Source organism: Diabrotica virgifera, chromosome 2 (assembly GCF_917563875.1).
Source record: "Diabrotica virgifera virgifera chromosome 2, PGI_DIABVI_V3a".
NCBI classification, from domain to species: Eukaryota; Metazoa; Arthropoda; class Insecta; order Coleoptera; family Chrysomelidae; genus Diabrotica; species Diabrotica virgifera.
Genome location: NC_065444.1, coordinates 204,310,205 through 204,382,293, shown reverse-complemented (window position 1 = coordinate 204,382,293; position 72,089 = coordinate 204,310,205). Strand labels below are relative to the sequence as shown.

At 33.8% G+C, this 72,089-nt stretch overlaps 2 protein-coding genes across 2 annotated transcripts; one reads left to right on the top strand and one right to left on the bottom strand.

Moving 5' to 3' along the window:
* Positions 1-39,087: 39,087 nt before the first annotated feature.
* Positions 39,088-47,157, bottom strand: LOC126879765 (uncharacterized). The gene is made up of 2 exons (XM_050643016.1): positions 47,023-47,157; positions 39,088-42,932 (listed from the first exon to the last, which is right to left on the bottom strand). The coding sequence occupies exon 2, from the start codon at positions 42,872-42,874 to the stop codon at positions 40,616-40,618; it is 2,259 nt and encodes a 752-aa protein (XP_050498973.1). The 5' UTR covers positions 42,875-42,932; positions 47,023-47,157; the 3' UTR covers positions 39,088-40,615.
* A 1,054-nt stretch (positions 47,158-48,211) lies between these two features.
* Positions 48,212-56,286, top strand: LOC126879764 (uncharacterized). Its single transcript, XM_050643015.1, has 2 exons — positions 48,212-48,346; positions 52,438-56,286. Exon 2 carries the CDS (start codon positions 52,496-52,498, stop codon positions 54,752-54,754), a length of 2,259 nt encoding a protein of 752 aa, XP_050498972.1. The 5' UTR covers positions 48,212-48,346; positions 52,438-52,495; the 3' UTR covers positions 54,755-56,286.
* The last annotated feature ends 15,803 nt before the right edge of the window (positions 56,287-72,089 follow it).

Sequence of the window (72,089 nt, the reverse complement as noted above, 5' to 3'; positions counted from 1 at the left end):
ACCTCGGAAAATTAATACTCCAAATTTAAAAATTTGCCTAACTTAATTTGACAAATATGTTAATATTCATGCAGTATAATCTCGATTTAATGTTCAGTAAGTATTATGAGCATTGTTACAAAGCCCCGCCAAGGGCATCAAAGTGTGACATAGGAGTAAACACTGCATATTAATTATTCTAATGAGATTCCTAATTCAGTTAACCTAAGTGATTCACTAATAGCTCTTCAAACCCTTAAACAGATGATCCTAAAGGCCCTCTTGAGAATCTTGTAAAATTCGAAAGACTCAAGAAAACGTACACGAATCAGATTTCTATGGATACCATTTTTGGCATTTCAGGCAACGACGGAGTCCAGTGTGCAAGCCAAATTGCCATATGCGTCGATATAGAAAAATCCGAGTGTCGAAATGCCACAAGTAATGTAGAATGATGTTAAGAATCTACTTTTCGGTAAGTGAATAGACGAACGAATCTTTTTAGACATTATTGACGCAAACTAAAAATTGCCTTACACATTGGGAACGGTCAATTCTGAACAAAAGAGAACAGTAATTGGTGATAACTCGGATAGGAGTTGGACACACGAGACTTACTATTTAATCACTTATATCTATTCTCTAAACGTGACCCACCTACCTATATCCAAAACATGTAATTTACATCTTGTTGTTAATTAGCTTTTAATTATATGCTCTCTTTTTGCTAATTATCGTGTCACCTTAACATAAAACTGAGTTATGTACTCTGTTGCCGCTGCTTATAAGCATTATGGTAAATGTGGCTTTATTTTCTAAATAAAAATAATTGTAGAGATATATTGAGACAAATGTTGACCTTTTATCGAATTCCTTCTTGGATTATGCAGACCCCTCAAACTAACACAAATTTAACAAAATTCAATAAAAAATCAATGGGAAAATCCCAATAGTTGGCTGTATACCATAGTTTAAAAAACCAATACAGAAGTAAAAACTTCGAGATGTATTCTGGTATAAATTTTAAATAAACGATTTTATACCAGAATACATCTCGAAGTTTTTACTTCTGTATTGGTTTTTTAAAATTCAATAAATATGAAACACCTAAAGAACTCATGATAAAAGTTTTTTTGACATTATACACAATAACCACCTTGATCAAGTAATATACACCGATGCTTCTAAAAGTGATTTGGGGGTTGGCTGTTCAGTCATCTCTCAAAACAATCTCATTTGTGCTTCTTTTATTCCTCTTCTGTGCAGCGTACATACTGGAGAATTATATAGTATCTAACAGGCTGTTAAGAATATTAACCTCCCGAACATAAATGTTGCCATTTGTACAGACTTTCTAGCTTCCATTTTATGCATTCAGGAATTATTTACCGATCATCCTCTTGTCCAAAATATATCCATCATTGTTACCACCACCTTTCTACCTTAAACACTAAGATTACAATTATATAGATTCCGTCTCACATTGGTATACCTGGCAATGAACTCGCAGATCAGCATGCTAAAACGGCTTCAACAGATTCCACGTCAACAACCCACATCAAAATTTGTAAAGATTTGAAAACAAAAGCGTACAGATTCACATGGAGATTATGGCAAACCCACTGGAGCTCCTTAAATACATCTTTACGTGCAATTCAGCCCTCAGTATATAAGCCACTTTACACTGGCCCCACTGGCGACTTTTTAATTCAATAAATGCAGAGGAAATAGAGAAAGCAATCCGAAAAGCAACTGGCCAAACTATGGTTACGGTTCACAGCCGTAGCAAAAACCCCAACACTTCCCCTAGAGAGCCCACTTATCTCCTCTGCATCACCGGTATCGATGTGGATTACTCTGAGGAGGAGGTCACCGCATTGCTCACCGAACAAGAGTTCCCAGTTGAAAAACTGTGGAGAGTCAAGTCCTACAAGCTAGGCAAGGACTCTAAGGTGATCAAGGTGGTGACTAAATCCTTAGAAAAATTCACAACAGCATTGAGCCGAGGCATAACTCTCGACGGAGAAATCTACAATGCCGAGCTTCCACACGGCTCCGATCCAACTATCCCTACCCCAAACTATTGCAGCAAATGTTGCATCAACGGACACTCTATTGACGAATGCCCTCAAAAAGCATTCGTCTGCCCCCACTGCGGCGGCAATCACAAATCCAGCGCCTGCACAAAACAGCAGGAACCCAAATGCCCGAATTGCAGCGGCGACCACCCTGCATATTCCAATAAGTGTCCACAAAGACACACTATCCCCTCAGCCCAACACGAAATACAGCCACTATCGATCGAAAGATCATTCCCTCCATTTGAACTCCCAACGGAAACGAAGAACATCCTGTCTATCCAGACTGCTCTGTTACTGAACTTGTCGCCCGAACTTGGCGAGCATATCGCAGCTATCACGGCTAATCTAATTAGCCAAGTCTACGACCACTCGACAGTGGTCCACGGGTACGGAAGCAATGTCACCGTGACATTCCGCTCCAACCAATAAACACCCTCCCTTTATGGATTTCACCCTAGGCACAGTCAACTGTCAGGGTCTCTCCAAAAAGAGACCCCTCATCAAGAATATCCTGTCGAAGCATAACATCCAGATCCTCGCACTTACAGATACTCTGTCGAAAAGCGATCCACACTTCGCAGGATATTCGATCATCCATCGAAGCCGCTGTCAGGTTTCACGCGGGAATGGTATTCTCGTTAAACACGGAATACCGCACACCACACACACATTCCCACAAAATTTTCGTCCACCTGATGTGGACTTCCTGGCAATTGACGTGCATATCCCCAATAACGAAACGCTCACGATAGTCTCTTACTACAAACACCCGGATCAACCACTCAACAGGCATTTGCTAGAGTATTTTTCAAGGCTCGGCAAGGCCGTGTTGATGGGCGATCTAAATTGTAGACACACACAGTTTGGTGATCACCGTCAAAATCCAGAAGGCATCCGCCTCACGGATTTTCTACTAGACCTTCCTATCTCTCGAATCACCAACACTGAATACACGTTTCTGAACGCTGCTGGGGCCTCTATTGTCGACCACATCCTAGTTACTAGTAACATTCTGGATCGGTTCGAGGATAGATACCACATCGGTGACTCAATAACGTCAGACCACGTACCACTTCTTGTCAACACCGACATACTAACTCCAAAACAACCCAACCCTCCAAGAACTATAAGAGATTATCGTCACGCTAACTGGACTGAATTCCAAAGTTTCATCACTCAAAATCTCCCTATGTTAGGCGAACTTGATACTAACGATAGTATCGACACCAGTGCAACCGAAATTGAGAACCTCATCACCGAGGCGATCACGCACGCTATTCCACTTAAACAAATATCCTATACATCACCGGCACTTCCACAATACATCATTGCCAAAATCCAACAAAAAAGACGTCTTCTACGTCAATACAAGGCCAACAGAAATCCACTAATCAAAACAGAATACAACCGGATCTGCGCCAGGTTAAAGAGAGAGAGAGATATCTGACCTAACGGCTCGCCGGTGGGAAGATACTACCTCAAAACTGGACTACAGAGACGGTAGTAAATTCTGGCACAAATTCAAAGTCCTAACAAAACAAAAATTATCTCAACCATCTCATCTGTTGGTCAACAATCACATAGTCAATTCCCCAGAAGGGAAAGCCGAAGCATTCAAAAATTCGCTTCAAATCAACTTTCAAACCCCAGACAACCCGAACTTTGATCACTTGTTTAAACTCAACACAGAATACATAGTAAATGTTACTCTCAATCACCACGTTCCAGTCTATGATCCTATCATGGACCCCCTCACAAACAGGGAAACGGAGAGCTTTTGCCAAATAGGTAAAAACAGCGCTCCCGGACCTGATGGCATCAACCGAAGATGCCTCAAAAAACTTCCAGAGAGTATCATCCCTCTTCTAACTAAAATATTCAATGCATGTCTCAAAAACAGCCACTTCCCTACTCCTTGGAAAGTGGCCAATACCATCATGCTTTTGAAAAAAGGCAAACCCCCAACCAACGTGGAATCCTATAGACCAATCTCTTTAATCAACACTCTGGGCAAAGTTCTTGAGCTAATCCTAAAAGAGAGACTCAATGACTTTCTCGAAAACCACAATATCATACCAAAATTTCAATACGGATTCCAGTCAGGTAAATCTACCAAACATGCAATAACTGATTTCACTACTAAAGTTACTCAAACCATCAACGATGGTTCATTCACCATAGCCACATTCCTGGATGTGCAGAAGGCTTTCGATCAGGTCTGGCATGACGGACTTGTTCGGAAGCTTCTGGACATCGGGCTACCATTAAAATTTATCAAAATTGTACACTCATACCTCCACAACCGAACTGTCAGAGTGAAAATAAGTGATCAAAAGTCCACCCCCTTCACTCCACAAGCTGGAGTCCTCCAGGGTTCAGTCCTAGCACCGCTGTTGTACATTATCTACAACAGCGATATCACTAACCAAAATATCCCAGGCACTCGGCTGTTTCTCTATGCAGACGACACGGCTCTGCTCACAACAACCTCTCGATACAACCCAAGACTCTTCTTCAGAAGAGCCCAGGCTCTGTTGGACGGGGTTGGTGAATGGTGTTCTAAATGGAGAGTCACGCTAAACGCGAACAAAACAACAACAATTGTGTTTCGCGCCCCTTCTGTGTCACATAGAATCATAATTAATGAAGACGACCAATATCCTCTGAGACTGTTGGGAGAAAGGCTTGTTGTTAGTCCGACTGCGAACTATTTAGGAGTTCTGTTCACCAGGACTCTTAACTGGAACGCAGATCTAAAGGCAACTTTAGATAGGGTAAGGAACAGGGCCAGACTTCTCAACTCTCTCTCTGGACGAATTGGCAAGACACACAAGAAGACTCTCATTCACACTTACAAGACCTTTATTCGACCCGTCATGGAGTACAAATCTTGCCTCTACTCTCTTTGCGCTAGATCAAAACAAGAGTGGTTGTTGAGCGCTGAACGTAGAATCTTGCGTAGATGTAACTATGAGCACTGGCGATATCCCTCAAACGAAATCCATAACATCTCGAACATCCCCAAAATCACCGAGAGAATAAACTCTCTGAACAGGAACTTCACAATCAAAGTAATCAACGGCCCCCCCTCCGACACACAAGAATCTCTCAAATGTTCCTGTTCATCTTCCGGCCACGTACTCCACCGAAAGCCCAAACGCAAAAAGATTCATTTACCGTCCGCTCTAATGCAAACATGTATTGACGAACTCCCGGTGGAGTACGAAAACATCCTCGAGGCTACCCCGTTAGCCTTCCGTACCCACCTTTAACATCTCCTCTTCCCTACCCCGAACAGGGAGAAGTTGGTTTTTTTCGGTTTCCCAACTTCATTGCACAATTATACCTGTTCGTCCCAAGAAAATAGCCGCAACTATTTTCTCCACTCGAACGCACACTGTCCACGCCGCGCTCAAAGCCACCTCCTGACCGCCGACGAGGGACGCAGGTTCGCCTGTCGTTGTACAATGGTTTCTAGGGAGATTGGTCTAGAGCAAAGCACGGACAGTACACGTAAATATCTATGGAACCAACAACAATCCATCAAACTTTCTTCTCTGTTGACTTCTTAGCCTTCTGGACACCACCGTCCGGCATAACCCAGGACCCAAAAAACACCAGGATACGGCGCTTGCCCCAGTGTGTTTTTCGGACTGTGCTTTTGCTGCCAACATTATACATTCACTACAAACCCTGAAGAGGACAAAATCCTAAACGGGGACAATCATTGATCGCATTTCCACATAGCATTATATCTATACACGCAAATCAAACAATGATAGTAGTAGTAGTAGGCCCCACAGGACTCTCTAGACAAGACCTTAGAATTATAAGAAGAATCCGTATAGGCGTATAGGCCACACAAAACTTACTCACGGCTTCCTGATGTCATCAGATATCCGGCCTATCTGTCTAACATGCCAGTGTCAACTTACCGTGAACCACATTATTACCGAATGTCATCAGTTCAGTGTAGTAAGACAACAGCTCAAACTCAAACCGCAGCTATGTGACATTCTAAGTAATACCAACCAGCTAGTTCAGTTAAAAAAAATATCATTGTATCATAAAAATTTTTTATGGCATAACTTGTTAATGCTCTTTAATTATACCTCTTGTAATCTTGTTTGTAATCGTCCCGTGCGAATGGCCATAGTTGCCGAGCACGTTAATGTAACTAAACAAAAAAAAATTTACTAAAATAAATCATTTAGTCCTGTCGCCAGGGGGGGTACAACGGCCTCCTTAATTCAGATGGACTTACCCAAGTTTTATTTATGTATTTTGACCCGTAGAATACGAATTTTTTGGGAAACAGTTGATCCGGATGTCGATAAGATTGTTATAAACAAAGAACTTGAGGAATTACATAGCAGCGATTTTTCGCGAAACAAAATATTTTTCTGTATTTTTTGGGTGATTCTCAGCAAAAAATGGTTTTGTAGGATGCGTAGTTTTCGAGATAAACGCGGTTAAACTTTCAAAAAATCGAAAAAGTGCAATTTTTGAACCGGAATAACTTTTGATTAAAAAATAAAATAGCAATTCTGATTACTGCATTTGAAAGTTCAAGTCAAATTCTATCGGTTTTGATTGTTTGCATTGCTAAAAAATAAGTTTTTATTTTAAAGTTAAACATAGCGTTTCCCGGGCCCAATGCATGCATTTTAATGGACGTAATGTACGTAGACATTCTGTATGCGCGCCTACTCGTTCGATTTCAAATTAGAAATGCATTGACAATATCATTCAATTACTATGTGTTGATAGCTTTGTTTAACAATAAAAAAATTAATTTCTAGCAATGAAAATAATCAAAACCGATAGAATTTTACTTGAACTTTCAAATGCGGTAAGCAGAATTGCTATTTTATTTTTCAATCAAAAGTTATTCGGGTTCAAAAATTGCAATTTTTTGATTTTTTGAAAGTTCAACCCCGTTTATGCCGAAAACTATGCATCCTACCAAAAAACTTGTAAAATAATTTTTTGCTTAGAATTACCCAAAGAATACAAAAACATGTTTTGTTTTGCGAAAAATCGCTGTTATGTGATTCCTCAAGTTCTTTGTTTATAACAATCTTATCGACATCCGGATCGACTGTTACCCAAAAAATTCGTGTTCTACGGGTCAAAATACATAAAGAAAACTTGGGTAAGTCCATCTGAATTAAGGAGGCCGTTGTATCCCCCCTGGCGACAGGACTAATTATGTGGTTATAAAATATAATATTAGGTTTCAAGAGGAAGGCAATTTACTACCTATATAAAATCTGATCATTTCTGTTTATAATGCATATTACTTTAAATATAACATTAGACATTAGCTCAAGCAAAATTAAAAAAGAATATGTTTCAAAAACAGAACCTAAGCATTATAATATTATATCACATATGCAATGAAAACATTTGAAACCATAAAAAACACATGTACATTAAGTTTTTCTTTGTGTTTTGATTTCTAGCCTTGGTTTGGAACGTTTAGCCAATTATATAGACTGTTTGTGGTAAGTTAGATTAGCATTAGCTCAGGAGAGTAATGTATAGTGTGAATGCTGAATAAATGTCTTGTTACTTAATAAAGTCGACTTCATTGTTTTTACAAAGAGCCGTTTATTTTATCAGAACATCTGCGGTTTCTCAGGTAACTACCGCTTCGCACGAATAGGAATTATTTTCTTCTTCTTCTTCTTCTTCTTCTTCCTCTTCTTCTTCTTCTTATTCTTCTACTTCTTCTTCTTGCTCCTCTTTATGGGCAATTCCGTTTGTTCATTGGCGGATTGATAACTCTATGAAGGTTGTCACTCCATATTTTGTGCGTTCGGCCGATACTTCTTCTTCCGATTGGTGATTTATATTTTCCTGTTTTGACCGCACGTGTCTCCCCCATTCTGCTTATGCCGTTATTCCATTGTTTTTCTATATATAGTGCCCACTCATTTACATACTGTACGTTTTTTAATGTCTTCGTGTGTCTTTTAATCTCTTCAGTCCTCTTTCGATCGCTCAGCGTATTTCTTTTAATTATTCTCAGTACTCTTCTCTGCCGTTTCCAGTAGTCTTTGTGTTGTGGCTGTATCGGGACTTGTAACTGATGCTTTTGTCATTATTGGTCTTACACTGGCTTTAAACATTCTTGACTTCATCTCACTTTTAATATCTTGGTTTTGCCATATAGTGTTTTTAAGGCATCCTGCCAGTCTATTTGTTTTTGTACTTGATTTCTCACTTCTTTTTCCAGGTTTCTGTAACTTGAAAATATAATCCTAAGATATTTTATCTCCATTACTTGTTCAATACTTATACCATCAATTGTTATTTTACATCTGATTGGTTGTTTACTGATTACTATTGTTTTAGTTTTCTGAGATATAATTGTCATATTGAATTATTGCGCTCTTACGTTAAATCTGTGGACTACTCCTTGCAGAATATCTTCATTTTGGGCTATCAATATCTTCGGCAAGAGAGTATTTTTACTCCTTTATTTCCCATTCTGTATACTATTATTTTCGTTTACAAACTAAATTTTGAATAAATGAAAAATTTCCCACCCAGTTGGGCACCTGTAAGTTACAAGCTTAATTTTTAAACACAATCTACAGTATATTTATTTGATCAAGTAAAAAATAAACAGAGTAAACAAATCAGAAGTCTTAAATATCGCCAAGAAAAAAATACATAATAAAAATATATTATGGCAAATATCGTTAGTTACTCTTTATTTTATGCTTAAAACTAGAAATAAAAAACAACACGAAAGTATAACGTACCATTAAGTCTGATGCGCTAGACGAGTAAGAGCTCATTCTCTTATTTAGATACTTATAGTATTTCAGGCAATACTCCAAAAAAATCGTAGATCTTCTGGAAGAACTTTAAAGCGGAGAACACATCTAAGCGACCACGATCGCGATCGCGTCCACGATGGCGATGGCGATTGGTTTTTGTAGAAAGCGACCTCATCGGACCGATAGCGACCTGCGATTTCGTATGTATACATAACAGAGTTAAAAGTATAATCTATAAAATGTGCGATTTAAGCGGAAAACATACCAACGCGATCTCGACGCGATCGCGTTCACGATGGTGATCGCGATTCAACTCGTCTACTTGTTTGCTTCAGACGAGTTGGATCGCGATCGCCATCGTGAACGCTGTCGCGCCAGTATCGCTTCGGTGTGTTTCCGCTTAACTAGAAGAAAAAGCACTGTAGTATTGTTGAACGAAAAGAATCAATCAAATTCGAAGATATGTAACAAATAAAAGATATACCTAGGAGTTCTATTTTTTTCATTTAAAAATGTAGATATTTATGCAGTTTATTTTACAGAAAAAGAAGAGATATTTGGGTAGATGACATTAACCTGAGGCGCGAGCAACAAGGAGAATTTCATAAGCTGTACCCAGAACTTCGTAGAAATTTATTTTACTACCAATCTGATCCCAAATTTTATTTTTAATGCATATGTTCTTATAATCTGGATGGAACAAGCTGAAAAATATATCATATTTTTTACAATTTCAACAAGATTTTCGATATCTACTTTTATTTGCATCGACTCGATCAGCGATAAACATAACCTGCTGCGTTCTGAATGCTAAACTAATTATATCGCCGCGATCACCGTCAGAACGCTGCACACACTCCTTTGATCGCCAGAAGGTCGCTGCAAGTATGTGCTGATCCATTTATTTGATTGAGACGAGTCGGATCGCGATCGCCATCGTGAACGCTGTCGCGTCGTGATCGCGTAAGTGTGTTTTCCGCTTAACAATATTCAATACTACTTCAACACAGAATACAAATTGCAACTTTGTGAATGAAGCCAACGATACAATTGGTGTGATCTACTGTTTTAAATTGTGCACTAAGTGTAAGAACTTTTGTGTTTATTATTCAATGCGACAAGTTTTTATTGATATCACTATTTCACTTAACATTACTGTTAACTAATTATAAATCAAGTAGGCCTAAATCCCGTTTACCAAAAAAAAGTTATTAATAGCAAGCTGAAAATTTGTTAATACCTTAACGGTGTCTAGTTGGACAAATTTGATATATAATTGTGGAACGTGATTTTAATTGAGTAACTTGTCATTACGAGTTTATGACTGTGAAAACTAGCATGTTGTTTTAAGTTTATTCAATAGCAAACTTAATATACTTAGTATATGAAAAAATATTTGTCCGACAACTAGACACCGTTAAGCTATTAGCCAAAATCAGGCAAATATGCAGGCTGAAAAGGAAGATATATGCGCATATATATGCATAATATTTTTGTCAAATATGCATGTATGTACATATTATTTTAAGTATGCAAGTTGCTGTGGTATTATTTTATTTTTCACCAATTCTTTGAAAAGTATAAGTGGTTCGGAAGAATCTACTGGCTTCAATTCAGAAAAAATTTCTGCATAAAACATTGCAGCCTCTAATCAAGTTCTGATCTAGTAACAATAGGCTTTGGCGGAAGAGAAAGAAGCGGCAAATGTTCTTTATACAACTGATATCTTATAGGTGCCTTAAAAAATATTTTGTTCATATTTGAACTAAAATTGTTAACAAAAGGAAATTTATTTCTAATTTCTTCTTCGACCCTATTTAAACCATGTGCTAGGCAAGTTGTATGTACTAAACGTGGATAAAAATTTTTCAAATTGTTTCCTACTTTAACCATGTAAGGTGCAGTATCTAAAAGAAAAAGAGAAATTTCTCGTTGGGGACAGTTAAAGGAAGAAAAAAATGGCTAAACTCTCTTGCGAAAACCTTAAAACTGTTACCTAGTGCGTTGGTTTTATTCAACTGCTTGGAAGCAATTAAATGCGATTTACAAGCTTGCTCATTTTTAAGAGATTTGATTAATAAATGTGCGATGTAACGTCCAGAAGAATCAATTGTTTCATCCACACATACATAAAAATAATTGTCTCCTATATCTAATTTCATTTTACTCAGTACCGCTGAATATACCTACAGAATCGACCTCGTTTCTTCTTAAGCTTCTTTCACTTGGAATATTCCATTTGCAGTATTTTTCAAGAAACATTCGCAAATTTTCGTTTGATAATTTGGACCAAGACATATTTTAGCTTAACAATGCTTCGAACAAATCTTGGTTAAATGTCTCTTGCTCACTTGATTTCCGATTAGTTGATTTTAAGCAACTAGGTATCAAATCTTGCTTTTTCTCTCCCGATTCTTACTACTCCAGGCTGTGGGTGAAAAATAGGTCGATTTCAGGATATAATTCAGGAATTTTTGAAACCTATCAGGTGTTGTAAAGGACGATGCCAGGAATAACTTCTACTAAAATGTGACCAAAAATATTGTGAGCTTTTTTTGTTATTGCGATTTTCATTTGTTCAATTTTTAAAGATTTTTAATGGTGCAGCTTAGGATAAGAAAGTTACAATATCTGGGACACGTAATGAGGGGACCGCGATATGAAATGCTAAGACTGATAATACAGGGAAAGATAAGAGGCGGAAGGAGTATAGGAAGAAGGAGAGTGTCATGGTTAAAGAATTTAAGGGACTGGTTTAGATGCAGTTCTATAGAACTCTTTAGAGCAGCGGTGGATAGAGTAAAGATAGTGATGATGATATCCAACCTCCGATTAGGAGACGGCACTTGAAGAAGAAGAAGAAGCTTAGGATATTGATTCTAGGGAAAAACTTTTTAATAGAAAATGGTAGTAAATTAAAAAACCTACAATTTGAGCTGTGGTAAGTTTAATTTCGTTTATTGGTTATTGCAACACAGCCTGCGAAAGTTCCAAAATTGCCGTTTTTTCAATTGCGTTATTTGTTTTACAAATAATTTTTTTTATTTTTTAAAGCTTTAAAATGAAGATCTTTTAATTCCAAACATAAAAAAAATTGTAAGGCCGGATTAACGAATTTGTTGCTTAGATATTTTAAATTGTTTTTCCCAAGAGGTCAAATGTCGAAAGCTATAACTTTTTGAAAAAAAATCGTAGAGAGTTAATGAAACATCCAATCTCCTTCTAAAGAGTTATATTTTCATATTTTGATGTAAATAAATGCGTAAAATATTTTTAAACTTCTAATTTTTGGGTTTGAAAATAAGGGGGCAAATTTCGTTACAAACATTTAGAGCTGAAGCGACCCTGTACATCCTAAGAGTTTTTAACTTACAGATTATTGTTACTAAAAACGAAACGAAGATTTATAAAAAAAATAAAAAATTTCTACGACCAACTGAAGCCGAGATAATTGTTTCTTTTTTCTTAAATCGTAGTGCCTTTATTTACAAAAATTAATAAATTATTTTACATTCATTGACTAAAGAAAGACTTATGTTATCTTAAATTAAAAATAAATATAAAATATAGTTACATTTAATTATTAAAAATTATTTTTAAAATCGGTGCTTTTGCGAGCGTCCGAATTTTGCAAATCGCCCGGCTCGCTTCAAATCCGCGCGCTCGGAAAATTTTTACGTAACTTGTATTAAATTTTGACCGAAAACAATTATTTAATAATATTACCATTATAATATGCAGTCTATTTACCACTGTATTTGTTTTTCTTGATAAACTTTTATATGTGAAATCTCATTTCTGAAGAAATAATATTACAAAAATGATACATATTATATATGAAATATATAACTATATTTTTAATTTTTTCATTGTTATATAAATATAATAATAATAGTGTTACTTCTTATTATACAACATAAAACTTTTTCTTCTTGTAGTGACTATCCCTTTTGGATGTTGGCGACCATCATGGCAATCTGTACTTGCACACTAAATCGGTACTGCTGCTCTAAAAAGATTTGTAGTTATTGTGTTGAACGACGTACGTAAATTTTCTAGCAAGGTAATCCTTCGCCTTCCTGGTTCTCAGTTTCCAAATGGGGTTTGCCAAATTGCCATGATGGTCGCCAACATCCAAAACGGATAGTCACTACAAGAAGAAGAAGTTTTATATTGTATAATAAGAAGTAACATTATTATTATTATATTTATATAACAATGCAAAAATTAAAAATATAGTTATATGTATCATTTTTGTAATATTATTTCTTCAGAAATGAGATTTCACATATAAAAGTTTATCAAGAAAAACAAATACAGTGGTAAATACACTGTATATTATAATGGTAATATTATTAAATTGTTTTCGGTCAAAATTTAATACAAGTTACTTAAAAATATTTCGAGCGCGCGGATTTGAAGCGAGGGCGATTTGCAAAATTCGGCCGCTCGCAAAAGCACCGATTTTAAAAATAATTTTTAATAATTAAATGTAATTATAGTTCATAAGAATTTTTATTTTAAGATAATATAAGTCTTTCTTTAGTCAATGACTAAAATAATTTCTTAATTGTTATAAATAAAGGCACTACGATTTAAGAAAAAATAAACAATTATCTTGGCTTCAGTTGGTTGTAATTTTTTTTATTTTTTGATAAATCTTCGTTTCGTCTTTAGCGACAATAATCTGTAAGTTAGAAACTTACAGGATGTACAGGGCCGCTTCAGCTCTAAATGTTTATAACGAAATTTGCCCCCTTATTTTCAAACCCAACATTTAGCTCGGCTTCAGCTGGTCGTAGAAATTTTTTATTTTTTTATAAATCTTCGTTTCCTCTTCAGCAATAATAATCTGTAAGTTAAAAACTCATAGGATGTACTGGGCCGCTTCAGCTCTAAATGTTTATAACGAAATTTACCCCCTTATTTTCAAACCCAAAAACTAGAGGTTTAAAAATGTTTTACGCATTTATTTACATCAGAATATGAAAACATAACTCTTTAGAAGGAGATTGGATGTTACAACAACTCTCTACGATTTTTCTTCAAAAAGTTATAGCCTTCGACATTTGACCTCTTGGGATAAACAATTTATAATGTCTAAGTAACAAATTCGTTAATCCGGCCTTGCATTTTTTTATGTTTGGAATTGAAAGATCTTCATTTTAAAGCTTTAAAAAATAAAAAAATTATTTGTACAATAAATAACGCAATTGTAAAAAACGGTCATGTTGGACATTTCGCATGCTGTTTTGCAATAACCAATAAACGAAATTAAACTTACCATAGCTCAAATTGTAGGTTTTTTAATTTACTACAACTTTCTATCAAAAAGTTTTTCTCTAAAATCAATATCCTAAGCTGCAAAATTAAAAATCTTTAAAAATTGCAAATTTAACAAATGAAAATCGCAATTAAAAAAAAAGCTCCCAATATTTTTGGTCACATTTTAGTATAGGTTATTCCTGGCATCGTCCTTTACAACACCTGATAGGTTTAAAAAATTCCTGAATTATATCACGTTTTTTCACCCACAGCCTGTGGTATATTTCTTTTTTTTTTACCGGTGTGTAGAGCAGTTTTCAATGCTGGACTATTTGTAATTTTTTTCGCATGGAATATCCAAAAAAATTCTTACAGTAAACTAAATAATTTTTAGATCAGGGGTTATTTAAAGAATTTTAAATTAAAAATGTATCTTTTTTGGTTTTCTGAACATTTTTATGCAATTTAAAATATTTAGGTTTACTTTGTATTTACATACTTATTGAATTCAGAGCATAATAATTTTCCCATAGCAATGACTAATTCTGGATGCATTGATCGAAACAGAAATATGAGGTACGAAGGTATTTGAACCATGAATGAAACCTACTATATGCACTTTATTTTTACATATACCCCAGTATAAGCAAAATTCGAAAGAAACTACCAAAATGTGCAAATGCATATGCATATGCACTGTTGCATATTTGCCTGACTCTGCTATTAACAAATGTTTAGCTTGCTATTAATAAACTTTTTTTGGTACGCTAGATCCAAGCCTAAAATAGACAATGTGTCCGGAGATAAAATCTAAATTCGTCGAAACCGATCCTACTTAATCATTGTAATCCTATTGGGTTTAACTGTGTAACGTGTATGAATTTTTTCTTGTTAGTCCTTGGTTTCCTGCTACTTCCATGTACATTTTTCTTTGATGTGAGATTAACCCAGGGGATGGATTTGTCTTTCATTCTTGGTTGAGTAATCTGATATTATAGGGAATAGGAAGAGGAGATGGAAGAGTTCTTGATGAAACAGTTACTTATACATAGTTATATTTATTATACACTCAAAAAAATTTAGTTCGTGATATTGATTAATAGTGATTATTGAATAGTATTTCGGTGTAACAACAATTTAATTTTTTGTTTAAACGAACTTGATTCATGAATGGATTGATATTGATGAACTAATTTGATTATTGTCACAATGATTGAATAATAATTGTGAAAATAACTAGAGTACATTAATCAATAACACTCAATTTATTCAGCCAATAAGTTAGTTTCGTATATTTATTAATAATTGTAATCCTAACATTCCTAACACTGCCTAACATTGCTCACAGACGACGAAGAGATAAGCCGCCAATGGAGAAAGTATTTTGAGCAACTCTTAAATACAGAAAACCCCACAACGACAGGGCAACAAAGACAGTACCAGTTAGCCGAACCTGAAATACCAGGGCCCACACTAGCTGAAGTAAAGTCCGCAATTTCGTCCCTAAAAAACCATAAAGCCCCAGGCCCAGACGGCATACAGGCGGAACTACTAAAAAAAGGTGGAGACAAGCTACATCTTGAGATATATCATCTTATAAGAGAAGTCTGGGAAAGAGAAGAAATACCGAAACACTGGCATGAAAGCCATATAATACCTATTCACAAGAAGGGAGACAAACAAATATGTCGGAACTATAGAGGAATATCGTTAATTAATACAACATACAAGATTATATCCATAATACTGTTTAGAAGACTAACTCCATACGCAGAGGAAATAATAGGCGACTACCGAAGCGGATTCAGACCGAGAAGGTCGACTATAGACCAGATCTTCGTCCTACGCTAGGTGTTGGAAAAAAACTGTCCACCAATGCGATGTCCGCGATGTCCACCAATCTTCGTGGACTTCAAACAAGCTTACGATTCTGTTAGCAGAGAAGCATTGTGGGAGACTATGGTAGAAATTGGAGTACCTGGAAAACTGGTACGATTAGCAAAGGTGAGCACGGAGAACGCTTCCGCACGAATCAGAATTGGCAGCACCACGTCGGAGGAATTCCTCATTGACACCGGACTTAGACAAGGAGATCCTCTCGCCCCCCTGCTGTTTAACTTCGCACTGGAACATGCGGTGAGGAAAGCTCAGCCACAACTGACAAACGGATTTGCCGCCCAAGGATCAAAAATACTATTAGCCTTTGAGGATGACGTGGACACAATTGCACAATCCACCAGAGATGCAAAAGAAGTTTTCACCCTATTCGAGAACGGAGCTAAGGAACTTGTCAACGAGGACAAGACCAAGTACATGGTGGTTACGAAGAAGAACCCAAGACCAAGGGTTAGACAAAACGTAACAATTAATGAATACAATTTTGAAGTCGTCAAAGAATTTAAGTACCTGGGAGCGATCATAACATCTGAAAATAACTATGAAAAGGACGTGGCAGCCAGGATTATTGCAGGAAACAGGGCATATTACTCATTAAGGACCCTACTTAAATCAAAAATACTCTCAAGACCAGCAAAAATAAGAGTATATAAGACAATAATTCGTCCCACAATAACGTATGGAAGCGAAACATGGACTCTGAATCAGCGGGAAACAACAAAATTACAGGTACTTAAAAGAAAGATACTGCGGAATATCTATGGGCCTTGCAGAGAAGAGACAACAGGAGAATGGAGAAGAAGACACAATGATGAACTCCAGACAATATACGGAGATGAAAACATAGTACGCTACATTAAATCAAACAGAATACGATGGGCGGGTCACGTACTAAGATCAAGTGACGAAAGACTTCTAAACGCCACATTCTGGGAAATGCCCGATGAAAAAAGGTCAGTTGGTCGCCCAAGAAAGATATGGAAGGACGCAGTAGCCAGCGATCTACGCAAAATGGGAGTACAGCAATGGGAAATAGCTGCTCAGGACCGACAACAATGGAGGAAAATAGTAAACGCGGCCAAGACTCACATAGAGTTGTAGAGCCAAATGATGATGATGAATTCTAACACTCTGATAGCAAAACACTTTCATGATTTCGTATATGATAAGCAATTATCTTGGTTTATCGTGACAACGTACAGATTTCATTAAAACAAGGTACAAATGTTGTTATTATAGAGTAGAATTTGATTATTTTATAGATGTAAACTGATTGTTATGACAACGAATGCATTATTTAATCTACTACTGCGTTTATTAACCATATTCAATGCGTTCATCGTAACAGTAAACGCAGTTGTTGAAAGAATAAATATTCAAGCAAAACATTTGAAATGTAACGGATTTTCCTTATCGTGATTCCCCGAGCTTTTCTGTGTTACCATTGTTTAAAGAATTCTTTGTTAAACAGTGCTGTTACCACTGCCGAAGTGCCGAATAATTTCATTTCGGTTCCAAGTGTAGTCCATACTGGAAGGTATGGAAGGAAGTTTTCCTGTGTCTATTATCGTATTATTTTTTTCGAATCCTGAGAAATCTAATTAGTATTTTTAAAAAATATAAACGTAGAATAAAATACTACAGTAATATCGAGGGACTGAAGTTCCTAAAAACTTCTTTAATGATTATTTTAATACGTCACAGGGGTGAAAAAGAGAAAATTTAGTATGATCTTTAATTTCAAATATACCATTCAAAAGAAATTTTGTTCATTCTAAGGGCTTTTTAGCACTCGGTAATAATGTAATATTTTATTCTGCGTTTACATTTTTCAATAATACTTATTAGTTTTCTCAGTATTCCAAAAAAAATAAACGCGTTTAAAAAGAATTCGATCGAAATTTTGCACTTGCGCTCTCAAAAAGGATTAAAGTGTTATACATTTTTGGAGTCACTGTTTCAAACGCTTTTAAATGAGCTGTCACATGATGTACAGATTTTCTATTTAAAAAAATCAAAGTTGTGCCTGTCACCTGAAGAGGGATCGCGTAAAGTTCAAAACATTGATGTTATTTGATGTTACTTTGATTATTTTAAAAATCGACCTGTCCGAGCGTTTTGCTTATGTGCTAAAAATAAATAAGTTAATAAGGGGGGGGGGGAGTAACACTTATTCCAGCGCACTGTATAAGTGAAATCATATGAGAAATCACACAGTGTAAAGTCCATTAGGTTTAGGACAAAAAAGGGGATTTGCAAATTTATTATTAATCAATAATTAATATCATACATTAAGCTAATGCATTCAGTAATTATTAATATAAAATACGTTCACAGTAGGAATGAACGAAACTGATTGTAGGAATGAATAGAATTGCTTGTAAAAATAACCGTATTTATTGTGGGAATGAACGGAATTAATTGTAGGAATAAACAGAAATAATTGTAAAAAAATGAATAACCATTTCAACCAGAATCCCGACAGGTTTGATAAGTTTTTTTTTAATATATAATTACATTTATTTCTTGTTTTTGTTTATGGCCACCTGTTTTTTTTATTTTTTGTTAGTAAACAAAAGTATTTTGTATTCAAAATATTAAACAAAAGTCGGAATTTTTACTTATGCGAGGATTGCTGCATGTCGGGATTTTGGCCTGTCGGGATTCTGGCGTGTCGGTGTTTTAGCCGTCGGGATTTTGGCTGTCGGGATTTTGGGCGGCAACGCATTGAGTCAACCTGCGGCTCTGCTCTATTCACTGGACGTCCACTTCTGTTTCGAGTTTCACGTAGCTATATAGTGTGATGTCTAGATATTTAATCTTCATCACTTGTTCTATTATCTTACCCTCCCGCTCAAATTTACATCTTATTAAATTTTGCTGTTCTAACCATGCATTTTGTCTATTTTGGGGAAATTAAGATGTAACATTTTCTGGAGGTTATTAAATTGGTGCAGAATATGTTATAAATCACCTTCACTTTGAGAGATTACTATTGTATTGTCTGCATAGTAGATAATATTATTATGTTGTTTTTCTACAATTTGGTGTCCATTTTTAGTTCTCACTTTTTTAATTATTTCGTCTATAATCGGGTTGAACAATAAAGGACTCAGGGAATTCCCCTATCTTATGTATATCATTGCCAGCTTCTTTGGCTCAGTTAGTTCATCTTCTACTTTTACTTTTACCGTGTTGTTCTGATAGATGCTTTCGACCGTTTTAATTATTCCTAGAGGTACCTCTCGTATAACAAATGGAAAAGGTCCTTTAATTTGATCGTGTCATATGCTTTCTTAAGGTCCACGAAACATAAATGTGCCGGTTTGTTGCATTCTAATAATTTCTCTTGAACTTCATCATCATCATCATCACTGGCTCGACAACCCTTTCTGGGTCATGGCCTGTTGCAGGATTCTTCTCCATTCTGATCTGTTTCGTGCTTTTTTCTCCAGTTTTTTTATTTTTAAGGTTATTATATTATTTTATATTTGTTCTAAATATCTCAGCTTCGGTCTTCCTCTTGTTTTTTTACCTACTGGCATCTGTTTGAATAGTTTGTTTGTTATTTCGCCTTCTTCCATTCTTTCTACATGTTCCCTCCAACGCAGCCGTCCTATTTTAATAAATGTTATGATATCCGGGTCATGGTATATTTTGTATAGTTCAAAGTTGTACCTTCTTCGCCAAATTCCGTTTTCTTTTTATATGTGTGTCGTAAGATTTATCTTTCAAAGGTAGCTAGCAATGGTTCCTCTCTTTTAGTGAGTATCCAGGTTTCTGAGCCGTATGTGAGTACCGGTCTTATTAAGGTTTTGTATATTTGGAATTTTTTTTTCCTTGCGACGTTATCTGATCTTAGTTGCAGAATTAAGCCATGGTAACTTTTGTTGGCAACAAATATTCGCCTCTTCACTTCCTCCGCTACGTTATTATCACACGTGACTAGGGATCCCAAATATGTAAAGTTTTTTACCCCCTAAATGTTGTATTCTCCTATTGTTATATTTTGTGGCTGCCTTATTTCTGCGTTTTTTCTTACCTGCATATATTTTGTTTTGTTCTGGTTGATTTTAAGGACACTATCATTTCTCTTCTTGATCTTGCTATTATGTCAACATCATTTGCAAATGCTAGTTTTTGCACGTTTTTATTAATGACTGTTCCTCGAGTATTGACTTTTGTGTCTCTCATTATTTTCTCGAGTACGATGAGTTAAACAAGATGCGTGATAGAGCGTCTCCCTGGCGTAGTCCCTTTTTCGCATCTATTGTTTCCGTTAGTTCGTTTTGTATCTGGATTTTACTTTCTACTTTTAGAGAATCTTTTATCAGTTCTATTGTGTTGGTATATTAAATTCTTTCATTGCTTTTATTAAGAATTCTCGGTTTATATTGTCATATGCGCTTTCGACGTCTATGAAGAGATGATGTGTGTCGATGTTATGTTCACTTGTTTTTTCGAGGATCTGTCGCAGAACAAATATCTGGTCTATTGTTGACTTCTTTGAACTTGCCTCATTATAATATAACGTCGGTTCATGATCTTCCCGACCTAAAAGCTTGCTGTTCTTCTGATAATGTTATAATATTTTTTATAACTTTGAGAGCAATTGTAACTTTGTTCACAAAGGATCCGATTTCTATCAAAACCACTCCGCGATAGTCCTTATACATCTAATCATTTAAGTCGCGGGCCGTTATTGTATCTCTTCGGATTGCGAGAGGTACTACTAATAGAACTGTTACCACTCAGTGCGTCTATTGACGTGGTCTAGCAGACCGTATGGGGCGATGCTGTACCTACAGGGTGATTGATTAGTAGGGTAAAGCTCAATAGCTCCGCTATAGTAATAGATAGCAATAAAAGTTAATAGCAAAAATTTTAGCCACCTTTGAGCATCACATTAAAAAATTAGTTAGAATGTTACAGGGTGTTCGATAACACAGTGGCAGACCAAACTTTTGTTTTTTTAAACGGAACACCCTATATTTTATTTTATATTCGAAATCCTGTTAACTTCTCCATCACAAAAATAGAAAGGTTTGTTATGTTATAAAGGGTATTTACAAAGTTATAACCAATTTTATATGAAAATTGTAACAAGTTGACCTCCCTGTATAAATAAAGATAAGCAAAGCAACAACGGTTTATTAATGCATATTTTTTAACTTATTGTCAAAATTTTTAAGAATGGTCGATATTGCTAATTTTCTTTATATCAAATACAGGGTGAGTCAAAAGGCAAGTACATTATTTTTTCAGTCATTTTAAATGGAACACCCTGTATTTTATATCACTACTGAAAAGTATCATCACCGTACTTTATTTTTAGATAACATTCCCTATATCTAAATTTATTAGTTTTCGAGATATTTTCATTTTTCAATGGACCAGTAGCGTGGCCACCCAAATCACCAAAATTTAATAAACTGGACTGATTTTTTTGGGATTAAGTTAATAATGAAGTTTATAAAATACCTCCAACAACAAGGGATGAGATGAGAAATAGAATACAAAGTGTATTTCGATGTGTAAATTTACAAATGCTCCGTAGATTAAGTAGCTCATTCAATGATTGTTTTTAGGCGTACATAAAAATGTGTTATGAGATAATTTTGAACACCTTATGTAATTAAATATTAAAAATATTTTATTAAAAGTAGCTTCTAATTTTTTCAAACATGTCTTTTGCCAGTATTACTGATAAATTATGTTTCGTTCTTTGTTTGTTACATTGTTATATTTACATACAAAAGTAGTGTTTAATTGTCTTCACAAAATATTGTATTTTGTGTTTGTGTGTTTTTTTGTAAAATTTAGTACTAACTTTCTTTGTTTATTTGTTGCATTTACATAAAAAATAGTTTTTAATTGTTTAAAATGTTGCATGTGGTGGTTGTGTTTTTGTTTGTAAAATGTAGTACTAATATAAATTATTTTTATTTCTTTATTTGCTACAGTATTACATTGATTACCGGATTGATAATCGGTAATCTTCAATTGTCAATTCAGCCATGGCTTACTTAAAATTTAGATAAATTTAAACACCTAGAATAATTTGCTCTGAAAAATGAAAATATCTCGAAAACTAATAAATTTTGAGCATAGAGAATGTTACATACAAATTAAAGCACGTTAATGTTACTTTTCAATAATGATATAAAATACAGGGTGTTCCATTTAACATTACTGAGAAAATAATGTACTTGCGTTTTGACTCACCCTGTATTTTATATAAAGAAAATTAGCAATATCAACAATTCTTAAAATTTTTGGACAATAAATAAAACAATACGCCATTAATAAACCATTGCTGTTGTGCTTATTTTTATTTATACAGGGAGTTGAACTTGTTACGATTTTCATACAAAATTGGTTATAACTTTTAAAAATGCCCTATATAAAATTACAAACCTTTATATTTTTCTGATGAAGAAGTTAACAGGATTTTGAATATAAAATAAAATATAGGGTGTTCCATTAAAAAAAAGCATAAGTTAGGTCTGCCACTGTGTTATCGAACACCCTGTAACATTTATAACGAATTTTGTAATGTGAAGCTCAAAGGTGGCTAAAAGTTTTGTTATTAACTTTTATTGCTATCTATTACTATAGCGGAGCTATTGAGCTTTACGCTACTAATCAATCACCCTGTATATAAGAGTTGTTGCCGAGTGATTATGGACTATTTCCATCTTTTACGAGCTACTAAGATTGCTGAGCCGTGAGTCTCTGAAAAAGTATCAGAAGTCCGTGTAAGGATACGCAAACACAATGAAAAGATAGAAAACAATAATACCATGGGATTATAGGTAGCGAATAACGCTGCCCAGACATTACGCAAGGCAGATATCAAGAGTGCGTCCCAAGATTTTGCTGCTGCGAGGAGGTTATTGAATTCTAATAGAATCGAAGATACGTTCTTCGAAACGGCTCTTTAATCAGTGTGTTTGGTAACGCAGATTATTGCCTACCATAATATATATTAGGTGGATTGTTTCAGGTGTGTTTATTGTACCGAACTTATAGTTAAAAAACCAGCTTCTTCTTCTTCAAGTGCCATCTTCGTTCCGAAGGTTGGCGATCATCAGGGCTATACGTATTTTCAAAACTGCTGACCGAAACAATTCGTTGTTGTTACAGCTATACCATTGCCGTAGATTCTTTAGCCAGGAGTTTCGTCTTCTTCCTATGGATCTTTTTCCTGCTATTTTCCCCTGCATAATTATTCGAAGCAGTTCATATCTTTCGCCTCTTGTAACGTGTCCCAAGTATTGCAGTTTTCGTTTTTTGATCGTAAATATGACTTCCTTTTCTTTATTCATTCTTCTCAAGACCTCGACCTTTGTGACTCTCTCCGTCCATGATATTCTCAAGATTCTGCGATACATCCACAGTTCAAATGCCTCCAATTTTTTGATATCAATATTTTTCAGCGTCCATGACTCCATTCCGTAGAACAGCACAGAAAGTACGTAACATCTCATCAGGCGAAGTTTCATTTCAAGGCTCAAATCTCTTCAGTAATTACTTACTTATAAACTTACATTATTTTGATAGTTTCGCTTCTATGGACGTATTGGAGGAGTTTGACAACTGCTGCTGTGACAAGAGAATTTTATAAAATTTAGAATATAATAAATATAGAATTTTATAAAATTCTCCGGTCACAGAAGTTTATAAAATTCTGCTGTGACAGTTTGACTCCGATATGTCGAAATCTGTCTATCAATGTGGGTGGAAAGCTATTAATTTAATGTAATTTTATAGGTTTATATTGCTTATTTTCTACCTCTAATAATTTCATCTCTTTTTATATAACCACGTATAGTCCGTCCGCTATAACTTTTCCCGTGCGGTACAATTCATTTTCAATCAAATTAAGTCAAAACAGAAAGTGAAACGTACGCCGATGTGTGTAGTATGTAGTATACAGTATACAAAATGTATATACACGTCGACGTTCGTTTCAATTTATGTCTTGACTTAATTTGATTGAAAATGAATCGTACCGCATGGGAAAAGTTGTAGCGGACGGACTATATTATGTTTTTCATCTTTTCCTTTATTTTATCACCTTTGTATCCTTTTTGATTATGAATAGCGACCATGTATGAATCATATTAATATTATCTCCTGGCCTAAAATATTATGTCTTCCACCCTTCATATTTTCCGAATTCGGGACAGGGATTTTGAATTTTATTAGCTCGGAAACCGTTTCCAACATTAAATAACTTTGAAGCAGAAAAGTCAAAACGTCAATCAAATAAAACGTTTCTAATTAAATGTGTAATTTATTCTCCGAAAATGTAATGATTAAAACGTAAAATGCCAGCGTTTCAGAATTTAGAGTTAATTTTTACTATGGACGTTCAAGATTTTAAAGTTCTTTCGATACTACGGTCTTTATTTGTTTATAAGTTTTAATTTTCTGCTAGTTTTAGATAGAAAACAGATTTACGTGTTATCATTCGTTAAAACAGCGAAAACTCAATTATAATAGCACTTTTATTTTACTTCTTGTGTATTTCTATGTTTTTACTTAAAATACCGTAATTACCTATGGGTAAGAAGCGTTTAATTACTGTTAAACCCTATTTCAAGAAATATTACAAGGAGATACTTAAATCAGAATTTTTGTCAGAAATTGTAACAGAGATTTATTGTGTCTCCTGTTTTTGAATATATTATTATAGAGAGGTTCAAAATTATGGAATAAATTAATTTTTTCGAGGATAGGCCACTTTATAGGAAAATTCCGAGACAGATCCATTTTTTTATTTTTAAATTATGATCTTTTGACATACATGCCATAGCAGTGACGTCATCCATTTTGGCGTGATGACGTAATCGATAATTTTTTTACATGGGAATACGGGTCGTGTTTTAGCTGATTTAAAACGTTGTTAAATTTCCTATTTAGTAACATAAACATTAATATCATTATTTATACAGGGTGGCCAAAAAAATTTTTTCGTTAAAATAATTGACGCAAAAAGAAGAATGTAGGTAATTTATAACAGTAAGCGAATACATCTACACGGGACAGATAACACAGGTTTACAAAAAAAAATAAATTGTGGACTATTTGACTAAACCATATGACAAGGCGGTTTTTGGGGTCACTGATCACGAATCCGGGGTCCGTTTATCTCTATCACATCAGGTTAAGGTCATTTCAAGGCCAAATCAAGATAAATCGACAGTCGGTCTGAAAAAGTATATTAGGGGGTTTTTGGGGTCGCTGATCACGAATCCGCGGTCCGCTGATCTCTCTCACATCTAGCTCAAGGTCAATTCAAGGTCGAATAAAGATGAATGGACACAATCGCTCTAAAAATGTATATTAGGGGTTTTTTGGGGTCGCTGATCACAAAACTGATTTGACCTTCAAATGACCTTTACTGGCGCGGTAGAGCTCAACGGACCCCAGTTTTGTGATCAGCGACCCCAAAAACCCCCTAATATACTTTTTTAAGGCGATTGTGTCGATTTATCTTGATTTGACCTTGAAATGACCTTGAGCTAGACGTGAGGGAAGGTAGCGGACCCCGGATTCGTGATCAGCGACCCTAAAACCCCCTAACATACTTTTTCAGAGCGATTATCGATTTATCTTGATATGACCTTGAAATGACCTTTACCTGATGTGATAGAGATCAGCGGATCCCGGATTCGTGATCAGCGACCCCAAAAACCCCCTTGTCATATGGTTTCGTCAAATAGTCCACAGTTTATTTTTTTTTGTAAACCTGTGTAATAAAAGTCAAAAAATAAAATCAAACTGCCAAAATTACCAGAAGAATAAAGTTAGCGTGGGCAGTATTAAGGCAAAAGTAGAAGATATTATTATATAAAATTATTTCATTGTTTGTAATAAGAATCCTCAGTTTATTCTTCTTAATATACCTATTATTCTTTTGAAGGCGATGAGGTCCAGCATCTTCGTCCAGAAGCAGAAGGCCAACATCACGATGGCCTCTTAGAGGAATATTTTGTCGACTTAAGAACACTACAGACTCTTATATTGGTGGTAGTCTTTCTCTATTTTCTTGTACCTGTTTAGACCTTGAGGGTCTATCTGGTTAATGAATGACTTTTACGGGTTGCGATAACTTTGTAGAAAATTTAGCCAAACCTGAAGGCACTCCTTGTGGTATGATGTTTTGTTATGGGTTTGTATAGCTCCGTCCGTGATCATGAGTTTAACTAAAGATGTTTAAGGTTTCGTGACAAGGCTTTGGGCTGTCATCTCTTTATTGTGACCGCATTTCTCATTGTCCTTTCTTATTCTTGTTATTTTTTATTCTTTGCGTGTATAGAATATGGAAATTAATATTATTTTGATGGCTGCCAGGTCGTTCTAGCAATTGGCACTGTGTAAAATTCTCAACATTTTGATTTACAAAATATCCGATGTCATTCTTGAAGCTTTCGTTACTGCTTTTGTTCAATTTTAGTCCAGAAGACATATTTATTCCGTGTTTTGTACATATATATGTGTTTTAAACTAAAAACATTTGAACTGCAAATATTTAAATTTATATTTCTTTTTATTCCTAGAATGGGGATATGGACCCTATGGCCCGCTCTCTGGATCCGCCCTTGGAATGTCTAGTACATTAATTTCTCCCAATAGATGTGGAAAGAATTATGACACGTGGGTAGAGTCATATCTTTGTAGTACATGTCTCTTCTATCGGTAATGTTAAAGAGTCCTTACTTGCCATACCTGATATTGTTATTTCCTCTTTTTCTTGATGTCCTATCGGTGACGAATGTTAGCGAACATCATGACAATCTTTATTTTATTTGCAGCAACGCCGAAAAGCTGCTCTGGAAGAAGGCCCGCATCCGGTTGAAGGTGGATATAGCTTTTCCTATGCGCGCTCTTACCTCTTGGTTGTTGGTCCATTCTTAATTTATCGCGTGGTCGAGGAAATTGTAGTGCGTATCTCTTGCTACAGGGGGTTTGTTGAATGTAGAGTTGACCTTCTGTTCTTATTTACTTTCTACAAAATATGAACCGATAACACTTTGATGCTAAAATGATCCCTTCATTATTTCTAGGAGATTAACGTAAGCGATATTTTAGTGTTTAGTATAAGTGAACAAGAATAAACCGCTAAACGCCGTAAAAATGAGTGGCACATACAATATTCCAGCTACAAAAGATCTGGTATAAATATTACGTGGCGCGAAAATGTATTTTCATTTTGATGCAAAACAAAATTATAGTTTTATTTCAAAAGATTTTTCCATAATATTTGCTCAATTTGAAGTAAAATGCGCCACAACAGAGTAACTTTGATACAGTTTGAATTTTGAAACTCTTTTGTGGCTCGCTTATTTCAAATTAAGCAAATATTATGGAAAAATCTTTTAAAATAAAACTACAATTTTGTTTTGCATCAAAATTAAAATACATTTTCGCGCCACGTAATATTCATATCAGATCTTTTGTAGCTGGAATATTGTATGCGCCACTCATTTTTACGGCGTTTAGCGGTTTTTTATTCTTGTATCAGGAGTTTTTCAAAGTCATTTATAAATTAAATATATGAAGTTGAATGCAATGTTTCTCGATTACACGTTAAGCTTTATAAATGGTCGCCTTTGTCGCATTACCTCCCAAATGATCTAGTGTCAATCGAATATACAGTAGATCTTTTTTCTATTCGAAATAGATTGAAAAAAAATATTGGGATGGCCGGTAAATAAACTTGGATTGCCGTTGTCAGATCCAATTTAGCGGTAACCACTACAACTATATAAACCATTTCGGGAATAATCGTTGATTGGATTAAACTTTTGTAGCTTAATACCTTCTAAACGGCTTAACCGATGTTGATCACTAAACATGAGTTTGAAACGTATGGTAGTATCTGATGCATCTAAGGTCAAGTATGATAACTGAAGCTATTACAGGAATTATTGAGCTTGAAAAACCGTTTTTTGTTTTCATAGATAATAGATTTGATCATATTTATAAAGCCTATAACTTAAAAAATTCGAATTTTCTGGATACCGGATATGAGGTATACACCGTTAGATTCGCCTAGAGTCCTTCTACAAACGCTCAGTTATTGGCGCAGTTCGTAGGTTGAAATTTTGAGTAATTGTCGAAAAACCAAAATTTTCAAAGTTTAGTTTTTCAGTTTTTCGGCTATACTGAGCTGTGTGTATGTCTGATCGTGACGTCTTACACACCATATGAAAGCTTTACTCAACACTATTGATTTGGTGTATTCGCGGTTCTCCTGTCTCTTCTTGAACCAAAGATATATACCCCCAAAAATATGCCGTATTTTACCTACCAAATCCTGTAGCTGGCTTATGGGTGGTAAAAAGTCACAAACTACACCGGTTCTGAATCGGCCCTAAACCCCTCTTCAAACGCAGAAAAAAAATTCATATCGGTTTAACTTTTCCAGTCACATAAATACATACATATCCACAAACATTTTCACTTTTTTAAATAGAAATTGAGTCATATTTCTGAGCTCGGTAACTTTTGAATAGTAGGTATAACCGATTTTCAAAATTAGACATGCGTTGGAAAGGTAATGATCATTGAGGTACTATTAGAAGCCGCAAAGGTCGGACTTAAATTTTCGAAGTTTTTGTGGACGAGAACGAAAAACAGACCCCAAATAGGAAGGGCCGTAAAATCCACACTCTTGGACCAAAATGGATGGTTGACATAGGAATTGGTGAGTCTTTTCCTGAACTTTAAGTTGGAAGTTGGCCCAATTTTGAGTTCAGTCAGGTTTAGAAAATCGAAAATTTCGTGTATATATAATGTCGCGTGTAGGGGGTGTAGGTGTGCGCCACTGGCAAGAACTGCCTTTTCTGGTAATATCAATTTAAATCAACAATGCAACAAAAAAGAATTTATATCATATGAGTAAATATCCATTATCATTGTTTCCATTATACTGCTAGGCCCTACTCTATATAAACTTCTTCCTTTACAAAGTAAAACGTATTATTCAGATAAAGTTTGTTTGAACTTTGACTGTTCTATATAATTTGCATATACCAACATTCCAGCAACAATATTAGATTTTGAGAAGCGGCATTTGAACTGTACTGTTAAGTGATCTGCCAGAACACGCAATATAAATTTAATTTGCATTATGCTCGGCTGAAAGGCTGTATACCTTTGTGTTTGAATGACGAACAATTATTAATTGGAAGCGACATGTTCAGTCAGTTGAAAGCCGTAACATCCGTATTTTCTGTTTGTGTTTCAAGGGGATGACATTTTAAGTCAAAATTCAAAAGTAATTCAACAAAGAATTATAGCGAGCAATGTAATTGTGGTAAATAGTTAATTGGATATCCTCTTAAGGCCCATCCTTTAAAATCATAACTGTAAATTTCAGTTGGGTATCCCTATTTAAAAAAAATTTCTGCACGTAAACAAAATCTGTTTACGTGCAACAGATAGCTCAGATCGAAAATGCTGCCACCTATTACTTACTCGAGCCGATTTTAAAAACGGTACAGCCCCTGGACTGACAATACAACGATAAACGGGATTATGGGTAATTAGAATAACAGACTTTCATAATATGTATATTTCGACCCCTGCAAAGAATAATATTGAAACCAACATTTATGATAATCTTCAGAAATGATAGAAAAACATACCAATTTTTTAATTTATTTTTTATATGCATGTGACCTTTTTTCAGTGTAAGAAGTAAGTAATTATATAAATGTTGAACTCCTCTTTTAGAATAAGGTCTACTTTTTTTGATTAGAGGATAGGTTTTTGAACTGTGGTAGTTAGAGTTTTTGATATAAATATAAATTTCATCTGATAATCTTGTAACTGCACTTACGATGTTTTTATCTGACACACATGTAGAATCAACAAGCACAAAATTATCGGAACTTAGCAGCCAGTGCGGCGAATGAAATTGTAACAACATTTATGCGGTGAATAAAATTGTAACAACTGTAGTTAATCTGTTATTCTGCAAATAACTCAAATATTTTTTATAGTTACGGTATTACTCCATTCGGAATCTTTCTTATAAATGCAGTTACAGCCACACCGATCATATTGGCAGATATAGCATAATAAGTTGTACACGAAGAACACTGTAACTCAAACTCGCCAAAAATGTTAGTTACAAAGGTATACTGTGCAGGAGTCGATTTATTGTAAATTATAAAGGTACGTATCTGTATATGTAGAGTAGGGAGGGTGAGTCAGGTCTCACAGAACTTAGGCCACAATTCACCCAGTGTGCATCCTCCCAGAAGGTTGTTGTCCTTAGTTCATTATCCATCCTGCCATTTCCAGGAAGGCGGACAAATCACTAGGTGACATCTCACCTATGTCGGCAGGTGTAGGTCAAGGCTCGCCGAACGCATACTCTCGTATTGACGATAACTCCGGACATTCACATAGGACATGCTCGACAGTTTTGTCATCTCGTTCACACCTCCTGCATAGAGGTGTGTCTACTAGCACCAGTGTGTGGAGATGTTTTCTTAGTTGACAATGGCCAGTTAAAAAACCAACTGTCAAGCGTAGGTTTTCCTGGTCATTCTCAAGTACTCTTCTGATGCTGTCTTCCCAAGGTTCCTTAGTGTTACCTTGGCAAGTCTACATCCTTGCCCTTCTTCCCATCTTTTCACGGTTTGCGTGTGGGCGTGACATTTGACAATTTTCGCGATTGTTGCAGTTGACCAGCCAAAAAGATCACCAGGTCCTAAGAGCATTTGGCTTGCTGCCTTCCTAGCTAGCTGGTCAGCAATGCGGTTGCCGTTATTTCCGTTGTGTCTTTTAACCCACCTCAGGATGATGTTGTTACCATCCGAAGCTTGGGCTAGTGATTCATGACACTCCATTACTAGCCCTGATATGACACGTGGTCTGTTCAGGGTTAGTAGTGCTTGCCTGCTGTCTATGCAGATTATTATGGTTTTGCCGGCTATACCTTTCCGGGTTATCTCTTTTGTGGCTATGGAGATACCGGCCAGTTCAGTGTGAACTACGCTGGCATTTTTACCCTTACCCCATTTTATACTTAGGTTCAGTGTTCTGGAGTATATCCCGCATCCTGACCCCTTTTCCGTTTTGGAGCCATCGGTGTAGATGCAATATACATTTGCCACGTTTGACTCCCTATGTTGTCTTGTTTCTATTTTGTAGGGTTTGTCGAAGACAAACGTAGATTTAATTGATTCGCATCCGTGGCCTGTATGTAGCTGGGGCGGTGCCTCCAGCTCACCCCGCCAGAAACGACATCTTAATTGTTCCATTCCTACATCAAGGTATAAAGTACGTATAGATATGCGCGCCGAACACTTCGCGCAGTGTGTGCGGTACGCGTTGGTGGCTGGTTTGTTAGATTAGTACGCATTAGTACTTGTTTTCAAGTGGCACACAAACGGTGCCCACACGATCCAACTTCTGTCGGCGTCAAGAACGCACCGAATACACACAGCGCGATGTGCCGGCGCGCATATCTATACATACCTTAATAGAAACATTCAAATTTATATTTTTAAGAACAATATTAATTAAGATTTCAAATCTTTAAATAAAACAAAATAATGTACCTAGGTATAGCGAGATATTTTGATGTCACGGTATTGCTGAATTCGTTTTTTATGAGGTCGTATATTTTCTTTTGTTTTTTTTTCACCTTTTTAACGGAAAAATTGACTGTCTTAATTTTAACGTAAATTTAATTTGCATTTTGCTCAGCTATAAAGCTCTCTCTATACCTTTCTGTTTGAATGAAGAACCATTATTAATTGGAAGCGACATGTTCAATCAGTTGAAAGCCGTAACATCCGTATTTGCTGTTTGTGTTGCAAAGGGATGATATTTTAAGTCAAAATTAAAAATTAGTTCAACAAAGAATTATAGCGAGCAATGTAATTGTGCTAAATAGTTAATTGGATATCCTCTTAAGGCCCATCCTTTAAAATCATAACTATAAATTTCAGTTAAGTATCCCTATTTGAAAAAAATTTTTCTGCACGTAAACAAAATCTGTTTACGTGTAACAGATAGCTCAGGTCAAAAATGCTGCCACCTTTTACCTGCACAAAGAAACACCGGTAAATTTTGTACAGACAACATTGTAATATTAAATGGAGGCAACATATTGTGTTAAAATATAAATTTACTTTGGTAGAAATATCTTCTAAGTAAGTCAAAGACGAGCGCCAAACTAAAATCACCTGTTTTGACGATGATAAACTTATCTGTGGCATGACGAGCGAAATTGCACTAAGAACTTTGGTTATTGTCCCCTAGATAATTCACATAGTCTACTATTGAAAAATAAGTAATTTTAATTATTCCAGCATTTCTAATGGCTTAGCCAAGTTAATAAGTGTAACTTTAAAGGCTACTGTCACAAAGTAACCACATGTGTCACAAAATAGCCTCACTTTACGGTAGGTATAACGAGATATTTTGAGGTCACGGTATTGCTGAATTCGTTTTTTATGATGTCGTATATTTTCTTTTGTTTTTATTTGTCACTTCTTTTTTACGGACAAATTGGCTGTCTTAATTTTAATGTAAATTAGATTTGCATTATGCTCGGCTGAAAGGCTGTATACTGTGTACACCTTTGTGTTTGAATGACGAACAATTATTAATTGGAAGCGACATGTTCAATCAGTTGAAAGCCGTAACATCCATATTTGCTGTTTGTGTTACAAGGGGATAATATTTTAAGTCAAAATTCAAAACTAATTCAACAAAGAATTATAGCGAGCAATGTAGTCTTCTTTTTTGAAGAATTCTCTGCTCTCATGGGCTCTAAATTATTACGAAAATTTTCACTTTGTTAACTGTTCGGCTTAATAGTTAATTGGATATCCTCAACACTTTAATCAATTTTTATTTTTCCTTTTTTTAACACTTCTATCTCGTATTATCGTTTCTTCTAATATTCGTTGTAGAGTTGTGTATCTGTTTCCTCCCATTTTATAAACAAGCACTTATATTTTGCCTTTTGTAAATTTTCCCCTCTTTTAAATTTTTTACTCTTCATTATCAATACTTCTATATTTGTAATACGGTCGCAAAGCAGAACAAGAAAGGAATTACTGACGGAATGTTCGGCGACCGACAGTTGCGGAGGTGGTTTCTTAAAAACAACGATATCCATTGTATTCTGTCTTTTGATGTCACACTTACCGATTTTTACTGTAGTTCAACCCATTTGGTAAGTCATTTTAGGCTTTACCAAAAAAAGTTTCACTTTATACAAATCATGCTGAAAGCAACTATTTTCGGGACGACCTTTTTCGCCTTTGGAACGATTTTTTATACTTTTGAAACGATTTGAGTATCTAGGTTAAATGATAGAATAGAGACGCTAAGATAAACATATTAGTAATTAAAATCCCCATTATTTGTATACTAAAGAAATGGAAAACGTACTACATTATCTATATAGGTACTTTCGAAAATATCACCTGTAAAATTGATGACTTTCTTAAATTACCGCATTCCAAAGAATACATCGGGCACTGTTTGCGAAGCAGCTCAGCTACTTTATTAGCTGATTGTGGTGGCAATAAATATAACCAAGTTGAAGAGACGAAGAGACTGCGAATCAACCAGTGTAGCAGGTAAATATGTAAAAAATTCTTTATAAAAGACAAAATTCACATAGCATCACAGATTGAAAAGGGTCGTAACGAATTTAATATTTCGAAAATTAGTACAAATACTGAAACATCTAATAACACTAATTTTAATACTGTCACTCTGCTGATATACTTAATATTATTAACATAAGTAACTGTATTTTACGTGATTCGCAGGATTCAAGGACTCGCCTTTGGCTCGTCTTGGAAACTTCCTGATCATTCCGGAAAGTATCACTTTCAAAACTTACTACGTAAATTAATATTAAAACAAAAAACTACATTTTAATAAATTTAAAAATTCTTTATATTGCAGTGAACATTATACTGTATCCAGTTGAGCTATATTTTAGAGGTCTATCAGATCATATGAGTTTTCTGACGGATATTCTCAAATTAAAGTAAATTTCATGTAATCAAATGAAATAATCTCCAATAAAGTAGTCCCAGGAACGCTTAACAATCAACGCAAAGAAAACAAAATATATGGTGTTCGGAAAATTACTATCGAAGACTCGGTACTAAAATTAGATAACAAAATCCTGGAAAAGGTGATTCAGGGTTGAAAAGTGATGAGGAAATTTCGACAGGAATAGAACCGGCACGAAAAAAATCAGCTGACGTCCTGTATTGTGCAGTAGAAGTCTGTCATTAACCACACGTCTAAGAGTATTTAAGATGAGATGAGAGGAAAATACATACAATACTTGGATCATGTGTTGAGAGGTGAAAGATATGTATTACTCTGAATCATATCAGAAGGTAAAGTACAAAGCAAAAGATCAGTATGAAAATGTCACAACTAGTGTCTGAAAGACCTACGGAGATTTTCCAAGGCTACAATTGTACATTGATTCACCAAACTTCGAAAGGAGACGGTGCAAGAAGAAGAAGAAGAAAAGAATCTTGTTAATATGGCTAATAATTATTACTTCTTCTTCTTCCTTCTTGTATGTACGCTTTAAAGCCTGCTTCTTCTTCAATATTGGCCTCCTAAATTGTTTAAGTTATCCCACCATCTTTTGCTTGGTCTGCCAAGGACGCATGACGGCGGCCGTGGTCAAACTCTGCCTGGGGGTTATGACCGCGAAGACTGAGTGGATTGAGTAGCTCATAAGTCGCGTTCACACTCACAGCCGGTCCCAAGCCCGGATAAAAGAGGAGGGTTTATGGGCCGGGTTAGCATCCTACCCATTGTAAAAGAAAACAAGGCTCAAAAAACCGATGTGAAGCCTCGAAACCCGACTGAACCTAATAATTATTACAAGTTTTCAAATTAATATTACATTTATCTCTAGCATTTTTATCAAAAACCTTATAAAAATACTGCCACTGTTTTTTATGATATATTATGTTGTCTTGTTATGAGGTTTTTAAACTCATGTCTATTTATAAACTTTTCCATTATGATAATTGCATGAGTTTATGTCTGTTTTTCGGCATCAATCACTTTGTTTCCAGTAGTTAGAGATTGCTAGAGCAAAGAGATTCTTCCATCTACACAATTTCATACACTTAACAACACAACCTCAAAAGTTTTGCATGCGATTTAAGGTAACAGTAAATTCAATCTTTGAAATGGAGCTTAGTGAGTCTTTAAATTATTATGTGGGGGTGCGACTTGAAACGGGTGAGCGTTTAGAATATATGTAAAGCGTAAAAATTATTGGTTTTTCTACAAATTTTATTTTAGTCTGGATATTCTTATCGAAATTAAAAAACATAAAGAAGTTTTATTTTTAAACTCTTTTCTTTAGTTCAATTGTTTGTGTCAAATCTGTAGACGATAATTAGACTGCCTTTTCTTCAATGCAAATGAATGAAAATTTGCAGACACATGCAGTCGCGGGAGCAATTCACGAATAGTCAATAAAACATTTTTTTATGTTTAATAATTGTTTAAATAAAAAAAAACGATTTTAATGGAATATGCTTAAATTCTGTTGGTTTTTACAATGAAGAAACTTGAGACTTTTACAGATGTAGCTAATTATATGAACTATACATAATCTGAATTTTTACATTAATTGTTTACCTTATGCTTCATAAATAAACAATAAAGTTTCAAATTTTTTGCCGATTCCGACTACTTTTCATGTTTGTACATTATATGTTTTATACATATACCTACTTTAATCAACATGACGATATATTTTAATAGACCAGGGCGCATATGTAAAAATATTAGTACATTTGAACGTTGAGAGGTGACTCAAATTTTTTTGCAGAAATTGCTTGAAAATAACTCAAATAATAATATTTGAGTTATCCTCTCTCTTAAAAAGGTCCGGAACATTGTTTAAATAATTAAAATGTCAAAAAATTAAGTAAAAATTCGATTTTTGTCTTCCTTTTTTGATTATAACTTCAAAAGTGTTCATATCCGAGAAAAGTTGTACTAACATAAAAGTTGTATAATTAAATTTCCTACAATATAGAATTAATTAAAAATTTAAAAAATAGTCACCCTTGTTGCAAAATAACAATAATTGCGAAAAAACCATACAAAAACAAGTATTGGCATTTCACGCTTTTCAACCATTTATGCTACACTTAGCACCTTCGTATTTCACTTGGAAAAACTTTGTGATACAGTAAAACAATACTGTAAATTTCATTAAGATATTTTCAATAGATTTTGCAAAATAAATTTTGAAATCCAGCTTTCGCAAAAAAAATTCATTTTTTCAAAATGTTACAGGACTGAAAATAAAGCAGATAGCAAGTTGAAATTTTTTTGCGTATAGAAGTGTGCTGAACCTTTCATTTGCAATTTGCAAAATTGAAATCAATTGACTGCCACGGCGTCAGGAATTTTTTAAATAAATATTAATTACATATTGGTGCTACGCGCAGGACAGCGGATAGTTTGTCCTGATTGAGCATTCCAATGACCTTTGATAATGATTAATACATTTTAATTTTTATTCGAAAAAAAATTATAAGACAGATTAAATATACAAAAACCTCGCACATCCGTTAAAAAATTGGAAAAATCTAACACATTCGTTAAAGAAAAGCGTGGGGCGAAAACCGTTTATTCGATGAAGACGCGCCACACGCTGTTCTTTAACGAATCTGTTAGATTTTTTAAATTTTTTAAAGAATGTGCGAGGTTTTTGTATATTTAATCTGTCTAACAGTTTTTTCGAATAATCTTTCAAGTTTGAATTTTTTTATTATTTGCTTTTTAGTTGATTTTTTTTATAATATTGTTAATTTTAGTCACTCGCAACTAAAGAAAAGAGTTTATTAAAAATTTTTTTTTATATCTTTTTATTTATATTGAAGTTAGTTAAAAGGCATGGAGAACTAGAAATAATTCTACTTAAAAGTGTAAAAAATAATATTTCTAGAATAATTGGGTTTAATGGGATTAGTGAGTTCCGCACACTTCTAAGTACAGGTATTTTTAAAATGATGAGAGCAGAATACTTAGACCATATAATAATTAAAAAAGTGGGACAGAGGGAGGGAAAAAGTGGAGGGATAGAGACGAATTGGCTGAAAGAAACTGTCAAGACTGTATGGTATACTATTAAATCCTTAGTACAATTAATATAAAATGTTCTCTACCTAACTGTAAATAAAATTTTTATTTACATTATCCACACCCACTGAGCACACCCACAAGCATACATTTGGGAAATGTGCCGATAGAAAGGTTTGATAAATACAAATACCTAGGAACCTGGATTTCAGAGAAAAATGATCAAAAACAACAGAAATAAGGACCAGGATAGAAATAGCAAGAAATCCGTTTGTAAAAATGGAAACAGTTCTCTGCAACAAAGACCTTAGCTTAGAACTGAGAGTAAGAGCTTTCAGATGCTACGTGTTCTCGACACTACAATATGGACTTAAAAGCTGGACATTAAAGCAAGAACACATGAATAAGCTACAGTCATTTTAAATGTGGTGTTACAGAAGGATGCTTAGAATAGGAATGTTACGAAAGTACTGCGAGAAATGGGTAAAGAATACGAAATAATAAACACAATAAAAATAAGAAAGTTACAATATCTGGGACACGTAATGAGGGGACCGCGATATGAAATGCTAAGACTGATAATACAGGGAAAGACAAAAGGCGGAAGGAGTATAAGGAAGAAGGAGAGTGTCATGGTTAAAGAATTTAAGGGACTTGTTTAGATGCAGTTCTGTCGAACTCTTTAGAGCAGCGGTGGATAGAGTAAAGATAGTGATGATGATATCCAACCTCCGATTAGGAGACGGCACTTAAAGAAGAAGACACCCGCTGACCATGGGTAAACATAAAACATTACTTGTTGATTTTTTTTTATAATGTTTTTAAATTTAGTCACTCGCAACTAAAGAAAAGAGTTTCTTAATTTTTTTTTTATATTTTTTTACTTATATGGAAATTAGTTAAAAGGCATGGAAAACTAGTAATAATTTTACTTAAAAGTGTAAAAAATAATATTTCTAGAATAATTGGGTTTAATGGGATTAGTGAGTTCCCCACACTTCTAAATACAGGTATTTTTAAAATGATAAATCCATAACGTCTGCTCATAAACATCATGAAGAGGAGAAAGCAGAATACTTAGACCATATTATAATAATTAGATATCTATTTCTCCTTATAATACAAAAAAAGTGGGACAGAGGTAGGGAAAAAGTGGAAGGATAGAGATGAATTGGCCGAAAAAAACTGTCAAGACTGTATGGTATACTATTAAATCCTTGGTAAAATTAATATAAGATGTTCTATACCTAACTCTAAATAAAAATTTTATTAACATTATCTACACCCACTGACCATGGCTAAACATAAAACATTACTTGACCGTGAAATGTTCGTACTGTTGCAACGTTTTCATGTGTATAAAAAATTGACCAGGATCAGGAGTAAGGCACTCGTACTTTATTAATAGACGTGAATATGTCGAAATAATGTTAGATATATCAGTACTGGGGCCGTTCAAGTATTACGTAACGCAGGTTGGGGAGGGGTGGGGTAAAAAAATCTTCAAAAATTGCGTTACGCAATAGTTAAACGCCCATTAGAGTGCGTTACGTAGGGGGGAGGGGGGTCAAAAATCTTCAAAAATCGCGTTACGTAATACTTGAACGCTCCCACTGGTATTTGTTGATAGCTGTGGTTCTCCACCATGTTGTATTATAAATATACCTTATATTATTAAACTGAAGACGCTGACAAACCTCTGCTTTTATTTTTTTCATTACCATCATCCAGCCTTCTGAATCCAAAGTTAAACACAGGCAACATAGAATGAAGTAAACACTTCTGTTGTATATAGGTATATTATAAATTTATTAAAAAATTTTAAAATTCATCCACAAGGGAGTGGTTGTACAAAACGTTTTCGGTCAAACTGACCATCCTCAGTGTAAACCTGGAAATAAGTGAACCACTTAGATTGAAATGCAAAAGGGTGAAATTTTGACAGTTAAAAAAGAAAATGTGGTTACTTACGTCCAGTGTACAAGTAATTGAAACTAGCCACTTGAATAGGTGTAAAACCTCAAAATAACATTATTGCTACATTATGAGCTGTATAGTAATCGACAATAAGTCGATGTCTTAAGATTAAAAATGTATCACCTGTGGATGTATGTCATCCTTGCTCGGAATTAGCACAAGGTTGTGATCAGGTGAGAGGTTAACAACCAACTGATTAGACAGATTGGTGCCTGAAAATTCATGACAAGATGTCAAAGAAGATAGGTGGATTTCTCAAATGTCAACCGAAAAATTTTTGACAATGTGCATTAATATTTAACTTAATTATTCAATTGTGAATATGCAACTATTAAATTTGTTTGATATGAATTCTAAATTGTAAATAAAGGTTAATAAGCTATAATGATATATTCATTAGTGCACCGTAAACAAAAGCAAAATTCTACTCATATGCTGTGACGTCATAGACTGTTTGTCTACTGTATAGGACTGATAATAATTATATTAATTTGAGCAAAGTTATAATGAATGAATATTATTGAAAATTATATAGAAAATTTTTAAAATTTTTTTATCAAAATATGATATTTTAATAGAGTAGCAGCTGTAGAATTGGAAGTAATGCCAATAGTGAATGGTCGGTTGCATATGTTTCAGGGAACCAACGAATATAATGAGAAAATACCAATCTATAGATCTGTAATGTGAATTATTGGAGGTATTAAAGGAAATGATATTAAAAAAGGGAAGTGGAATTGAAAAAATGTATGTACATATCTTAATCAAGAAATCTTCTCTAAAAATATTTTGTTATGACTGAATGTAAAGAGTTTGTCCCATATAGAACTATTGAAAATCTAAATTTAGAAAAATTATTAAAAAGGTGATAAGGTAAGTTGCCTATGTTCAGTGGACAAATAAATGAAATATAATTACTGTTTTGAAATTAAATTGTGTGAATTGTTAAATGGATAAAGACTGATATTAAATTAGGAAAACTGCGCTGAAAGAAATGTACATGTTTTGATCAAAGAAGAAAATTAATTTTGATTGTAAGCTCTAAATGTAAAAAGAATATGTCACATATTAAACTATTGAAATTCTAGATTGAATATTGTATTGACCAAAGTTGATATTAAGTAAATTTATTAAATGTTGATAGCTGAGATTTATTTTTTATTTTAATCTAAATGAAAAATAGAGTGAATCAATTAAAATGTTGGAAATTCAACAAAATTTTTGGTTATTGTCTATATTAGAATGTCATATCCGAAAAGATCAAGGGTTCCATGGTGTGATTTTGATATAATGAGAAAATGATTTTGTTAAGTGAAAATAATTAAAGAATGAGATGGAAGAGATAGAGTCTTGACAGGAGCACAGAGTGAAAGAAACTGGAAGTACTAAAAGAATATTTGATTAGGTATAATGTTTGGGTTTTTTGTTTATTTTGGGTTTGTCGTGGTATGTATAGGAAAGAAGGCCAATGTGAAGGTGAATAAAAATATAGAATTATGGAAATAATTGTCTATGAATGGGGGTGAAATCACGGTTAAGAGAAAGTTGACGGTTAACACAGTTTGGACTTGTCCTTGCGTCCCTGACAATCTCTAAATCCTCATATAGGTCTAAACGAAGGGTATTCTTATCTTGGATGTTATGAATCAAAGTCACACCATCTGGGATGTTAAGGTGGTGTTTGTTGACTTTGAGATGGTGAGAGAAAGCTGATGTATTGTCACGTTTAGTGTGCTCTGCTGCTCTAGTAGACAGTGATCTATAGGTTCTTCCTACATAAGAGGCATCACAATCGGAACAAGATAATCTGTAAACACCACTACGATTCATAAAGTTGATTGGATCTTTAGTGTTAGATAATGTTTTGTTGAGAGTGTTATTGACTTTAAATGATATGTGGACATTGTCCGAAGAACAGAGAATGTGTTTGATCTTCTCAGATATGACAGTATTATGAAAAGGTAGGGACCTATAGATTGGTGTGATGACTGGGTTTGAATTGTAAGCTAGTTGCTGAAGACGATTGGATTCTCTTTTCCGGATGAGCTTGTCGATTATATTAGGGTTGTAATCATTGTTGACTGCTATTTGTTTGATTATATTAAGTTCCTTGTTAAATTCAGCTGTAGATAGAGGTAGTGTATGTAGTCTATGGATGAAACTCCTAAAAGCAGAATATTTATGAGACAGTGGGTGGTTGGATGAAGAATGGATAACATGATCAGTTTGAGTAGGCTTGCGGTAAATACCAAAGTTGAACTGGTTGTTGAGTCTGGTAATGGAAAGGTCTAAAAAATTAATGGCATTAGATGATTCTAGTTCCATAGTAAATTTGATATTGGGATGGATTTGATTGATTTTGAATAAAAGGTGATTAGCTGAGTCTTGCTGACCATCCACAAAAACGAGACAATCATCTACGTAACGGAACCAATGTAGAACTTCAGGATTTTTCATGATATAATTGGATTCTAAATGATCCATAAAAACATCAGCTAGAAAGGGGGATAAGCAACTACCCATTGCTAAACCATCTGGTTGTTTATAGAAATTATTGTTAAAAATAAAGAAATCTTGTGATAGACAAATTTGTAGAATATCTATTATCGAAGAAATGATATGGGGTTGAATAACCTTATTGATTAGGAGAGTTTTTACCAGACTAATTGTTTCATTTTTGGGTACTGAAGTAAATAGGTTGCTAACATCAAAAGAAAGCATAGTAATGTTTGGATTCAGATTGATGAGTTGAAGTTTTTCAACCAATTGGTAAGTGTTAGAAACTGAAAATTGAGGAGTGAAGTTAATTAAGTTTTTTATTGTTTTTAATAGAAATTTAGATAAGATAGAAACTGGAGTATTAATGAAGCTAACAACGGGGCGTATAGGCATGTCAACTTTGTGTATTTTTGGCAAACCATACAACCTTGGAACTAAAGGGTTGCTAGGAATTTTGCTGTATGGAGCATCAAATTCAGTGAAAAAATCAGAAAATTGTTTGATGTTGTCTTTAAGTTTAGTGATAAATCTTTTTGTAGGATCTACTGTTATAGAAGTAAAATGGTTGCTCTCTAAGAAAGATGTGACTTTGTTGTTATATAAGTCACGTTCAAGGATGACAAGACAGTTACCTTTGTCTGCTTTACTGAAAATTAATTGATGGTTTGTAATTTTTTGTTTAATTGATTTTAATGACTTAAGAAAAGAGTTGGCTTTTTTGGAAGAAAGACTATGTGAGAAAGAAGAGTTATTGGAAGAATCAATTTTAGTTTTGAATTTGTTGAGAAAGCGGTAACAAGAGTTTCTGATAGATGTTCTGTCTGAAAGGGTTACGGAGAGATTTTCGATAACTATGTCTGTCTCGATAGAAAGGTTCTCTATATCTTTGATTGAAAAATCTTTGGGGACTGAGTGTTTAAGACCGTAGTTGAGCAATTGTATTTCGTCTTTGGAAAAATTAATGTTGGTGAGGTTCTTTATACGGGGATGGAATTTGAAATCTGAAAACTTTCTGACATCTCTGACATCTGAAGCTTGATCGAGCAAAGTTTTGGCTTGAATAAGTTTAATTAATTTGTTATTAACTCTATTAAATTTAATTGAATTAGAAATCTCCACCTTATCCTGAACATCTGACATAAAGTTATTAATATTGATAAAACCTATTATTTCGAGCAAAGAATCATACATTACCTTAAGTTGACAGTTGAGGTAGTTTAATTTTCCATAGTGGTTACATATCTCCTTCTTCATTAATTTAACTTGTAGTGAGCTCCTGATGTTTGGAGGTACATTTTTTGATGTTTTTACTCTGCAAAAATTTGGAATGACTTTGTGATTAAGGCATTGAGATATGAACCATATATCCAATTTAGTGTTGTTCCTCTTTGTAGCTAGCCGCAAGTACTAAGAGCCAAGTTGACCATATCGTCATTAAATAAAACATTAAAAGGGTAAACCCTGTAGTTGGCTGTATACCTTTGTTAAGACAACATAGAATGAAGTAAACACTTCTGTTGTATATAGGTATATTATAAATTTATTAAAAAATTTTAAAATTCATCCACAAGGGAGTGGTTGTACAAAACGTTTTCGGTCAAACTGACCATCCTCAGTGTAAACCTGGAAATAAGTGAACCACTTAGATTGAAATGCAAAAGGGTGAAATTTTGACAGTTAAAAAAGAAAATGTGGTTACTTACGTCCAGTGTACAAGTAATTGAAACTAGCCACTTGAATAGGTGTAAAACCTCAAAATAACATTATTGCTACATTATGAGCTGTATAGTAATCGACAATAAGTCGATGTCTTAAGATTAAAAATGTATCACCTGTGGATGTATGTCATCCTTGCTCGGAATTAGCACAAGGTTGTGATCAGGTGAGAGGTTAACAACCAACTGATTAGACAGATTGGTGCCTGAAAATTCATGACAAGATGTCAAAGAAGATAGGTGGATTTCTCAAATGTCAACCGAAAAATTTTTGACAATGTGCATTAATATTTAACTTAATTATTCAATTGTGAATATGCAACTATTAAATTTGTTTGATATGAATTCTAAATTGTAAATAAAGGTTAATAAGCTATAATGATATATTCATTAGTGCACCGTAAACAAAAGCAAAATTCTACTCATATGCTGTGACGTCATAGACTGTTTGTCTACTGTATAGGACTGATAATAATTATATTAATTTGAGCAAAGTTATAATGAATGAATATTATTGAAAATTATATAGAAAATTTTTAAAATTTTTTTATCAAAATATGATATTTTAATAGAGTAGCAGCTGTAGAATTGGAAGTAATGCCAATAGTGAATGGTCGGTTGCATATGTTTCAGGGAACCAACGAATATAATGAGAAAATACCAATCTATAGATCTGTAATGTGAATTATTGGAGGTATTAAAGGAAATGATATTAAAAAAGGGAAGTGGAATTGAAAAAATGTATGTACATATCTTAATCAAGAAATCTTCTCTAAAAATATTTTGTTATGACTGAATGTAAAGAGTTTGTCCCATATAGAACTATTGAAAATCTAAATTTAGAAAAATTATTAAAAAGGTGATAAGGTAAGTTGCCTATGTTCAGTGGACAAATAAATGAAATATAATTACTGTTTTGAAATTAAATTGTGTGAATTGTTAAATGGATAAAGACTGATATTAAATTAGGAAAACTGCGCTGAAAGAAATGTACATGTTTTGATCAAAGAAGAAAATTAATTTTGATTGTAAGCTCTAAATGTAAAAAGAATATGTCACATATTAAACTATTGAAATTCTAGATTGAATATTGTATTGACCAAAGTTGATATTAAGTAAATTTATTAAATGTTGATAGCTGAGATTTATTTTTTATTTTAATCTAAATGAAAAATAGAGTGAATCAATTAAAATGTTGGAAATTCAACAAAATTTTTGGTTATTGTCTATATTAGAATGTCATATCCGAAAAGATCAAGGGTTCCATGGTGTGATTTTGATATAATGAGAAAATGATTTTGTTAAGTGAAAATAATTAAAGAATGAGATGGAAGAGATAGAGTCTTGACAGGAGCACAGAGTGAAAGAAACTGGAAGTACTAAAAGAATATTTGATTAGGTATAATGTTTGGGTTTTTTGTTTATTTTGGGTTTGTCGTGGTATGTATAGGAAAGAAGGCCAATGTGAAGGTGAATAAAAATATAGAATTATGGAAATAATTGTCTATGAATGGGGGTGAAATCACGGTTAAGAGAAAGTTGACGGTTAACACAGTTTGGACTTGTCCTTGCGTCCCTGACAATCTCTAAATCCTCATATAGGTCTAAACGAAGGGTATTCTTATCTTGGATGTTATGAATCAAAGTCACACCATCTGGGATGTTAAGGTGGTGTTTGTTGACTTTGAGATGGTGAGAGAAAGCTGATGTATTGTCACGTTTAGTGTGCTCTGCTGCTCTAGTAGACAGTGATCTATAGGTTCTTCCTACATAAGAGGCATCACAATCGGAACAAGATAATCTGTAAACACCACTACGATTCATAAAGTTGATTGGATCTTTAGTGTTAGATAATGTTTTGTTGAGAGTGTTATTGACTTTAAATGATATGTGGACATTGTCCGAAGAACAGAGAATGTGTTTGATCTTCTCAGATATGACAGTATTATGAAAAGGTAGGGACCTATAGATTGGTGTGATGACTGGGTTTGAATTGTAAGCTAGTTGCTGAAGACGATTGGATTCTCTTTTCCGGATGAGCTTGTCGATTATATTAGGGTTGTAATCATTGTTGACTGCTATTTGTTTGATTATATTAAGTTCCTTGTTAAATTCAGCTGTAGATAGAGGTAGTGTATGTAGTCTATGGATGAAACTCCTAAAAGCAGAATATTTATGAGACAGTGGGTGGTTGGATGAAGAATGGATAACATGATCAGTTTGAGTAGGCTTGCGGTAAATACCAAAGTTGAACTGGTTGTTGAGTCTGGTAATGGAAAGGTCTAAAAAATTAATGGCATTAGATGATTCTAGTTCCATAGTAAATTTGATATTGGGATGGATTTGATTGATTTTGAATAAAAGGTGATTAGCTGAGTCTTGCTGACCATCCACAAAAACGAGACAATCATCTACGTAACGGAACCAATGTAGAACTTCAGGATTTTTCATGATATAATTGGATTCTAAATGATCCATAAAAACATCAGCTAGAAAGGGGGATAAGCAACTACCCATTGCTAAACCATCTGGTTGTTTATAGAAATTATTGTTAAAAATAAAGAAATCTTGTGATAGACAAATTTGTAGAATATCTATTATCGAAGAAATGATATGGGGTTGAATAACCTTATTGATTAGGAGAGTTTTTACCAGACTAATTGTTTCATTTTTGGGTACTGAAGTAAATAGGTTGCTAACATCAAAAGAAAGCATAGTAATGTTTGGATTCAGATTGATGAGTTGAAGTTTTTCAACCAATTGGTAAGTGTTAGAAACTGAAAATTGAGGAGTGAAGTTAATTAAGTTTTTTATTGTTTTTAATAGAAATTTAGATAAGATAGAAACTGGAGTATTAATGAAGCTAACAACGGGGCGTATAGGCATGTCAACTTTGTGTATTTTTGGCAAACCATACAACCTTGGAACTAAAGGGTTGCTAGGAATTTTGCTGTATGGAGCATCAAATTCAGTGAAAAAATCAGAAAATTGTTTGATGTTGTCTTTAAGTTTAGTGATAAATCTTTTTGTAGGATCTACTGTTATAGAAGTAAAATGGTTGCTCTCTAAGAAAGATGTGACTTTGTTGTTATATAAGTCACGTTCAAGGATGACAAGACAGTTACCTTTGTCTGCTTTACTGAAAATTAATTGATGGTTTGTAATTTTTTGTTTAATTGATTTTAATGACTTAAGAAAAGAGTTGGCTTTTTTGGAAGAAAGACTATGTGAGAAAGAAGAGTTATTGGAAGAATCAATTTTAGTTTTGAATTTGTTGAGAAAGCGGTAACAAGAGTTTCTGATAGATGTTCTGTCTGAAAGGGTTACGGAGAGATTTTCGATAACTATGTCTGTCTCGATAGAAAGGTTCTCTATATCTTTGATTGAAAAATCTTTGGGGACTGAGTGTTTAAGACCGTAGTTGAGCAATTGTATTTCGTCTTTGGAAAAATTAATGTTGGTGAGGTTCTTTATACGGGGATGGAATTTGAAATCTGAAAACTTTCTGACATCTCTGACATCTGAAGCTTGATCGAGCAAAGTTTTGGCTTGAATAAGTTTAATTAATTTGTTATTAACTCTATTAAATTTAATTGAATTAGAAATCTCCACCTTATCCTGAACATCTGACATAAAGTTATTAATATTGATAAAACCTATTATTTCGAGCAAAGAATCATACATTACCTTAAGTTGACAGTTGAGGTAGTTTAATTTTCCATAGTGGTTACATATCTCCTTCTTCATTAATTTAACTTGTAGTGAGCTCCTGATGTTTGGAGGTACATTTTTTGATGTTTTTACTCTGCAAAAATTTGGAATGACTTTGTGATTAAGGCATTGAGATATGAACCATATATCCAATTTAGTGTTGTTCCTCTTTGTAGCTAGCCGCAAGTACTTAAGAGCCAAGTTGACCATATCGTCATTAAATAAAACATTAAAAGGGTAAACCCTGTAGTTGGCTGTATACCTTTGTTAAGACAACATAGAATGAAGTAAACACTTCTGTTGTATATAGGTATATTATAAATTTATTAAAAAATTTTAAAATTCACAGCATATGAGTAGAATTTTGCTTTTGTTTACGGTGCACTAATGAATATATCATTATAGCTTATTAACCTTTATTTACAATTTAGAATTCATATCAAACAAATTTAATAGTTGCATATTCACAATTGAATAATTAAGTTAAATATTAATGCACATTGTCAAAAATTTTTCGGTTGACATTTGAGAAATCCACCTATCTTCTTTGACATCTTGTCATGAATTTTCAGGCACCAATCTGTCTAATCAGTTGGTTGTTAACCTCTCACCTGATCACAACCTTGTGCTAATTCCGAGCAAGGATGACATACATCCACAGGTGATACATTTTTAATCTTAAGACATCGACTTATTGTCGATTACTATACAGCTCATAATGTAGCAATAATGTTATTTTGAGGTTTTACACCTATTCAAGTGGCTAGTTTCAATTACTTGTACACTGGACGTAAGTAACCACATTTTCTTTTTTAACTGTCAAAATTTCACCCTTTTGCATTTCAATCTAAGTGGTTCACTTATTTCCAGGTTTACACTGAGGATGGTCAGTTTGACCGAAAACGTTTTGTACAACCACTCCCTTGTGGATGAATTTTAAAATTTTTTAATAAATTTATAATATACCTATATACAACAGAAGTGTTTACTTCATTCTATGTTGTCTTAACAAAGGTATACAGCCAACTACAGGGTTTACCCTTTTAATGTTTTATTTAATGACGATATGGTCAACTTGGCTCTTAAGTACTTGCGGCTAGCTACAAAGAGGAACAACACTAAATTGGATATATGGTTCATATCTCAATGCCTTAATCACAAAGTCATTCCAAATTTTTGCAGAGTAAAAACATCAAAAAATGTACCTCCAAACATCAGGAGCTCACTACAAGTTAAATTAATGAAGAAGGAGATATGTAACCACTATGGAAAATTAAACTACCTCAACTGTCAACTTAAGGTAATGTATGATTCTTTGCTCGAAATAATAGGTTTTATCAATATTAATAACTTTATGTCAGATGTTCAGGATAAGGTGGAGATTTCTAATTCAATTAAATTTAATAGAGTTAATAACAAATTAATTAAACTTATTCAAGCCAAAACTTTGCTCGATCAAGCTTCAGATGTCAGAGATGTCAGAAAGTTTTCAGATTTCAAATTCCATCCCCGTATAAAGAACCTCACCAACATTAATTTTTCCAAAGACGAAATACAATTGCTCAACTACGGTCTTAAACACTCAGTCCCCAAAGATTTTTCAATCAAAGATATAGAGAACCTTTCTATCGAGACAGACATAGTTATCGAAAATCTCTCCGTAACCCTTTCAGACAGAACATCTATCAGAAACTCTTGTTACCGCTTTCTCAACAAATTCAAAACTAAAATTGATTCTTCCAATAACTCTTCTTTCTCACATAGTCTTTCTTCCAAAAAAGCCAACTCTTTTCTTAAGTCATTAAAATCAATTAAACAAAAAATTACAAACCATCAATTAATTTTCAGTAAAGCAGACAAAGGTAACTGTCTTGTCATCCTTGAACGTGACTTATATAACAACAAAGTCACATCTTTCTTAGAGAGCAACCATTTTACTTCTATAACAGTAGATCCTACAAAAAGATTTATCACTAAACTTAAAGACAACATCAAACAATTTTCTGATTTTTTCACTGAATTTGATGCTCCATACAGCAAAATTCCTAGCAACCCTTTAGTTCCAAGGTTGTATGGTTTGCCAAAAATACACAAAGTTGACATGCCTATACGCCCCGTTGTTAGCTTCATTAATACTCCAGTTTCTATCTTATCTAAATTTCTATTAAAAACAATAAAAAACTTAATTAACTTCACTCCTCAATTTTCAGTTTCTAACACTTACCAATTGGTTGAAAAACTTCAACTCATCAATCTGAATCCAAACATTACTATGCTTTCTTTTGATGTTAGCAACCTATTTACTTCAGTACCCAAAAATGAAACAATTAGTCTGGTAAAAACTCTCCTAATCAATAAGGTTATTCAACCCCATATCATTTCTTCGATAATAGATATTCTACAAATTTGTCTATCACAAGATTTCTTTATTTTTAACAATAATTTCTATAAACAACCAGATGGTTTAGCAATGGGTAGTTGCTTATCCCCCTTTCTAGCTGATGTTTTTATGGATCATTTAGAATCCAATTATATCATGAAAAATCCTGAAGTTCTACATTGGTTCCGTTACGTAGATGATTGTCTCGTTTTTGTGGATGGTCAGCAAGACTCAGCTAATCACCTTTTATTCAAAATCAATCAAATCCATCCCAATATCAAATTTACTATGGAACTAGAATCATCTAATGCCATTAATTTTTTAGACCTTTCCATTACCAGACTCAACAACCAGTTCAACTTTGGTATTTACCGCAAGCCTACTCAAACTGATCATGTTATCCATTCTTCATCCAACCACCCACTGTCTCATAAATATTCTGCTTTTAGGAGTTTCATCCATAGACTACATACACTACCTCTATCTACAGCTGAATTTAACAAGGAACTTAATATAATCAAACAAATAGCAGTCAACAATGATTACAACCCTAATATAATCGACAAGCTCATCCGGAAAAGAGAATCCAATCGTCTTCAGCAACTAGCTTACAATTCAAACCCAGTCATCACACCAATCTATAGGTCCCTACCTTTTCATAATACTGTCATATCTGAGAAGATCAAACACATTCTCTGTTCTTCGGACAATGTCCACATATCATTTAAAGTCAATAACACTCTCAACAAAACATTATCTAACACTAAAGATCCAATCAACTTTATGAATCGTAGTGGTGTTTACAGATTATCTTGTTCCGATTGTGATGCCTCTTATGTAGGAAGAACCTATAGATCACTGTCTACTAGAGCAGCAGAGCACACTAAACGTGACAATACATCAGCTTTCTCTCACCATCTCAAAGTCAACAAACACCACCTTAACATCCCAGATGGTGTGACTTTGATTCATAACATCCAAGATAAGAATACCCTTCGTTTAGACCTATATGAGGATTTAGAGATTGTCAGGGACGCAAGGACAAGTCCAAACTGTGTTAACCGTCAACTTTCTCTTAACCGTGATTTCACCCCCATTCATAGACAATTATTTCCATAATTCTATATTTTTATTCACCTTCACATTGGCCTTCTTTCCTATACATACCACGACAAACCCAAAATAAACAAAAAACCCAAACATTATACCTAATCAAATATTCTTTTAGTACTTCCAGTTTCTTTCACTCTGTGCTCCTGTCAAGACTCTATCTCTTCCATCTCATTCTTTAATTATTTTCACTTAACAAAATCATTTTCTCATTATATCAAAATCACACCATGGAACCCTTGATCTTTTCGGATATGACATTCTAATATAGACAATAACCAAAAATTTTGTTGAATTTCCAACATTTTAATTGATTCACTCTATTTTTCATTTAGATTAAAATAAAAAATAAATCTCAGCTATCAACATTTAATAAATTTACTTAATATCAACTTTGGTCAATACAATATTCAATCTAGAATTTCAATAGTTTAATATGTGACATATTCTTTTTACATTTAGAGCTTACAATCAAAATTAATTTTCTTCTTTGATCAAAACATGTACATTTCTTTCAGCGCAGTTTTCCTAATTTAATATCAGTCTTTATCCATTTAACAATTCACACAATTTAATTTCAAAACAGTAATTATATTTCATTTATTTGTCCACTGAACATAGGCAACTTACCTTATCACCTTTTTAATAATTTTTCTAAATTTAGATTTTCAATAGTTCTATATGGGACAAACTCTTTACATTCAGTCATAACAAAATATTTTTAGAGAAGATTTCTTGATTAAGATATGTACATACATTTTTTCAATTCCACTTCCCTTTTTTAATATCATTTCCTTTAATACCTCCAATAATTCACATTACAGATCTATAGATTGGTATTTTCTCATTATATTCGTTGGTTCCCTGAAACATATGCAACCGACCATTCACTATTGGCATTACTTCCAATTCTACAGCTGCTACTCTATTAAAATATCATATTTTGATAAAAAAATTTTAAAAATTTTCTATATAATTTTCAATAATATTCATTCATTATAACTTTGCTCAAATTAATATAATTATTATCAGTCCTATACAGTAGACAAACAGTCTATGACGTCACAGCATATGAGTAGAATTTTGCTTTTGTTTACGGTGCACTAATGAATATATCATTATAGCTTATTAACCTTTATTTACAATTTAGAATTCATATCAAACAAATTTAATAGTTGCATATTCACAATTGAATAATTAAGTTAAATATTAATGCACATTGTCAAAAATTTTTCGGTTGACATTTGAGAAATCCACCTATCTTCTTTGACATCTTGTCATGAATTTTCAGGCACCAATCTGTCTAATCAGTTGGTTGTTAACCTCTCACCTGATCACAACCTTGTGCTAATTCCGAGCAAGGATGACATACATCCACAGGTGATACATTTTTAATCTTAAGACATCGACTTATTGTCGATTACTATACAGCTCATAATGTAGCAATAATGTTATTTTGAGGTTTTACACCTATTCAAGTGGCTAGTTTCAATTACTTGTACACTGGACGTAAGTAACCACATTTTCTTTTTTAACTGTCAAAATTTCACCCTTTTGCATTTCAATCTAAGTGGTTCACTTATTTCCAGGTTTACACTGAGGATGGTCAGTTTGACCGAAAACGTTTTGTACAACCACTCCCTTGTGGATGAATTTTAAAATTTTTTAATAAATTTATAATATACCTATATACAACAGAAGTGTTTACTTCATTCTATGTTGTCTTAACAAAGGTATACAGCCAACTACAGGGTTTACCCTTTTAATGTTTTATTTAATGACGATATGGTCAACTTGGCTCTTAAGTACTTGCGGCTAGCTACAAAGAGGAACAACACTAAATTGGATATATGGTTCATATCTCAATGCCTTAATCACAAAGTCATTCCAAATTTTTGCAGAGTAAAAACATCAAAAAATGTACCTCCAAACATCAGGAGCTCACTACAAGTTAAATTAATGAAGAAGGAGATATGTAACCACTATGGAAAATTAAACTACCTCAACTGTCAACTTAAGGTAATGTATGATTCTTTGCTCGAAATAATAGGTTTTATCAATATTAATAACTTTATGTCAGATGTTCAGGATAAGGTGGAGATTTCTAATTCAATTAAATTTAATAGAGTTAATAACAAATTAATTAAACTTATTCAAGCCAAAACTTTGCTCGATCAAGCTTCAGATGTCAGAGATGTCAGAAAGTTTTCAGATTTCAAATTCCATCCCCGTATAAAGAACCTCACCAACATTAATTTTTCCAAAGACGAAATACAATTGCTCAACTACGGTCTTAAACACTCAGTCCCCAAAGATTTTTCAATCAAAGATATAGAGAACCTTTCTATCGAGACAGACATAGTTATCGAAAATCTCTCCGTAACCCTTTCAGACAGAACATCTATCAGAAACTCTTGTTACCGCTTTCTCAACAAATTCAAAACTAAAATTGATTCTTCCAATAACTCTTCTTTCTCACATAGTCTTTCTTCCAAAAAAGCCAACTCTTTTCTTAAGTCATTAAAATCAATTAAACAAAAAATTACAAACCATCAATTAATTTTCAGTAAAGCAGACAAAGGTAACTGTCTTGTCATCCTTGAACGTGACTTATATAACAACAAAGTCACATCTTTCTTAGAGAGCAACCATTTTACTTCTATAACAGTAGATCCTACAAAAAGATTTATCACTAAACTTAAAGACAACATCAAACAATTTTCTGATTTTTTCACTGAATTTGATGCTCCATACAGCAAAATTCCTAGCAACCCTTTAGTTCCAAGGTTGTATGGTTTGCCAAAAATACACAAAGTTGACATGCCTATACGCCCCGTTGTTAGCTTCATTAATACTCCAGTTTCTATCTTATCTAAATTTCTATTAAAAACAATAAAAAACTTAATTAACTTCACTCCTCAATTTTCAGTTTCTAACACTTACCAATTGGTTGAAAAACTTCAACTCATCAATCTGAATCCAAACATTACTATGCTTTCTTTTGATGTTAGCAACCTATTTACTTCAGTACCCAAAAATGAAACAATTAGTCTGGTAAAAACTCTCCTAATCAATAAGGTTATTCAACCCCATATCATTTCTTCGATAATAGATATTCTACAAATTTGTCTATCACAAGATTTCTTTATTTTTAACAATAATTTCTATAAACAACCAGATGGTTTAGCAATGGGTAGTTGCTTATCCCCCTTTCTAGCTGATGTTTTTATGGATCATTTAGAATCCAATTATATCATGAAAAATCCTGAAGTTCTACATTGGTTCCGTTACGTAGATGATTGTCTCGTTTTTGTGGATGGTCAGCAAGACTCAGCTAATCACCTTTTATTCAAAATCAATCAAATCCATCCCAATATCAAATTTACTATGGAACTAGAATCATCTAATGCCATTAATTTTTTAGACCTTTCCATTACCAGACTCAACAACCAGTTCAACTTTGGTATTTACCGCAAGCCTACTCAAACTGATCATGTTATCCATTCTTCATCCAACCACCCACTGTCTCATAAATATTCTGCTTTTAGGAGTTTCATCCATAGACTACATACACTACCTCTATCTACAGCTGAATTTAACAAGGAACTTAATATAATCAAACAAATAGCAGTCAACAATGATTACAACCCTAATATAATCGACAAGCTCATCCGGAAAAGAGAATCCAATCGTCTTCAGCAACTAGCTTACAATTCAAACCCAGTCATCACACCAATCTATAGGTCCCTACCTTTTCATAATACTGTCATATCTGAGAAGATCAAACACATTCTCTGTTCTTCGGACAATGTCCACATATCATTTAAAGTCAATAACACTCTCAACAAAACATTATCTAACACTAAAGATCCAATCAACTTTATGAATCGTAGTGGTGTTTACAGATTATCTTGTTCCGATTGTGATGCCTCTTATGTAGGAAGAACCTATAGATCACTGTCTACTAGAGCAGCAGAGCACACTAAACGTGACAATACATCAGCTTTCTCTCACCATCTCAAAGTCAACAAACACCACCTTAACATCCCAGATGGTGTGACTTTGATTCATAACATCCAAGATAAGAATACCCTTCGTTTAGACCTATATGAGGATTTAGAGATTGTCAGGGACGCAAGGACAAGTCCAAACTGTGTTAACCGTCAACTTTCTCTTAACCGTGATTTCACCCCCATTCATAGACAATTATTTCCATAATTCTATATTTTTATTCACCTTCACATTGGCCTTCTTTCCTATACATACCACGACAAACCCAAAATAAACAAAAAACCCAAACATTATACCTAATCAAATATTCTTTTAGTACTTCCAGTTTCTTTCACTCTGTGCTCCTGTCAAGACTCTATCTCTTCCATCTCATTCTTTAATTATTTTCACTTAACAAAATCATTTTCTCATTATATCAAAATCACACCATGGAACCCTTGATCTTTTCGGATATGACATTCTAATATAGACAATAACCAAAAATTTTGTTGAATTTCCAACATTTTAATTGATTCACTCTATTTTTCATTTAGATTAAAATAAAAAATAAATCTCAGCTATCAACATTTAATAAATTTACTTAATATCAACTTTGGTCAATACAATATTCAATCTAGAATTTCAATAGTTTAATATGTGACATATTCTTTTTACATTTAGAGCTTACAATCAAAATTAATTTTCTTCTTTGATCAAAACATGTACATTTCTTTCAGCGCAGTTTTCCTAATTTAATATCAGTCTTTATCCATTTAACAATTCACACAATTTAATTTCAAAACAGTAATTATATTTCATTTATTTGTCCACTGAACATAGGCAACTTACCTTATCACCTTTTTAATAATTTTTCTAAATTTAGATTTTCAATAGTTCTATATGGGACAAACTCTTTACATTCAGTCATAACAAAATATTTTTAGAGAAGATTTCTTGATTAAGATATGTACATACATTTTTTCAATTCCACTTCCCTTTTTTAATATCATTTCCTTTAATACCTCCAATAATTCACATTACAGATCTATAGATTGGTATTTTCTCATTATATTCGTTGGTTCCCTGAAACATATGCAACCGACCATTCACTATTGGCATTACTTCCAATTCTACAGCTGCTACTCTATTAAAATATCATATTTTGATAAAAAAATTTTAAAAATTTTCTATATAATTTTCAATAATATTCATTCATTATAACTTTGCTCAAATTAATATAATTATTATCAGTCCTATACAGTAGACAAACAGTCTATGACGTCACAGCATATGAGTAGAATTTTGCTTTTGTTTACGGTGCACTAATGAATATATCATTATAGCTTATTAACCTTTATTTACAATTTAGAATTCATATCAAACAAATTTAATAGTTGCATATTCACAATTGAATAATTAAGTTAAATATTAATGCACATTGTCAAAAATTTTTCGGTTGACATTTGAGAAATCCACCTATCTTCTTTGACATCTTGTCATGAATTTTCAGGCACCAATCTGTCTAATCAGTTGGTTGTTAACCTCTCACCTGATCACAACCTTGTGCTAATTCCGAGCAAGGATGACATACATCCACAGGTGATACATTTTTAATCTTAAGACATCGACTTATTGTCGATTACTATACAGCTCATAATGTAGCAATAATGTTATTTTGAGGTTTTACACCTATTCAAGTGGCTAGTTTCAATTACTTGTACACTGGACGTAAGTAACCACATTTTCTTTTTTAACTGTCAAAATTTCACCCTTTTGCATTTCAATCTAAGTGGTTCACTTATTTCCAGGTTTACACTGAGGATGGTCAGTTTGACCGAAAACGTTTTGTACAACCACTCCCTTGTGGATGAATTTTAAAATTTTTTAATAAATTTATAATATACCTATATACAACAGAAGTGTTTACTTCATTCTATGTTGTCTTAACAAAGGTATACAGCCAACTACAGGGTTTACCCTTTTAATGTTTTAAACACAGGCCTCCCCTAATTTCTTCCAATTTTGTCGATCCTGGGCTCCTTGTAACCAATTCCCAGCAATCCTTTTGATGTCGTCTGTCTATCGTGTAGGTGGTCTACCTCTACTTCCTCCGTCTGCTCTTGGTCTCCACACTGTAATTTTTTGGGTCCGCCTCCCGTCCTTCATTCTGGCTACATGGCCCGCCCAATTCCACTTCAGCCATGCTACTCGCTCTATGACATCTGTGACGCCTGTCCTTTTTTTCTGATATCTGATTTCTGACCCCTGATTTCTTCGTTTCTGACCCTGTCTCTGAGAGTCAGTCCAAGTAGTGTTGTGAAGTAGAAGTTTGGTTGCTGTGGCCTGGATTAACGATAATGTTTCGGCGCCGTAAGTCATGACTGGAAGCATACATTTGTCGAAAGTCTCCTTTTTCAAATATTTTGGCAAGTTGCTCTTAAAGACGTCTGATAAAGCTCCATATGTGGCCCATGCTAAGGTGATCCTTCTTTGTAATTCGGCAGTTTGATTGTCCCTGGCAATTTGGATTTCATGCCCTAAGTATTTACATATATTTATGGACCAATGCTATTTCGTTGACATCGACTTTTGGATTTTCGCTTGGTACCAGGTTTGTCATGTATTGTGTCTTACCAAAATTTATGTTTAAAACAACTTTCTTACAGGCGGCATCTTACTCAGTACGCATAGTTCTTTCTAAGCTCTTCTAAGTTTTCTGTTATAATTACTATGTCGTCTGCGATTCGTAGGTGAGAGAGCCATTCGCTGTTGACATTTATTCCTTTGGCGTCCCACTCCGATTGCTTAAAAGCATGATTACGTACTGTCGTAAAGAGTTTCGGAGATAACGTGTCTGCCTGTCTAATTCCTCTTTTGATTTTTATATAATTGGTATTTGTGTAATCGGACTTTTATAGAATTGTGTAATCGGACGGTCATGGTTGCATTATTCTACGAAAGCCAGGACCAGAAAAGTGAAAAAATAATATTTCTAGAATAATTGCGTTTAATGGGATTAGTGAGTTTAGCACACTTCTAAGTACAGGTATTTTTAAAATGATGAATCCATAACGTCTTAACATCATGAAGACGAGAAAGCAGAATACTTAAACCATATAAAAATTAGATATCTATTTCTCCTAATAATACAAAAAAAGTGGGAGAGGGGATAGAAAAAGTGGAGGGATAGAGATGAATTGACCGAAATAAACTGTCAAGACTGTATGGTACACTATTAAATCCTTAGTACAATTAATATAAAATGTTCTATACCTAACCCTTAATAAAAGTTTGTATTAACATTATTCACAGTCACTGACCATGGGTAAACATAAAGTATTACTTGGCCGTGAAATGTTCGTACTGTTGCAACGTTTTCACGTGTATAAAAAATTGACCAGAATCAGGAGTAAGGCACTCATACTTATTAATAGACGTGAATATGTCGAAATAGTGTTAGATAGATCAGTACTGGTATATTTGTTGATAGTTGTCGTTCTCCACAATTTTGTATTATAAATATAATATTTTTAAACTGAAGACGCTGACTAATCTCTGCTTTTATTTATTACAGCTACTTGAATTAGACAAAAGTGAGGTTCTAAAGTATAAAACTTATTTCGCGCATCAAGAACAAGAAGATTAATTTGGTATATTTCGATTTAACAACCGATACCTATATATGTAGTTATGCTAACAACGTTTACCATATATTATCTACCACGATAATTAAGCAAACAGACATACAAACAAGGAACATCAAATAACTCTACATCAAAGATGCCAACGCCGCCTCTACGATATAAAACTCAATCATTTCTCGAGAAAGCCTTAAAGGCAAGTAAGAATTACTAAATTAATATTACTTATATTATGAGATTTTAATACTAAATTTGAACATGTAGAAGAAACTATGTATAAAAAACGTATTTGGAAAATATAGTCGAAAGGAGATGGATTGATCTCCAGTGTTTCAACTGATCAAACAATATTGAATAAATAATTTGACCTATACAGTGTCATATACGATGGAGTTAAATTATGGACGCTGTATCGAGGGTCAATTAAAAGTCTAAAATCTTGGCTAGATAACTTTTTAAAACAGTTGATCATGTTGACTGACAACCTCCGTAACAGAGGTGGTACTTGAGCAAACAGAAAAATGATATACCTAACTGGAAAATCAATGGAGCAAGGCAAGCAGCTTAAATATTTAACTTTTCAGCTAAATGATGTTAGGGGCCGTGATAATGTTGAAACAAAAAATGTCGAACAAGAAATGCTTTCTTGAAACTTCGTAATTTTATGACTGATAGCATGGATTTGATATTTGATTTTATATTTATATTTATTTGACGGATATATAATGATATACTATTAAGAATGTTTTATATTATATAATATCCTTAAGAATTCCGTTTGGCTTATTTTGTTGTACGGAATGAAAGCTCGGACATTCGAGAGGATTATAAACTTTTAACTTTAAATATGGGGTCTATGCCTAATACTTATATAAGAGAAGGACATAATCAGAAATGAGAAAGCTCGATTTAAAAAAGTAAAGTTTTTGAATGTACATAAAGTAAAAATAATTTTTCTTCGTAACATTTGTAGCCTTAGGCCACTTATACAAGTAAAATGAGACATTTTTCATAAAGTAATAACATGTAGATAGTTATCGTTGCATAACGTTTTTCAATGGGCAGGAATGCATAGTGATGAAATAATTCACAATTATTCTGCTGAAAATACAGGGTGTCCAGAAACTCTACCGACAAACGAAGACAGGATATTCCTCAGATAATTTTAAGATAATTTAACCCAATTCACCTAGTCCGAAAATGCTTCCTAAGGGAGCTAGAGCTCTTTGAAAATGGCGTCATGAAATTAGTTTTTCTTAAATAACTCCATAACGCTTCTATTTAGAAAAACGAAAATTGGTATACGTATTTAACTTCCAAAAATGAATCTATTCCATCCATTGCGAATTTCTAGTACAGGTCATAGGCGTCTGTTTTGGGTAGGGCAACGGTTATTTTATCTCCCAACTTTTTTGTCTTTAATTTTTAAGCATTTTTGACTCTGAATTATTTAATTCTGAGTTATTCTAGTACTAAAAAGTACTCTTAGTTTAAGGTGATAGGATACACCGTTTTTTAGAAAAATCGATTTGAAAATTTTTCGTTCCTTGAATTAAAAAAAAAGATTAAAAAAAACTATTTAGAAAGATGAAAACTGGTACATTTATTTATATTCCAGAGATTAATCGATCTCATTAATGGCGAGTTTCTAGTACCGGTCATAGGCGTCCGTTTTGGGTAGGTCAACAGTTATTTTATAGCATACCTTTATTGTCTTTAATTTTTAAGTATTTTTGACACTAGATTATTCAATTATGAGATATTCGAGTACTAAAAGTTACTCTTGCTTTAAGTTGGTAAAGCACATCGGTTTTTTTTTAAATTTTTTTAACTTTTTTTTTCAAATTCCCAAAACTAAAAACTTTCAAATCGACTTTTCTAGAAAAAGGTGTATCCTATCGACTTAAAGTAAGAGTACCTTTTAGTACTAGAATACCTCACAATTTAATAATCCAGTATCAAAAATGCTTAAAAGTTGAAGACAAAAAAGTTATGCGATAAAATAACCGTTGCCCTACCCAAAACGTACGCCTATAACCGGTACTAGAAATTCGCAATGGATGGAATCGATTCATTTCAGGAAAGTAAATATATATACCGATTTTCGTTTTTCTAAATAGAAGCGTTCTAGAGGTATTTAAGAAAAACTAATTACATGGCGCCATATTCAAAGAGCTCTAGCTCCCTTAGGAAGCATTTTCGGACTAGGTGAATTGGATTAAATTGTCATAAAATTATCTGAGGAATCTCCTGTCTTCGTTTGTCGGTAGAGTTTCTGGACACCCTGTATAACAATTCAATCCTCACTGCTTAATATATCACGTCGTAACAGGCAATAAACGATGAACGCCTACGAAAAATACGCGTTTTTATTATGTTTACGCGCATTCATTTAGTGTTGAAGACGAAGTAAATATTTTTTTAACTAACGACGGCAATATCACTGTTTTCTGTGATCTGGTACTAGGTATTAACAAAAAACAATTTGGAAAATTTTGTAAATGTATGTACATTGAAACTATCGCAATAAAAAATCTAAACCCCTTACGTCCCTTTATTTACTCGATAAATTTAGCAAAACATTGCCTTTGGAACTAATCTTTAATGAAAGAAATTTTCTGTAGATTGTCATCTACCATACATTGCGACTACCATATAGGTAGTTATGTATGAAAAGTAATAAGAAAAATATATAAACATTCTATTCAAAAATACATTCTACTAAAAAAATGCGTTTTCCCTTTAGTCCTAACAATTAAGGCCATAACCCAAGAAGCAATTATACCTATACAATATAACCTAAGTTACTTGTATAATTATTTTATTAATCATCTGCCTCATTGCATAATGCGGTCGAAAATTTACAAACGCAAGGAAGTGTACTGTTAAACTAGGTATAAAAATTGCTAAAAACTGAAAGCGCCTCAGAAATTTATAGGTTAAATCGAACAAAACGGTAAAAAAAGAAATAACCATCGTAATTAAAAAAACATATTATTATGTCTAGACCCATACAAAATTATCCTTGATTTATATATAAATAAAATTCGTTAATTAAAATCAAATATTCATTAAAATCTAGCAAAAAAATTGCCAAACATTATGTTTCAAAAAATGGCTGAACCATGGCGATCTTTCATTAATGGCGGATTTGACTCACGACCTAAATTGCACTACATTTTAACTGATTTGGACAAGGACACCCCCTGCTGACCTTTAGTATAACCTATTTTTACCTTGTACACCTCGAATTTACCTATTGGTATACCTAATACGTCATACATTTATTTTACGACGTTGGATAGTCGTCAACGTTTTTTAGTAAATTACAGGTACCTTATAAATAAACTTTGACGTCAGGTTAACGTATACAACTTAACTTAAGTACTACGTTGTTATTACCTACGTTGTATTGTCGTTCTCACCTTCCCGCAAGTACACGCAGCAATCTACCATATACCTACTGAGAAAACACCCGACGTCTCCTGAACGTTGGGTACGATACTAATAAATACTCTGTAATCCCCGACGTTGAGCAGTCGTTAAATGTCTTCCAGTAAATTACATTGTAGTATAGAGGTTATACCCGAAGTCAGCTTAACGTTAAACCTTAACCTAATAATTAACGTTGGTATTCTCAACGTTGGATTGTCGTTGTCTTCTTCCCGAAAAATACGTCTACCATACTCGATAAAACACCAACGTCCTCTGAACGTTGGCATCTATCCTAAAAAATACGTTGTAATTCCCGACGTTGAGTAGTCGTTGATGTATGCCACTTAATTGCACTTATACTACAGATAGGTTAAGACCGACGTCAGCTTAACCGGCTTAATGTCAAACCTTATCCTAATAATTTACGTCGTTATTCCCGATGTCGGTTGGTCATCAGATTATATTACTTATTAGCAGCAACGTTGGTCCATAGGAAAAACAGACGTTGTCCTTGGTTAAGGCTTATTGTGAACCAATTTTGTCCTTAAATTTAACGTCCCATTAGGACAAAATTGGTTGCAGGTCGTAAAATTGCTACTTGGGAAGAGCCAGAGTGGCCTAACTAATTTTAACATTACTTGACATAATCAAAGAAAATGATCTGAAGCTATCAATGTCCGATTGTTTTAGTAATTGTATGTTGACCAAGAATGATTCTTGGTCAACATAAAACTACTAAAACATTCGGACATTATCAGCTCCTGATAATTTTCTTTGTTTATGTAAAGTAATGTTAAAATCAGTTAGGCCACCCTGGCTCTGATGGCCTCAATTCGTGAAGGGGTATGCGTAATAGCGTCTAAAGTATATTTCACAATTTGCAACTATTTTGGATTAGGGATGATTTGAGCTATACTTCGATGCGCTTCGATACTTTGAGTGCTTCGATTGATATCATCACAAATAACATTTCTGCGACTATAATGTAGCACTTCAATTTAAAACTTTTTAACTGGAAGCGACAAGAAAACCGGAAGTAATATATTTTTTCCCGTCTTGCTTATGCGCGTCAAATATTAAATACTTTATAATATTTCGGCACCTTTAAAAAAGTACTTCTGGTTAAAAACCTGAAAGCATATCTGCGAGGTGAACTTGTCCTCTTTTAATACCATCCTTGAGTTATAACATTTCATTTAACTCCTACTTTGTCATTCTATCAGTTCTAGTAACGAAGTTGTGCTTACAGACGGACATACAGACATGGGTAACTCAAGGGTTTCACATTTTGATGTTGTAAAATGGGTGAAAACAATTTTAAAATTACTAACAGAGATAACCACGTTGATATACTAGTAAAATTATTTAATGACATTTACGATACTGGTAAAATTCCAAGAGAATATCAAATCTCATCTCTATGTTCATCCCGATATTCACAAAAATCAACGCAACGAAATAGTCCAGAAAGCCACTGCGCATCCGCTAGGAAAAATATTCCGATTCGGATTTTTTGCACAGTCTCACTCAAAAAGGACCCTTTTTAACAAATTTGCATGTTGCCAGGACCAAAACTGGGCAAAAAATTTTTTAAATGTTTTTTTGTTTTTTTCCTAAAATTATTTTTTTTTGCACGGAACAAAGTTTTTTTTAGGTTTTTTGGTTCATTCCAAACAGAAAAGGTCTTTAGTGACATTTCTCTAAAGTTGATAGTTTTTGACATATAAGCGATTAAAAATTGAAAAATTGCGAAATTGGCCATTTTTAACCCTCAAAAACTATGTGAAAAACTAAAATTTTGAATGTTGCCAAGGTAGGTAGATATTCTTTGAACATCGATTGATGAAATTCAGAAGAGTTTTTTGCAATACAATATTCAAAACTCCTTTGTTTTTTAATTGCTAATCAAGCGTGCGCGACACTATTTTCCACCAACAGTATGGTGCAAATGAAAGGAATAAATTCGTTATTTCGTAAACGGGCAAGTTTAAGAAAAAATCCTGGAATAGGTCGATTTTCATTTTTAAGTTATGATATTGTCGCATATATGATATACTAGTGACGTCATCCATCTGGGCGTGATGACGTAATCGATGATTTTTTTAAATGAGAATAGGGGTCACGTGCTGGCTCATTTGAAAGTTTCTTCAATTCTCTATTCAGTAATATAAACATTTATATAATTATTTATACAGGGTATCCTTCTACTTCTTTTTTTGTCAAATAATTTAATTTAATAAAAATTTTTTGGACACCCTGTATAAATAATTATGTAAATGTTTACATTACTGAATAGAGAATCGAAGAACCTTTCAAATGAGCTACCACACGACCCCTATTCTCATTTAAAAAAATCATCGATTACGTCATCACGCCCAGACGGATGACGTCACTAGTATACCATATATGCCAGAATATCATAACTTAAAAATAAAAATCGAACTGTTTCGGGTTTTTTCCTTAAAGTCGTCGGTTTACGAAATAACGAATATATTCCTTTCATTTGCACCATACTGTTTACACATGCAACGGTGGAAAATAGTGTCGCGCATGCGTGATTAGAAATTAAAAAACAAAGGAGTTTTGAATACTGTATTGCAAAAAACTCTTCGGGATTTCATCAATCGATGTTTAAAGAATGTCTACCTACCTTGGCAACATTCAAATTTTAAGTTTTTCACATAGTTTTTGAAGGATAAAAATGGCCGATTTCGCAATTTTTCAATTTTTAATCGCTTATATGTCAAAAACTATCAAATTTAAAGAAAAGTCACTAAAGACCTTTTCTGTTTGGCATGATCCAAAAAACCTAAAAAACTTTGTTCCACGCAAAAAAAAAATTTTAGGAAAAAACAAAAAAAAAGTTTAAAAATTCTTTTATTTACCAACTTTTGGTCCTGGCAACATGAAAATTTGTTAAAAAGGGTCCTTTTTGAGTAAGATTGTGCAAAAAATCCGAATCGGAATATTTTTCCTAGCAGATGCGCAGTAGCTTTCTGGACTAAAATGTAAATAATATAGAACATTCCGATTAAAAAAACATCTTTTACAAGTTTCGAGTGATAAATAAACGTGTCCACTAGTCCTGGATCCCGCGTACCAAAAAAAAGTTATTAATAGCAAGCTGATAATTTGTTAATAGCTTAGCGGTGTCTAGTCGGACAAACTTTGATGCACGGCAACACTGGAACAGGGGAAGTTTTAATTGTGGAACAGTTCTAATGTTGGAACACAACAGTTTTAATGTTGGAACGTCAGATTACGCAAACGCCCCATGTATTTTGTCGGACAGAACTTCCAATTATTGATTTGTTACCGTTTCATGAAACTCTCAAGCAAAAATCAGACTGCTATTTATCACTAATATAATTGCTGTCATTTGACATGTTCTTCGTGTTGGACCAGTCTGATTTTTACATGAGAGTTTAATGAAATGGTAAAAAATCAATTGGAAGTTCTGTCCGACAAAATACATGGAACGTTTTAGTAACCTGACGTTCCAAATTTTTAACCTATTCCATAATTAAAACATCTTCTGTTCCAGTATTTCCATATAACCAAGTTTGTTTGACTAGACACCGTTAAGCTATTAACAAATTTTCAGCTTGCTATTATTCAACTTTTTTGGTACGCGGGGTCCAGGCCTATACAAAAGACCAAACGATAAAATAGCAGGAAATCAACTGGAATTTAGAAAATTCTCTGGTACTGGAAGGGCTTTATTTAATTTACAAGTACTTATACGAGTATAACAGTATCAAGTTCTTAACTGTGGCGAAGTTATAATGCGTAATTGACTTTTAGAAACTCTTCGACACATAAAGCTTGCAAATATATTGCGGAACATAAAAATAGCTGACGATGATATAAAAATCGTTATCAATTATTTACATCGGTATCAGAAAATCATAATAAAATTAAGCCAATAAAAATCTAAAGAGATATCTATAAAAATGAGTACGACGAGGTTTTGTTCTGCTTACTCATATATAAAAATGAAAAAAATCTGTTGCGTTTTGATTCAATTCGAGTCTCTTGCCATCCTCTGACTCCGTGTTTCGGGGTCTACACTTTTTCAAAGAGGCTTTGCAAAAATACTGATTTGAATCAAAGCGAAACGAGAAGATGCTATAAATATTAAAATATTTACACCAGAGTATGGTTAATCAGAGTTAGGCTGGCAAGGTGTTACATTTTTTCGACTCTGCTTGACGGGATAGAAGCATGGACTCTTAACGCATCGATTACTAAAAAGTTGGAAGCATTTGAACTGCGGGTGTATAAAAAAATCCTGAAGATATGATGGACCGAGCATATAACAAACAACGAAGTCATGAGAAGAGTCAACAAAAGACTGGAAATATTGGAAACCATCAAGACACGAAAGCTGCAGTACCTGGGGCATGTTATGCGTAATGAGAGATACAACATAATTCAGTTGATTAAACAGGGGAAAATCCAGGGCAAGAGAAATGTAGGAAGGAGACGAATTTCGTGGTTGCGTAACTTGAGGGAATGGTACGGATGCACATCAACCGAACTGTTTAGAGCAGCAGCATCTAAGATCAGAATATCCATGATGATTGCCAACCTCCGTCGCGGAGATGGCACGTGAAGAAGAAGATGGTTAATCTGACCTGTAACGGGGAACGATAAAATGAATTCATGCATTTCACTCACTACTCAGATTTGCCTACGATACGATAATCCTTGGGAACAGCATGTTGGGCTGCAGATTTTGGTAAATGGCCCTACGCAGAAATGTGAGAGGTGACGGCTCTGATCACACGAAGAAATAAAATTCGTGACTGTCAGTAAAAACAAGAATAAAGACGAAAGAATCTACCCTAAAGGAAAGGAAAAACTTAATAGAAAGTATCCAGACCAATACCTGGAATGTGAGCTGAGTAAGCAATGGGACCGTAACCTTAAACTAAAATTATTTATTCAGAAAAGCGGTTTCAATATGCTAAACGGAGAAGAATGCAATAGAAAACTGGGAATAGAAATTAGACCTAGAATATTGAGATTCTACGGGCCGCTATTTCAACAACTACTTAAGCTTTTGCTTAGCTAATCCTGTGTCAAAAGTTAAGGAGAAGCTTAGGCTGTGTTTCCATCATTTCCTTAACTAAACTGTAAAGTTAATTGGTTTGGTACCTCTGAATACGTCAAAATGCTAGAATATAAAAACCACTATTGTTGGCGTTTAATTTTATCTTGTCATCTGTATCTGTGTCATCTACATCTACTTCACTTAATTTTGTGTACATGGTACATGTGTTGTTAGTATGAATATTGTCTATATTTTCTCCGATTATATTTTTTATTGTTATTTTGTATAAACAACAGATCCGTCTTTGTAATTTTTTTATTGGATATATTCCTTAAAATGTTAAATTGGAATGTAAGTTTACTTTTGTAAAATAAGTATACCAAGCATTGTAGAGATAAAAATTTTCAGGTGCCTACACCTTCCAAAAGGAGTAAGAATTGTGATAAATAATCGTTAATAATCCAATAATAACGTTATTACGCAAAAGTTGGTTTTCATTATTAATCTATTAAAATAACCCCATAAACTACTAAAAAGCCTACACCTTAAAAAAGGAGTAAGAATTTTAATAGTAATTAATAATCCAATAATAACGTTATTACGCAAAAGTTGGTTTTCAAAATAACTCTATAATTATTAGCAAAGTCAGGCAAATATGCAGCCTGAAAAGCAAGATATATGCGCATATTATGCGCATATTATTTGTGTCAAATATGCATGTATATGCATTTGTTTATGTCAAATAATATGCATGTATATGCATGTGTTATTTGTGTCAAATATGCATGTATGTACATAATATTTTAAGTATGAAAATTGCTGTGGTACTATTTTATTTTTCACCGGGTTTTTGAAAAGTATAAGTGGTTCGGAAGAATCTACTGGCTTCAATTCAGAAAAATTCCTGCATAAACCATTGCAGCCTCTAATCAAGTTCTCATCTAGTAACAATAGGTTTTGGTGGAAGAGGAATATTCGGCAAATGTTCTTTATACAACTGATATCTTATAGATGCCTTAAGAAATATTTTGTTCGTATTTGAAATAAAATTATTAACAAGAGGAAATTTATTTTTAATTTCTTCTGCGACCCTATTTAAACCATGTGCTAGGCAAGTTGTATGTAATAAATGTGGATAAAATTTGTTTTAAATTGTTTTCTACTTTAACCATGTAAGGCGCAGCATCTGAAAGAAAAAGAAAATTTTTTCCTCGGGAACAGTTAAAGGAAGAAGAAAATGGCTAAACTGTCTTGCAAAAACCTTAAAAGTGTTACCTAGTGCGTTGGTTTTATTCAACTGCTGGGAAGCAATTAAATGCGATTTACAAGCTTGCTCATTTTTTAGAGATTAGATTAATAAATGTGCGATGTAACGTCCAGAAGAATCAATTGTTTCATACACGCATACATAAAAATAATTGTCTCCTATATCTAATTTTATTTTACTCAGTACCGCTGAATATACCTACAGAATCGACCTCGTTTCTTCTTAAGCTTCTTTCACTTGGAATATTCCATTTGCAGTATTTTCTAAGAAACATTCGCAAATTTTCGTTTGATAATTTGGACAAAGATATATTTTAGCTTAACAATGCTTCGAACAAATCGTGGTTAAATGTCTCTTTCTCACTTGGATTTCCGATTAGTTCATTTTAAGCACCTAGATATCGAATCTTGCTTTTTCTCTCCCGATTCTAATTTCTTTTTTTAACCAGTATGTAAAGCAGTTTTGAAATGCTGGACTATTTGGAATTTTTTTCGCATGGAATATGGAAAAAAATTCCTACAGTAAGCTAAATAATTTTTAGATCGGGGTTATTTAAATTTCTGATTATTTTTATGCAATTTAAAATATTTAGGTTTACTTTGTATTTACTTATTGCATGCTAAGCATAATAATTTTCCAATATCAATGACTAATTCTGGATGCCTTGATCCACACAGAAATATCAGGTACGAAGGTATTTGAATCATGAATAAACAAATAAATTCGCTTTAAAAACCTATTATATGCACTTTATTTTTAAATATACCAGTATATGCAAAATTCGAAAGAAACTACAAAAATATGCAAATGCATATGCATATGCACTGTTTATTAGTATGCATATTTGCCTGACTCTGATTATTAGTCTATATAAATAACCTCAAAAATCAGAAATAAAAATTTAAGTAAAGGCTTAATCCAACTCCCGCGCGAGCATAAAATTTAAATTGGAAAAGACTGTAAGACTTGTACACACTTTTAAGTAGGTCAAGACTGTGTAAAAACTTGTGTTTTTACACACTACCAAATTTTTTTGAGAACATACACCTCTTTGCCGTTTTGACCATAAAATTATTTGGTTTCAGCCTACGCTTAAATCTCAAATTGAAGTGGAAATACAGGCATCTAAGCAAGCTCAGGGTTAAAGTAAGCTTTGACTTAAGTGCTGATAAAAATATCAGCCCTACATATTTTATCTGTCTAGTTATATCGAGTTCAAGCCTGCACAGCTAAGGATGCAAATGAGAAAACACTTACTAGCTATGAGATGTGTGGCATCGAATAATGTGAAAAAAATCATGGGCATAATATGTAACAAATACGAAAACCTTAAGAAGGATGAAAAAAAAGAAGCACTCAATACTGCGAAGGCGTTAAAAATAAGCCACTTTGGTCACATACTAAAAAATTAAAAAATGCGATTGGTTATACAAAAGAAGACGCACGTCCGTCGAAAATTTTAAAGTAATGGGGTAAAAGGAGCATAATAGAACTGCTACAGACGGAGTCAAATGAGCTGCGATGATCGCAAATGTTCTTAAAGCATGAGGCATCTTAAAAAGAAGAACGAGAAGAAGAGGAAGAACGAAAAGAAGAAGAAAAAGTAGAGGTCAGATAGGGATGTGGGCCAAGCGGACGAATAGCATTCACTTCACTATGAATGATCTAGTGGATGGATATTTTAAACACTGGCCAGAAAACAAAAAGGCTAACGTAGTGATTCTTCTTCTTCTTCTGCAATCCATTAATCACGTTCGCGATCACGTTTGACCATTTTTCTCTATGCCTTGTAGTAGTATGTATTAGGTCTTCTATGTTTCTTAGCCCTGTCCATTGTTTGACGTTACGGAGCCATGGCATTTTCTTCCTGTCCACTCCCCTTCTTCATTCGATCTTTTCTTCAATTAAGGTTTGCAGAAACTGGTATCTTTCGTTTCTTAATCAGGTGCCCCAGGTATGCCGTTTTCCTCTGTTTAATTGTGCATAGCAGTTACCGTTCTGTACCAATTCTTCTCAGGATTTCTTTATTTGTTATTCGTGCGGTAAAGGGAACTTTAAGGATTCGTCGATAAATCCAAATGCCCCTAGCTTATTCATTGTGTTTATTTTTAAAGTCCATCCTTCTATGCCATACAGGAGCACCGACCATATGTAACATTTCGTGAATCTTATTCAAGTCACAGTTCGTAAAGGCGTTTGTGAATTTCATAAATGCACTTCTAGCCCTTTTTATCCGACATTTAATTTCCATATCCGAAATCCAGTCTTCACATAGCCAGGTTCCCAGGTACTTAAATTTTCTTACGCGATCTACACCTTGATTGTTATATGCTAGCCTTGCATTTTGATGTCGACATAAATAACGGCTGATTATAAGGAACTTCGTCTTTTTTATGTTGATGCTAAGTCCCATATTCTCGCTATGTTCTCCAATTTTATTAAGAAGGTTGTGGAGGTCTTCTATACTGTCTGCTATTAAGACCGAGTCATCCGCATTTTGTATATTATTGACCCAGGTACCATTTACTTTGATGCCGCTTCCGCATTCCTCAAGAGCTTCCTGGAAGGTACTATTTGAATATAAGTTGAACTGTAGTGGGGAGAGAATGCATCCCTGTCTTACACCTCTGAGAATTTTTTGAGCTTGCGTTGTTTCATTATCCACCTTGACGACAACTGTTTGATTCCAGTAAAGAGCTTCTATGCAACGAATGTCTTTTTAATATAATGTCGAGTTGTTTTAGTATATGTACGAATTTATGATGCTGTAATCGATCGAGTGCTTTTTCGTAATCTATAAAGCACATCATTACATCATTTACGTAGCAGTTCTGAGCTAGCACTTGGTTTGCAACTAGTGCTTCCCTGGTACCCAGGCCTTTTCTAAATCCAAATTGTGAGCAACCAATAACCTTATCGCATTTTGTGGAGATTCTGTAGTGAAGAACTTTGAGGAATCATTTTAAAGAATGGCTCATCAGACTTATCAGTAGGTGGGCTTTACACTTTGTTGCTTTCTTCTTTTTTGGCAAAGGAATAAAGGTAGATACAAGCCATTGGACAGGAAATTTTCCTTTTTTATAGATTTGGCTGAAAAATTTTTTGGGTATCGTAATTCTCTCTTCATCTAACAATCTGAGAAACTCAACAGGAATTTGATCAGGTTCAGTTGCTTTCCAGTCTGTCGAGGTACTTATTGCTCTAATAATTTCTTCAATTATTGTGATCTCGGGACCAGATATGTTGTTAATATCAGGTGGTATGGAGTAATGAAGGTGGTATCCCGTTGCCTTCCTTCATGCCAGTTCTTGGCTTGAGTTTCTGCCGCCCACTCTGAGTCAGACATCGTTTGTAACCGCCCACTCTGGGTACAGACGTTACAGTTTCACCATAGCTGGTTACCCTCACTTAGTTTAGCCTGCAGATCAACGTAGTGATTTAACATCTAAATAGATCTGTTACTTAGACTAGAACACACTGATGGATGAAATCTACCAATGGATCAGCAGTATGGAGAGATACGAGTGCTTGTGGCTCGGTATTACTCATTCCGTAGATACTTACCGGACGGACACGTATGGTTAAAAAACTTGAATATATACAGGGTGTCCAGAAACTCTACCGACAAACGAAGATAAGAGATTCCTCAGATAATTTTAAGACAATTTAACCCAATTCACCTAATCCGAAAATGCTTCTTCAGGGAGCTAGAGCTCTTTGAAGATGGCGTCATGAAATTAGTTTTTCTTAAATACCTCCAGAACGCTTCTAGTTAGAAAAACGAAAATTGGTATGCGTATTTACTTTTTAGAGGTGAATCGATTCCATCGATTGCAAATTTCTAGTACCGGTCATAGGCGCCCGTTTTGGGTAGAGCAACGGGTATTTTATCGCATAACTTTTTTGTCCTTAACTTTTGTGCAGTTTTGGCACCGGATTATTAAATTATGAGGTATTCTAGTACTAAAAGGTACTCTTGATTTAAGTCGGTAGGACACACCGTTTTCTAGAAAAATCGATTTGAAAGTTTCTCGTTTTTGGAATTTGGAAAAAAATTGAAAGAACTTTTCAACAAAAAACGAAGTATTTTACCAACATAAAGTAAGAGTAACTTTTAGTACTCGAATACCTCATAATTTAATAATCTAGTGTCAAAAATGCTCA

What these genes read in the sequence shown, in the direction of transcription:
- LOC126879765 (XM_050643016.1), bottom strand. Translation starts at nt 42,874, where the DNA reads ATGAAGAAGGAGATATGTAACCACTATGGAAAATTAAACTACCTCAAC.
- LOC126879764 (XM_050643015.1), top strand. Translation starts at nt 52,496, where the DNA reads ATGAAGAAGGAGATATGTAACCACTATGGAAAATTAAACTACCTCAAC.